The sequence below is a fragment of the Meleagris gallopavo genome, chromosome 25, assembly GCF_905368555.1.
Source record: "Meleagris gallopavo chromosome 25, MGAL_WU_HG_1.1, whole genome shotgun sequence".
NCBI classification, from domain to species: Eukaryota; Metazoa; Chordata; class Aves; order Galliformes; family Phasianidae; genus Meleagris; species Meleagris gallopavo.
In genome coordinates, this window is record NC_139428.1 from 1,078,465 (window position 1) to 1,150,084 (window position 71,620).

The window sequence follows — 71,620 nt, forward strand, 5'->3', positions numbered from 1 at the left end:
CCAGACACGGAGAACAGATCCCCCTCTTTTCCATAGCAGTCCCTTATTACCTCTCAGACCACCAACCATTCTCCCCATCCTTCTTTGGAGGACGTATTTCCAAACCTCCATCCATTCCTGCCCAAGTGGTGGTGAAACCAAGCAGTACCAAAGGAGTGGCTGTGTACCACCGCTGTCCTCAGCTGTGATGGGAAATGGGATCTGATATTGTGAGCTTGGTAGCTGAATAAATTAAAATAGCACAAGATGGTGCAGTGAGTCCTTTCCAGTTAATAATCCCAAGTATCCAAGATTAGACATTTCCCATCAAACCTTCATGTTTTCAGTTGTTTTATGAAATGACAATATAACAATAACAACATGACAATGGCTTTATAATAGGACAATAGTGTGCACATCTTACTCATGAGCCAGAGCTATTTATTTTTTTTTTCAGTGAATTGATCCATCAAAGAAAAAAAATAAGAAAAGAAATGATAAAAGCAGGGTTGTATTCCTCAAGACTTTCCTAAATCAGAAGCAAATGTTTGGGTTCAACACAAGCATCACTGAAGGATGTTCTGAAATACCCAAGAACATCTGTGGTGCCTCCTGGCCTAAGAAAGCTGTGAAGCAATGTGGTAGCTGGGGGATCTGACAATGTATGGCCGTTTTATCAGTGAGGTTTAGGAATCCTGACCAGAGTCCTTGCCTTGGGAATGAGCCCAGCACCTGAGTGCCGTACTGCAGCCTGGAAGGGTGAGCAGACTCATGGTTCCTCCACCTCATCTGAGGCTGAGAGCAGCTTTGCACCACATGAGTCTGAAAGCAAGAGCAAGTCCCACAGTCCCATAGTCCTAGAGCCCCTTAGTCCCACAGCCCCATAGTCCCACAACCCCATAGTCCCACAGCCCCATAGCCCTACAGCCCCATAGTCCTACAGCCCCACAGTCTCATAGTCCCTTAGCCCCATAGTCTTGAAGTCCTATAGCCCCAAAGATACGCATAGACCCTCAGCCCCGTAATCCCACAGTCCTTCAGCCCTCCAACCCCACAGCCCCACAATCTCACAGCCCTACAGACCCACAGCCCCACAGCTCCATAGTCCTACAGCCCCATAGTCCCACAGGACTGCAGCCACCCAGCCTCACAACCCCATAGTTCAATATTCCTCATTGTCCTACAGCCCCACAGGCCCCCAGCCCCATAATCCTACAGCTCCCCAGCCCCATATGCTGCTTTTGGGACAGTGACCATTGTCGGGTGGATCTCGGGTGGAGTGAAGCAAGCTGTATAACTCCTCCTGCACACACAGTCTCTATTTGTTTTTGTATTTACAACTGGCAATAGCGTTTTGTCTCTTTCCTTTTTCAGATACAGAGGTAATTCTGAGTCTCCCAGAATACCTTTATATTGGCCAATGACTGTAATTCTTGGGACTCTGAGTTATTTCTAAACGATCCAAATACGTGAGGAAGGAGCCAGATCATGTAGCAACCGAATGACTTGAGCCTGACTCATGGCTGCAGGTGGAATCCCACCTCGAGAAAAACATTCTTGGCATGGAGGAAGTGTCAGCCTTGGTGAAAAAGAAAAGACTGGGTGCTTTTGGTGAGCTGGGGTGAAAAGAAAAGGCAGGGAAGCCCAAGAGAGGTCTCCTTCAGGGAATGGTGCTGGTATGTCTCTATTCCTCCTTCCTGGCCAAAAAGACCACTGTCAGGAGCTCTCAAGGAGAGAGGTGAGTCTGAGAGCATCAACCTCTGCCCTGTCCTGTCCTCTCTCTCAAGTCTGATGGCATATCAGGAGGTGGAGGTCTGGGGTTCTTCACACCACCTCCTCCTCCTTCCATGAATGGAATTGTGAACCACAGGTGTCCTTCTAAAGCAAAAGCATCACCTCTTTTTACATAGTGAGCTGGTCAGCCCTGGTTTCCTTGAAGCATGATATCATTCTCACAGCCTCTATGAGGTTGTCCTAATAAGGGTTTTCAGGGCACACAACTCATTATTGGAGCCACGTTGGTTATCTTGCAGCTGGGATCCCTGGCACCACACAGAGGTGCCAATGGACACCCAGGGACCTGGTCCCAGCTCTGGCGCTGGGAAGCATTTCTCTGATGGCTGCTTTGAGCTGAAAAGGAAATAACACATTGCCAGGGCTCAGCAGCAGGGATGCATATTGCCTGCAGCAGGGCTGCTCCCACATTCCCAGGTGCCAGCAGTTACTTACAGCACAACATGTATGCCGCAAGTCCGGCGGCTGCAATTTTCCTTGGCCTCTGTCAAGCAATTGCATGAAGTGTTGCTCACACAAGCGGCTCCAGTCAGGTCCTGACCCGGCCCTGACCTCCACCATCTGGACCAGCCACCAGCAGCTCATTACACACAGATCAGATGCTGCCCCAGCTGACACCAACCCGACCGCGTGCTGAGCCGGGTGCTTTGAAGAGCTCTGCTGGTGTGACAGGGATGCTTGGGCTGCTCTCAGAGCTGGGCAGCACTGATCCCTCTTTAACATCGACACTCGGCTCTGTCAAAGAGGCATCTGTGACATCTCAGGAGCTGCACGGGTGTATGTGGGAGATGAGGTGTTGGGCTGGCAGGGCACCTCCTGGTTGGCGATTTGGGGCCATACGCTGCACTTAGCACGATGGGGGGTTCGATTTTTCAGTTATTCTCTGTTTCCAGGGAAGAACGTGTCTTGAAAGGGACTTCTCACTTTCACTACTGCCAGTGAAAAGTCATGAATGACACAACTGGCAATGAGTGATGTGCAGAGGGCAAAGCCTCAGTGCCAGTTTGCAGTGAAGATCTGAGCAGAAAGGTGTCAGTCTGGCATCCCTACAAAGTACTGAAGAGCCAGAGCTACCTCTGCCCAGGCTGACATGGCAGCAGTCCTCTCAACCTGATCTGCTCTCAGATAACACCGATGTAACTGTGGCTCCTCCTCCCATGACACAAAGAAGACAACCCAACTGCAAATCCTCAGTGTCAGATCATGTTGGCCTCATGCTGCCAGCATCTACACCATGGAGCAGTTGTCCAGGATACATTTTTCCTTCCAAGGACAAGATGGCTTTGCATACCTGGAGCTAGATGTCACCTAGAGAAGGATCAGGCCCGCTGGGCTCACTGAAGGTGTCACTGTCTGCTAACATGACAGCCACTTGTCAAGGCAGAAAGGAGTTCCTCCACTGGCCACGTGGACCTCTCAATACACAGAGTGGGTTGCATCTGCTGGAGTCATAGAGGAAAGCGTATGAATGTTCTGGAGCCACCAAATCCCGGGAAAGCAAACTGAAGGTCAAGAGGCTGCAGCTCTGAAGGCAGGGCAAGGAAGATCGGTGTGTGTGGATCTGAGGCATGAATGAGAAGCCAATAGAGAGCACATGGCAGTGGGTCTGCAGGGTCGGGCACTGCGAGGAGCAGATAACGCAGCAGCAGCAATTGATATGACAGCCATCAGAGGAGGCGATCCATCTGCCAGAGGGCTTGGCTCAGGCACACCATCCCATTAACACCCGCTAGACTGGAACGAGATCAAAGGGAACGTTCTTGCTGCAGAAGGTAGCCAGCACCAGCGGAGAGACTCAATGCTTGGTAATGGGCTGAGCAAAGTGCTTGCCAACGTACAGCACGCAGAGCACAGCGCACAGCATGCCAGAGGGTTTGTGCAGGGTCAAGCAGGCTCTCTGTACGTCTGATTTTTTCCACTGTGTGGCATGGGAGTCTTACAGTCACCACTGCTCCTGTCCTGTCCGTCCCTGTGTCTGTTTTGGCAGCTGCTATTGGTAGCTGAGTGGTGCACAGCTGAGCTGTTGTTTTCTTTAGGGGTTGCTTTGTTACTTCTTCTTATTTCGCTCATTCTTTTAGAATAAAAGCTCATCTGGCTATTGGACACAGTTGCTTCTCATGCTGGGGAAATAAACAGGACCCAGTGTGCACACCTTAACCATGCCCATGTGAGTAGCAACTGCATATAGAGAGGTACAGCTACAATATGGAGGTTTCCCCTTGGGCTGGGCTCAACACACTTTGTCATTTTGCAGGGTCATAAGCAGAAACTTGACTTCAAAACCCTCCGCAAGCACCAGGCCTCTTCCTTTCATCCATCCTTTTTGCACGGAGGGTGGTGAAGTGCTGGAACAGCAAGGAGGCTGTGGATGCCTCATTCCTGGAGGCATTCAAGGCCAGGCTGGATGTGGCTCTGGGCAGCCTGGTCTGCTGTTGGTGACTGCACACAGCAGGGGGTTGGAATTGGATGAGCACTGTGCTCCTTTGCAACCCAGGCCATTCTAGGATTCTATGATGATTCTATAATCCAAGGAGCCATCACCAAGTGGTAGCTGCAGTGCTGCCCACGGCCTGCTCTGCCTTCTCCAGCAAGCTTTCCCACAGCTGTGTGGTGGTGGGTAGATGTGCAGGAGGTCAACAAAGTTGATGGGAGTCTGTGTCTGACTTCTGTGGGGCCGCTGGTTCAAGATGGGTGTTGCTGTACGGCGCGTGCTTTATTGCCTTGCTGTAAGGTCAGCTCAATATCTCTCATGCTCCGGCTGGGCCACTGCCAAAAAGTAATGTAGCAAGACAAGGACAATGCTGAGATGAAGAGAAGTGGATGAGCTCAGTGCTCTCAATGTTAATTACCAGGCGTGATCGGCCTTGATAAAAATTTGCCAGGCCTAGAGCCACATTTTCTCACTTGCCTTTTATCGTGATGGTGATGGATAAATGAACGGCATTTACCAGAGCCCAGCTCCTCTGGGGGATGTATGTGCATAAGGCAACTCCTGTACTAAAATTATCTTGCAGTGTGCACAGGAGTTGCTGTGTGTGGCCCCTTTGCTTTGGTTCGATGTCTGTGCAAAGTGAGCTCTGCAGGCTCTGCATGGAGCATTTCTGGAGCAGTGGTCCACCCTGTTCTCATTTGATCACTTTTTAGGTCTGAAAATGGGTACACCCTTCTCCAGTGCGGTCCTGTGAACCTTAGTGCACCCTGGTAGAGCAGCTGACAGCCCCAACAGCTCCTTAGGTCACAGGAGGTGTATTATGTCAGTAACATACCTTGAGCTCAGCACCCCATGTGGCACAGCACAGTAACTTTTCTCACTTACAAAAGCTGGACGTGCTCAGTCGATGCTTTGGCTTGAGAAAATGGGTTCAGATCATAAATAGGAAAATAGGGGCCCTTCTGGGGACAATCCCCAAGCAGAGGAAAGCATTTGGGGGCCCAGTACAGAAATGAAGCTGAGTCAGCATTTGGCAGCATTTTGCGAAAGCTTTCAGATGAAGAAGAAGGAAAAGATTCCTTTGAGGGATGATCCCAGACCTCAGGATTTTCTCTGGAAGCAGAGCCTGCTGCACCCTGCTAGTGGGCAAAGACCTTCAGCATCACCTCGGAGTGTGAGCCCCTGCCAAGTGATGATAGATCCGCTTGGAAATGACAGCTGTGGTGTTCCCAGCAGAGGACCAGCATCATACTGGTCGGCTCCTACCATGCTCAAGCCCAGACCCGCTTCAGAGCATCTCTGCTCCCCTGAATGTGTACGGGGGACACGGAGATGGAGCGGAGGAATGGAGAGGTGTCAGCCAGCAGCAGCTCTGGAGCTGGAACCACTAGAGGGAAGCACGAAGCCGCACACACTAATGGCTCCGAGGATGGGGATGGAGAGCCCGAGAGCTGGCAACAAAGAGAAGGGGCTGTGGGGACGGGCAGTGTTAACTCCTGGGGTCTGAGCAGCGCTGGGCCGGTCCAGCCGGGCAGGCAGAGTGCCATGAGTCAATTCGGAACAGTCCGAGTCCTTCTTGGTCCCCCAGAAGGAGATGATGGGTTCACGTCGTGCCCAGCACAGCCACTGCTGTTACACATTGAGTGCCTGGAGAGATTTCGGGTGCGTGGCAAAGACCTCAAGGATGCAGCTGTCCTGCAGGGTGGAGGTATTGAAACAGGGATGTTATTCCCTTCATCTCATTTTTGATCCAGAGCAGTTCCACTGCCCGCTCAGGCCATCCTCTGTGCCCCTGGTCAGGATGAGCATCAGATCCACCCAGCACTCCTGGCTGTGCACCCAGCAGCACGCAGAAAGTCTTTTCTCCAGGCTGGTTCAACAGCTTCAGGAAGAAAGATTCCCTTCCGAAGTCCCAGAAGGTGCTGTGCAATTAATCTTTAGCACTTCATTTACCTCTGAGTATATTACTTCACTAATGGCCAAAGCCCACACCATTGCCTCCTCCTCATCCCTCAGGTTCAGCTTATGGTTGGAGAATAGAGCGATTGAAAGATGGGACACTGAGACGTGGCGGAGGGATGCACGCCTCTCACCTGCTCTCACCTCAATCTGGGTGCATTCAGAAAGGAGAGCTGGAGCTAAGTGCTGGGCTCAGCTCTGCTGGGTGCCCAGGGACTTCACATAATTATGGAATTATGTGAATTATGGATATTCACATAATTATGATGCATTCAGCTCCAGGAGGGATGCTCCGCATTTGATTTCCACCATACAGAGGGCTGCCCAGGGTGTGGAGATGACAAAACCTGCTATCAGCCACCCAGAAAAGAGCCTTTCACAAAGTGATGATGATAAAGGATTAAACCTCCGCACCTCCAGCTTGACCCAGTCCCAAACCTTCTCTGCAAATGCATGCTCCTGACTAGTCCTGGTTCTATCTGTGCTCCTGGCCATCCCACGAACTGGATTATCCTCTGAAGGATCTCCCATCTCCCTGGAATTCCAGAATAACGTCTTGGGAATGGCACTGGCAGGAGACAGCCAGGAACTGACATCACTGAGCATTTGTCTGGAGAAGTCTACAAAGCAGCACTCTGTCCTCTGAACAAGTGAACAGGTCTAGGCTGGAGCAGGGAGCGACATGGAACTCATTCAGGAACAAATCACTCCGTTGGAGTGAAATCTCCTTGGAGCCCAGAGGTGATGTCTTTGCTAGGAATACTCTTCACAAGGTGTCTGGAGAAATCAGCTGCATTTGCAAAAGCATGGGGCAAAGGGTGTGAGGCTCCTCCTCCCTGCTCTGCCAGAGCTCAAAGGAAAGGAGGTGACTACTGCTGTATGGCAAAGCCCCTGCAGTGCTCCTTTCTTTGAGATCTGACTACGCCTGGCTGCAGCTCTCCCATGTGTTAAGCTTTCCTTTGCTTCCAGTCTCAGATGTCTCATTTTTTTCTGGAAAGTCCTCGCTTGAAGAATATGTCTGATCCTGTTTGGACCATAGCCCACGCACTGTTCTTCTTTCTCCACTTTGCTGGCTGAGAAAATGGGGGTCTGAGCCCATGCGTCTGCATCTGTTCATGGGAATGCCTGGAGGCATCACGTGTTAATACATTCACTGCAGACCACAGACGAGCATTTCTTAATCTTACTAAATCACAGAAAAATGACAGCACGCTCTGGCTGCAAATGAACAGAGGCACCTTTATGCACCAACTGAGCCGGGTGAGAGTGAAAGAGCCTGCAGCCAGGGGTTGGGAATGACCCTCCTGTCGTCTTCCCAGCAAGAGGCAGAGGTGGTGGAAATGCATCTTTTACCTGCCCAAGGCCCCTGTGAGTCTGTAAATCCAGAACCAGGGCTCAGCTCTGCTCTAGAGGTGCTTTACTGCCCTTTGTCCAGGGCTGTGCTGTTCGTGTGGACTCATGGGTAGAGGCCACAGCAGCATCGATCAGCGCTGCTCATCCAAGTAACCACAACAGGATTCTGGATAAGCTGCAGATAAAAACTGCTGCTCCGCTTCCTGCCCTCAGCTGAGGTTTTCCACTCAGCAATAGGTGTTGTGTTTGTCATCCAGCAGAACTGCTGCTCTGGCTCTGCCCGTAGGGTCTCTTTTGGGATAGGCAGGACAGCCACCAGGTGCAGAAGAACCCCTTGTGCAAAATACTTGGGCAAAACAGGAATGTTTTGGTGTGCAATCTATTTACTTACCCCTATTTTAGCAAAGCAGTTCACCTTACACCGTGCAGTGACTCAGCCCCATCCCCACGAAGAACCACAGCATGACATACAGTGACCCTTTCATCCTCCACTGGATGGACATGATGTACAGCAGGGAGCTGCAAAGAATCTAAAAGAGCAGAAATACAACATAATGAGGCTTTTCAACCCCCAAAAGCCAAAGGTGATTGTTGCTTCTAATTGGATGTGCCTTGATCTCAGGGTGATGGAGGTGAGAGAAAAGCTTTGGGGTGAGGACAGGAGGGCAGGAAGGGTCAGTGCATCACACAGGCTGCTCTGGGGGGAACAAGTAACCCAGAACCCACTACACTTTCCTGAGGAAAGAGAGTTTGATTGGAAAATCTCTGCAGATCCACCACCATTTCGTACCACCTTAACCTGACCCACTGCTCCTGAGGAAGCCAGGGCCCACAGCTGGCAGCTGTCACCACAAGCTTCCATTGGCCTCCTGGAGATCTCAGGATGCTGATGAGGCTGCATCTGTATGCTGGTCAGCAGGGGGAAAACCAGCACAGGAGGAGCCCAGATCCCATAGCTTCCCCCAGAACATCCAGCTGCCCCTCCTGTGCTCACCAGGTCTTCTAGAGACTCCATCTGAATTGCAGCAGGTTTCCAGCATTCCTTCCCTTGATACAGTCTGGTTGAGGGGTCTGTCAACCTCAGACAGGAATATGTGGCCATTTACAAACTAAATCCTTCATGAAGTTGGACGCAGCACTGGTAGGTTTTGTACAATCATAGAACTGCGATTGCCTGGATGGAAGGACTACCTCCCTATCCAAGTCTCTGCAAAGAGCAGGAAGGGCTCAGACCCAGGTGCATGGATGGGGTTATTCCTCACTGTAGGAGAGCTGTTGTGGGTGATGCCTCCTCAGCACAATCTGACTTTGTGACAATCAGTGCCTGGGCTGACCTTGCCCAGGTGGGCTCTGATGGATGCTCTGCTGCTCTCCTCTGAGCACAGGAAAGCACAAGCAGTAGGGAGCAGGGCAGGGCTGGCTGATGCAGGGCACTGCAGCGTGAGCCCTTTCAAGTGGCCTTATCAATTATTCACACCGCTCCAAGGCACGGCAGGTCCGCCTGCAGCTCCCTCCCCGCCTTCCCTCTCTCTCTGACATAACACGATTAGCTGGCTCCTTCACAGCTGGTCTTGGAAGATGTGTCAGGAGACATCTGAGATATGCAGAGCGCCCACGGGCTGGGAAAGAGCCCCAACCCAGGCTGTTGGCTGCTGTGTGGGCTATGGGGTCTTTGCAGTTCCCTGTGGCAGGGCAGAAAGGATGGGCAAAAGACAAAGCTGCACCGCTTTGAGGTGATGAGTGATTGCAGGCTGAGGGCATGGTGCCCCACGAGTGCCTCCTGCAGCACAGCAGCTCTCAATCATCCTTGATCACATGCTGGCACAGCAGGACCCATGCCTGCAGGCATGCACTCAAAGCACCCATCCCTTCCTGCCCCATCCATGCCTCTTGTTTGGCTCCAGCATTTCTCTCCTCTCCAGGAACAGGGAGATTCCCTCCCTTTCCACCTGAAGAAGTGTCATCTGAAGGCAGCGTAGGCACCGAGGGCGGAGTGTATTTTCCATTTCCCTCTTTGCATGGATCACATGCAGCCCTCTGTGCTGCATATGTATGCGCTGCTGAGGGTGGCACCACGTTTGCACAGCTGTGTTTTGTGGCTGGCAGCAGACAGGGAGGATCCCCGTTAGCTCAGACATGGAGTTCTGCATCATCAGTGGAGGAGCCCAAAAGATCTTAGCGGCTCAGGCTGAGCATGGCTGAGGAGCACAGGGACAGCACTTGGGCTGGGGGACCAGAACCAGTTACACACAGCCAGACCCACCCAGTGCTCTGCCAGCCTCCTCAGTACAGCAGCAGGAGAGCCCTGTAGCCAGGAGATGCCTCTGAGTGCTGACACCCTCACTGTGTGGTACTCCCACCCTGCTGCAAGAGCTGGTGGCATCTCTGAATGGGGTCCTGCCAGTGGAGCTCCTCCCTGTGTCCCCTGGAGGCAGTGGGATGGGAGAGGAGCCATCACCTGCCGCCCTGGGGGGCTCCTCCTGCTGAACGGATGGAGGATGTGAGGGGCATTTAGCACAGATGAGAGGGGGTGGGTGACGTTGCTCCCCATCTGCAGGATGAGGACGGGGATGAGGAGGAAGGGGCTGCTGCTGCGGTGCTGGGAGAGCTGCGACCTGAGCTGGCTGCTCATTTGTAACGGGCTCTGTGTTCACGCTGTGGTCTCCGTCTACGAGCACTCAGCTGCCTTGTCATCAGCCAATTCGATCCATCAGCTTCTTGACAGGCTCGGAGAATAAAAATAACCACCCATTTCTAAGTGCCTATTATGGCACTTTGAAAAATGCCTCCGCAGGCGAGCCTGAATTATTCCCAAAGTACTCATTTTTTAAAAACGTTATTTTAATGTAATAAATTATTTGTACTGAAGAGTAAAAGATTATCTGTGTACCCTGATAGCTCTCTGCACAGCGAGGGGTGCGGGGCCGTGCCTGCCATGGGGAGGGAGTATAGGGAGCTGTGGGGTGTTGGGAGCAGAGCAGCTGTGGTGGGTACTGATGCTCAGTGCTATGGGAAAACACAACTGGGAGACCCAAAGGGCTGCTTTAGAAAGCAGCCAGAAGCCATGGCACGGCATGGTGAAACATCACCTGAGTGTGGAGATGGGCTGGTGGGTGTTGGGCTGAAGGTTGTGTTGGATGACCTGAGTGGTCTTTCCAGCCTTAATGATGGCACCAACCCATGGAGCAGCCCTCAGCGCTCCCAGCAGAAAGGTCCTGCTGCCACACTGGGGGCATGGAGGTGCCCAGATGTGGTGATGTGGAGATGCTCAGATGCCCACACACACCTCAACCCCTGTGCCCACACCACCCTTGGGATCCACAGTCATCTCCTCAGAGCAGAAGTGCCCTGGAAGGACCTGATGGGATTGGTGTTTTTTTTCAGCAGGATATTTTCAGCGCCCCCAGGGCTTTATCTCCTATAGTAGTCTACGATATTTTTAATACTAACTTTTTAAATTCTGTTTTAATTTAAGCTAAACCCCAAAATACTCATTCCTCACAGCCTTGGAGGGAGAAAAAAATAAAAATAAAAATAAAAAAAAAGAAGATAAAACCTTATTTTGGCAGAATGTTTTGGATGCATCCAATGACATTTTTTTTTAAATTTTTTTATTTTTTTCCCTTAAAGAGTTATTTGTAAAATATGGATTGAGAGAGTGGAGTAACGCTCTGGTTCATGTTGCAAATCTCACTTTGGGAATTCAGAGCCAAGCGTTGCCCACTGGGCTGCTCCAGAAGTGGGACTCCATCGCTGCTGGAGTTGTCTGGGGACACAGTGACCACACCGTGACAGCAGAGCCCAGCGCCCACCCGTCCTCCAAGAGGGACCAGTGCATTTTGTGCACCACCACCTGCAACGCTGCAGCTCTGTGCTGTCCCCGTGCCTCCCTCGTGAGCCCATGCACCCACACTGGGGTGCACGATTCTGCTGTGCCTGGCATGTCCCGGGGCTGCCTCCCCTCCCCAGCGCCTTGATTATAGGGTAGCCATTCAAATCATTTTAATGAGCTCAGCCTGCTGCTGTGAGGCACCAGTAACTATGGCAACTTCATTCAAAGGTGGCTGTGCGTGGTGGCTGTGTCAGGATTTGCGTTTCGGGGAACTGATTGGAGGAGATGGGCGAAGGTGGGAGTCCGTGGGGAGTTGGGGCTTGTTTGCACAAGAGGGTTCGTTTAACACGGTGACAGGTGGCACTCCCAAGGGGCAGAGGGGTGCTCAAGCAGGTCCTCGCTGCTCTGGGTCCCAGGAGACCTGATGACACCGTGCAGCTCTCCATCAGTTCCCAGCCAGCACCTTGCAGGCGTTAGCAAATTGATCTGCAATCCTAGCAAAGGACTTGGCCCTTGCTCTCTGCTCACACGGTTGCTGTGGGCTGGTGGCTGTTTGAGGGCAGGATCAGGCCCGTGGTGCCCGTGGTGCTGCCCTATGCCACCCCAGCCATGCTGCTCGCCTGGCTCAACCAGGACAGTCCTGAGGCACTCACAGAAGTGATGAAGCTTGTGTGTGTCTGCTTTATTTTAGCACCCTCTGGAAGTCTGCAGGTGACACCGAGCTGGGGGAAGCGTCGGTCCACCTGAGATAGAAAGACCCTACAGAGGGACCTGGGCAGGCTGGTAGCTGGGCTGAGGCTGTTGGGATGAGCTTCAATGAGACCAAGTGCTGAGCGCTGCACTTTGGGCACAACAGCCCCACACAGCACACGAGGGAATGGGATAAGTCCGTTTGGAGAAGAGGAGTTCAGGGGAAACCTCATCACTCTGCAGCTGCCTGAAAAGAGGTTGCAGTGGGGGGTTAGCCTCTGCTTTTGGATAACAGTAATAGGATGAGAGGTGATGGCCTCAAGTTGCTCTGTGGGATGGTCAGGTTGGGTATGAGGAACAATTTCTTCTCCCTGATGCACTGACACAGGCTGCCCAGGGAGTGGTGGGGTCACCATCCCTGGAGATGTGTAAGGAAAGGGTGAATATCACACTTAGGGACATGCTTTATTTGGCAATTTTGGCAGTAGGTGTATGGTTGGACTGAATGATCTTAGAGGTCTTTTCCAACTTTGGTGATTCTATGATTCTTTGATCACGGACAGCAGAGACGGGCGTAGTTTGGCAGTAAGTCACTGTCATCCTGCTCAGGCTAGCACTGGGCACTGGATTCAGAGGAAATAAATCTCATGTTTCAGCAGCACTGGCAATCATAAAACCTCAGTCCTGCTGCCACAGTCCTCTGTGTCCATGTGCTCTATACAGGTAAAACAATGATGGCTTGGGCACGGGCTGCAACACTCGTCCTCCACCACCCAGCAGGTTAAATCATTGGTCCAGCAACACATGGCTTTGCTGGATCCAATTGGTTGGTGTCTTGAGTGTGGTTGGTGCCTTGGATCTGATTGGCGTCTTGGATCCAGCAGGTTCCTGGATTCAGATGATGTCCTGACTCTGACCGGTGTCCTCCCAAACACATCTTGGAGGAGGCTCCTGCCCTGTGGAAAGCGTAGGTGAGGCCACCTTGTTTGGAGGAAAGCTGTGCTGGGAGGTGTGGGTTCCCAAGTCACCCCTGGCAGTACCACATCCAGCATTGGTCTCCTTCCTTTGTGTCACCCTGTGTCTGCTCTGTGGTGCAAGACCACACCACAAAAGATGAATCACCAAGATCAAAGGTCACCCCATGCCACACCATCTCTGTGGCCTCTTCTCAGCTCGTTTTGTCAATGACTTTGCACCAAACTTGCTACAGAGTTTTGCTTGCTTGTATCAGTGACCTAATTTCAGTCTCAGTATAAATAAATCCTACAGAAAGCTGAGCTTTTCGACATACTCCACCACTGAAATTATTCCAGATGCACACAGGTGCATCTTGGATCAGACTCTCATCCCAGGTGAACTGCTCAAGTGAGGGCTCAGCAAGGTGTCAGGATCTGTTTGAAGCAGCTCCTGGATGGCACCAACAATAAATTTGTATTTATAGGTTCGGTAGCTGAAGTCAATTCATAGGGGAGAGGCAAAAGAAGAAAGAATGCACACTGGGTGGAGGTGGGGATGTCAGGGGTCCCAGGCTGCAGCATGGAAGGTGTTCCCTATGGACACCACACCTTGACGTCTGCTCAACCTCAGACTTGCAGACGCAGAGCAGAGCAAAATGTTCAAAACATTTTCTTGCTCAACAGTTTCTTGCTGAGGCTGGAGCTGCTCCTGACGTTGTCTCTTTGCCCATTTTAATGAATCCAGCAAGGGACCTTAGTTATGGGAAAGCAGCACAGGAGAGGCGCATAGACAAGAAGTCAGGACGGAAATGTGGTAGGAGTTTTTGGATGAATATTTTTTCCATTGGAAAATGCTGATTTTTTATTTTTTTTTTTAACCAACGCTTATTTCAAGAGAAGGTCAGTTTTGATTAATTTCTTGAGTCAGAAAAAATCTGGAAGGAGTTCTAAATTTGTCAAAATGAAGTGTTTTGACATTCTCAAAGGAGAGGAAAAAAAATCTATTTTCCAGTTCAGTCGACCCCTTGTTTTGAAATTTAAGCTAATTATAATTAAACATTTCAAAAAGATAAATACTTGGAAATCGGACTTGGAAGGGAGGCTCAGCTCAGGGACGTCTTGAAGGTTTTGGCTTTTCAGGAGAGGCTGAATACCTTTGTGAAATCTGAGAGCAGCACTTCCTATCACCTCAACTCGGGATGACACAAGAGGAAACGCAGTCTCTTCTGCATCAGCTGCAGTCATCACTTGGCCAATGCTGCAAAACTTTCCTCTTTCCAGGCCTGGAGCAGATGGATTGGAGCACGGAGTGGGGCAGGAGGCAGCTGGCAGCGATGGGCAAACGTCTCTGATGGCACACGTGGGCTGCAGGGCTCCCAGAAATGACTGTCAGAGGTCAGAGGATGCTGTCAGCAGCTGAACACCTCCTGGAAAAAGGAGCTCAGGGGAGACCTCATCGATCTCTGCAGCTGCCTGAAGAGAGGATATGGCAAGGGAGGGTCAGCCTCTGCTCCCAGTAATGGCAATATGATGAGATGTGGTGGTCTCATGTTGTGCCAGGGGGGATGGTCAGGTTGGATATTAGGAACGAATCCTTCTCCAAAAGAGCAGTGATGCATTGGCACAGCTGAACAGAGAGTGCTGGGGTCACCGTCCCTGGAGGTGTCACTGAGCCACAGAGATGTGGCACTGAAGGATGTGGGCACTGGGCATGTGGGGGTGGGGTGGGACCTGAGTATCCGAGAGTTCTTTACCAACCTTCATGATCCTATGATTCCACAAATCCGTGGCTGCTCCAGGGTTTCAGAGAGACAGCTAGCTCCTGGCTCCAACACACAGGATCATAAGAAGGTCATTCAGATCCCCCAGTACCAAAATGTCCCCTGGCTCGCAGCCCCATGCATCCAGGCCATCCTGACAGCCTGCAGGTCTGTGCATAGCCTGGCTCAGACGTGCTCTGCTCTCCTCTCCTGGCATGGAGCAGCTCCAGGCGAGCAGCAGGACGGCGGGAGCTGCCAGCTTCCCTGCTCTGTGCCAGGCTGGGGAGAGCTGCTGAGCACACATGGTCTCTGGGCCCGCTGATCTTTAGCCACAAAGCTCTCGTCTAAATTGCTTTTCAGCTCGTTGGAAGTGATTACATTTTCCTGGAAGGATTTGACCCGCTGGCTGCGGTGGCAGCTCCTCCGTGTGGCTGCTGGCACGGGGCTCTGCAATGACAGCCAGCAGGAACAGGAGCTCTGCCTCCCTGTCCTTGGGACAGCTGCAAGGGCTGCTGATTTGAAGGGTGCGCAGAGCAGAGTCCAGGGTGAGGAGGAGGTGTTTCACCCCCGAGACGAGGAGACGGAGTGCACGGGGCTGGGTGCAGAGCATCTGCATGGACTGCCCAGGACAAAAAGCAGACAGGATGGAGAACGCGACACCGTATCGCATTGGGAGTTTATGCAACATGAGTGCTGCGGGACCAGCCAAGGTTCAGGGTTTGGAGGCTTGATCAGAGCCAGGAAGGCTCCTCTGGACTTGCTGGGGAAGTGGGTGTGTGAGGAGCTGTGGGAGATATCTGCAGTACTTCTCGCCAAGCAGACTCACTGCTTGGCCTCATGGCCTGGCAGAACAACTACAGCCAGCATCGTCCTGGGGAAGGGATTGTGTCCCTCTCCAGCCCTGCAGAAATCCCGGGAATGTCTCAGCAGTTCAGAACAGTCCAACGTTCCAGCAAAAACATCCTGTTAACTTTGCAAAGCCCGGGAGCAGCAGAGAAACTCATCTGGTTGCTTCTTGGATCTGGGTCTACAGGAAGCTGTGCTGGAGCTCCCCAGGGTGCTCCATCCCACCACGTGCACAGCTGCCCTGTGTGCAGCTGGGGACCAGGTAGATGTTGGCACCCTGGGTCTGAGGACGCAGGTCTGTTTGGTTTGGAGCAATGGAGCAAGCTGCTCTTAGCCCCAGATGTCAATTGCTGTGCCACTGCTTTTATTTTCCCCTTGACTGCTCAGCATTTATCTGCACCTTTTTAAAGGAGCATTGCAAAGAAATGGATCTGCTGGCATTGCTGCACTGCTTCGTCCCAATGGACGGAGACGGAGCACTGCGCAAGGGCTGCAACCCCCCAAGCACCTTCTTTGCAGGACAGAACTGTGGTGGTCCTGATCTCAACCCAGCGCCAGGGGGAAAGGAGAAAGAGAAACACTTTTTCTCATCTCCCAGATCAGCCAGATTAAACCCAGGATGTGAGAAGTGCTGTTACACTTCTGTGACAGACACGGTTCGTGGATGAGGCAGATTCAGGTAGATTCAGTAAAACTTCTCTGTCAGAACATCCCCAGGCTCCCAGTGCTGATGCTCTCATAAGCAATAATACGCTGCCAAGTACTGAAAATAATAAATGATAGGGCATTCTTGGTACATCTCAGCCACCAAAACATGGAAACAGACCTGTTTAGCAAAAGCAAACCCAACGTGTGCAGACACACCAGGTAGCTTAGAGTGGAGCAAAGCTTTCAGCAACATCCCAGCTCTGCAGCTGTCCTGCAGGAAGGCAGAAAGCTCGTGTTCGACATCCCCGGGGGAGAGCAATTTATAGATTCTGAAGAGAGAGAAACAGCCTTCAGATGAAGTATCAGACTCCAACCCCTCCGAAGGGAAGAGCAAAGGGACAGGAGCTTGATTGATTGCAGCAGCCCCTTTGGTTTTCACAGCCACGACTTCCCTCTCCCCTAGGCAATGCTGGGGTGAGATGACTTGTTTCCCTGCAGACCCCAATCTGCTCTGCTTGCTCACCAATTTGACCCTGGCCAGAGAGGATCCACTTCCAATGCATCAATATGTATCGATGAAGGAAGATTTTCAGTCTTCAGAACCAGAAGCTGGGAGCAGTTTCTGCCATGAATTCATGGGTCTGTCTGCGCAGCTGGTTTAGTGAGGTGGTTTTACCATCCCAATCCAATGCCAGGGCTGCCCCGGGTGCAGAGGCCTCTGTACAACCCTGCAGCTCCCACTACATCAGGGGCATTGGGAAAAAAACTTTCTTCAAGGAATCTCACTATTTGAAGGCCTTCTCCCTGTTCTTCGCAGCCCATACAGGGTGTGTAACATCTGGACTTACCCATATGGAGAGCCCCAAATCCAATCACACCACCTCTTCCTGATGGGCAAGAGAGGAACCAGACGTGGCAGCTGGAAGCTGCCATGATCACCCTGTGTCACCAAGAGCAGGAGGGATTCCCAGCCAACCAGCAGCATGCAGAAAGCCTGAATCCTGCTGTCTTCCACCTTCCCCTGCAGCAGGGATGGGCATCTCCAGGCAGGTGCTGCACGCAGGTCCTGGGAGCAATCTGCAGGGCTGTAATGACAGAGATAACTCACACCGTGTCACCCAACAGTGATACATGGAAATGCTACACAAACCCGTCTATCTGGTGCTCTCCATTTATCTTTCTGCCTCTCTATTTATCTCTTCCCCCAGCCTAACACTGGGTGCTGTGCAGGAGCTGGAAATGCCAGCTGCTGAAAACACAATTTGCTTCGATTCACCCACATCTCACAAAATATCTCCATGACCTCTGGAATTTTTTAATTTTTTTTTTTTTTTTTTTTTTGCAACGAATTATGATAATGATGATTTTTATTTGTGTTAACAAACTGCAGTGTCTCAGCATGGCCAGCAAACATATAAATATATATAAATACATTGCTATCTTTCAAATAAAGAGGCCTTAAAGCCGCATCAAGCAGAGGTGTTTTTTCTCTCCCTTCCTAAAAGGCATCAGCACAAAATTTCTCCCCTAATTATAACAATGCTCCTTCTAATGAAAGAATTCATTTGCCTTCTCTAATCAGCTTTGGAAATTGCAGCCGATCTGTGGAGGAGGGGCTGAGATGGAAGCCCACAGCTTCCAAAGCACCTCAGGAATGAGGAAACCACAGCCACAGGAGGTGCACATAGAGGAGGATGGTAGGGCAGTGCTGAGCAGCTGGGGAACACTGCAGAGTGCTGGGGACCTTTTGCTTCCAGGAGTGGGAATCGTGCTCTGCACTCCTGGCTGGTGAGCAAACCCTGAGCCTGATGGAGGAGGTTTCAGAGCACGTCAGTCTTATTTCTTTTTACATAGGTGAATGAGGTGATGCTGATCCAAAGAGATGGCTTCTCCCAGTTCCTGGAAAGTCTGGGAAGTGCAGTCTGTGGGTGTTTGGGGGTATTTCTGCTCAACCCATCATTTATAAATCAAAAAGAAGCTTCATTTGGGCAGCATTGGGCACATAGGGCGCTGCTAGCCTGCTGCCTGCTCCCAGCACCCGCAGCACCAGCTCTCCATCCTGCTCCATCCGCTCAGACCCTTGGCACACTCACTGACAGCAGCCCTTGCCTTGGCTTAAGGACATGTTTGGGAAGTGCAGAGGGAGCTCTGGGAGCAAACAGGTGAGACCCAATGCATGCTGCTTTGTGACCAAGCTTTGGTGGGGGGATCGGGTGATGTGTCACCGCTGGGCACAACGCAGCCCCTTTGCTCAGCAAAATCAGGAGAAAGGTTAAAACCCAGAATAAAAGAAGCAGGGCTGATGAGCAGCACTGCCTCACACATTTTCACTGGGCAGAGAGGAACATTCTGCCATTGAATCAGAACCAGGCATGTAGGGGGCAGGAGGTGGCCAGAATGACCTGAACTCCACCAAAGCAGACCTTAAATGTCATTTTCCACAAGTGCGCTGATGTTTTAACATTTAAATAAGACTTATTAACGTGGTAGCAATGGCAACCCTAGGCAGCTGGAAGCTGACCCAGGAGAAGAGAGGACCTGGAGCTGAGATAGGAACAAGAACCCATTCCTGGCTGGGGGTGCTCTGGGGATGCACAAAGCTCATGGCAGTGGTGCTCCCAGGCCAAGGCCATGGGGATGCATGTGACAGATGCAGAGTATCTGTTTTCCCTTCAGTGGAATAAATGCTGTCTTCAGAGCAGCACATTCCCCGCCACCACTAATGAAAACACATGGTGCATTTATGCAAAAGCTCCTTCTCATTCTTGGTAATGACATTGGTGGTGGCAGCTCCTGTCTCCTCCTGCTGCCTCGCTCCCTCCCAAGCACCCTTGTCATTTCCCTTCCCTTTATAGACAGCCTTTAATGGGATGAGTCCTTTGCCAGCAGAAAGGAGCCAATGTGTTCTCAGCGGCTGTCAAAGGCACTTCGACTGCATAAAGAGCCTCCCATGTGGTCTCACAGTTAAAATATATATACATACAACAGACAAAACTGTCACCAACGTGCCAGAACCATCATTAGCACTTGATCTTCCTAGCACAGAGGACATGCCTCAGCCGGTTATTTTCATCCTAAATCTTCCTTTTAGTTTTCATTGTATTTTGGGAACTGGGCAGGGGAAGGGGACTTAATTTCCCCTGCTCTGCTTGGAAGACACAACACAGACCTGGTGGGCACGTTGTGTTCCCAGTAAGGAGCTGTGGCATCTCTACGAGATGCTTTAGAAAGTGTCAGACAACCTCCCAGCCTGCCTCCCCCCTTCCACCCTTTGATGAGCTTTAGATGAGATGAAGGTAGCTGTGGAGTGCAGGAAAGGGAAAAATTACACAGCATCAAGAGAGAGCAACAAGGCAAGGATGTGCTGAGAGAGAGAAGGAGCTGATTTCTCTGCTAAATCAGCCACGAGGGCCCTGCAGCACCTGCTGCTGTCAGAGGGGAGCTCAGCAGGCAGAGCTGGAGGTCTGCAGTTGCCATATGAGAAAGGGAAAATGCCCATCCCCTGAATCAATGCTTCTGGCTCCCCTGACCCATGTGCTGCAGGCCTGGTGCATCTGGGTCTGCCCGAAGCTGAGGGCATTCCGTGGATCTATGCTGTCCTGCCAAAGGAGCAGGCACGTGGGCTGGCTGTAGCGATGGGTTCCTTGTCTCCCTGCAGAACATCTGCCCTAGAGACACCTGTTTTCCAGTTTAGGACAGCGTTGCTCATTGGCACATGGTGCCAGATGCTGGAGAAAGGAGCTGACTCACCTGGCCACACAGAGGAGTCCTGCAGCAGACACAGGTCCCATAGAATGGCCATGCAGTGTCCCACTCAGAGGGACCTGCTGCCGTCCTGAGCTCAGCCCAGCAGTGCTGGCCCAGAGCTGTGCTCCAAGGACATTCTTCAGCACTGCTGCACAGAAGGACTTTGCTCCCTTCAGCTCCCCAGGAGCACAAACCCAGCTGAGTGCAGTGGCACAGGCAGCCAGGACTGCATCCAGGGTCAGAGCATGGCTTTGTGCTGGAGGGCAACCCCAGCAGGGCATCCCTAGGGCTGGGACATGGGGAACACAGCCGGGAGGAGCAGCCCTCCATTTCCCCTGGAGCATCCACCTGAGCCCAGCACAGCAAAGCCTGGGCAGGAACAACGGGCAGGATCAGGCTGGTATGATGAATGTGTTGGAGGATGCCATGCGGTTTCGCAGACAGAAAGAGAGGCTAAATTCATCTACTAAATTATTCACTGTGAATTTTTGCTCTGTTCTAGCAGACACACATCCAGCAGCTATATAATAGGGAAATTCAGTATATATCATAGTAGTTAGACACGTATCCATTACGCACAGCAGTTGTTAATCTTCAGTGAACGTATTTAATAATAGCTATTTATGTAACATACATTAACTACCCCTTTTAAACTGAAATTGAATGCATATTTGAGAACCTTAATTCAAAGCACTACTTAAAGCTGAGTCTTTGAGTCAGGGTAATAAGGATTTCGAAAGCGGGGTGTTTAAGTACTTCAGAATAAAAAAGGTGACTGGAAAGAAAATCTTTGAGAAAAAAAAAAAAACAAAAAACACCCAAAGGCATTTTTTTTTTAATTTTACACTTGAAATCCTGCCTTGGGTACAGATGGAGCCGTGTGGCCGAGAGGACACCACGGGCAAAGGGAAGGCGTGGAGCTGGCACACATCTGCTTCTTGCAGGCAGGAGATTGTGGAGTGCCCCGGGGGCAGTGGAGCTCTGGGGACCACGCTCAGCCTTTCTGCAGGGATGAACCAGGCTCTGCAGCTCCCTCACAGGCTGTTCCAGGCCATGGGGATCTCCTGTTATTATCAGTGCTGCTGCGCAGTCTGCCCGCAGCTGGGGAGGGTGGGAAGCACCGTGGTACCTCCAGCCTGGCAGCAAACCCATCACAAAGCCTGGAATGGGGTGGGAGAAAAAAGCACAGAGGCACAAAGTGCTGCCGGATTCCATCTGTCCCCACGGCACTGCAGATTGGAGCATTCTGAGCTCACCAGCCTTAGGCCAGGGGTGCTGCCAGGCTAGAACATCCTAAAACACAACATTGGACTGAAGAGAAATGGGGAGGATGGGTGGCACTGATAAAAGATCCAAATGGGACCTGGCTGTGAACTGGGGGTACTGGAGATCCAAAGCATGCTGCCTGGCCACCCAGAGAGACTGGACCAGGGCATCCTCTGACCACACTCCATCCCTGGACCTCTCCTGATGTGTCCCTCCCAAAGGCTCCTAACCCAGGGGAACCTTGGAATCTAGCAGCCCTCAATGGATTTCCCTCTTTAAATGAGTCTGCAGAGCTGCACAGTTTTCATTCACACTGCGTAGTGCCACCTCCTTCTCTTTGATGCAAGGTGGTGACTCTCAGCACTGTGGAGAGCCACCCAGAACTGGTGGGCTCCTATCAAACACATTCACATCCTTCTGGAGGTGGGACCAGATCAGCCCAGGCTTGAAGGCAGAGCCCTCTGACAGTTCCTGGTCCTCACACTTCTGATCTTTGTTCCTTTCCTAATAATTCCTATCACTTGATTTGCTTTTTCTAACACGAGCGCAGAGCTGATATTTTCAAAGAAGTATATATGATAACACCAAGATCTCGTTCTTCAGCAGTGACAGGCAGTTCACAGTGCTTTATTTAATTCATAAAATTAAGATGGTCTTTTTCCATGTACATTTACCTACACTGAATTCTACCTACCATTTTGTCACCAGTCACTGGCTATCACTAAGTCTTTGCATGACTCTTCACAATTGGCCCCTGTCCTTACTACCAAAATAATTCAGTATCTCCAATTTCTGGCTGTAAATATTATTGCAAAAAGCAAAATTGATGCTAAGAGAGAATCTGGGGCAATCCATTTCATGGGGTCTGGGAACCATTAGCTCAACCATGAGTTGGAGAAATCAAAGCAGAGGGCACTGGGACAGCTTCATATAAACAGAGTCTGTGCACGAGGATGTGCTGGAGACAGACTGGGCAGACATGTGGGTTACAACTGTAGGGTGGATGGATGGATGGATGAAGAGATGGACGGATGGATGGATGGATGGATGGATGGATGGATGGATGGATGGATGGATGGATGACTTCACCACAGAGACAATGGCATTCCTGGGTGGAAGGATTTGTCTGGCAGTCATTTAGGGGCTGGGAATGATCCACTGTATTTGCTTTTCTTCGTGGCTCCTGTTGGAGGCTGCTGGGAAGCCAGGCAAGGTAGGGACCTTCTTCAACACAGGTGCTGTGCCTGTGTTGTGGAAATCAGCCTTCCTGGTCTCTCCTTTCCAAAGATTAAACCAAAGGGCGCTGCAAAGATGTTGTGATTTTATTTTCAGGCTGGGAGGGAGAACTTGAGCACTGTCAAGCCCAGAGTTTCTGCTTGATGACAGCAGATCCAAGTGGATGAACAGCCGTGAGTGATGGAGCCTCCACCACACGCCAGAGCAAGCTGTTGGAGGGGTTTGGCTCTCTGGCTGCTGGCACTGGTGCTCAGCTCCCAGTTTGCCTGGCTGTACCCTCCAGCTGCTAGCTGCTAGCCTGCTGTTGTCTGCAAGCCAGCTGGCTGCTCAGCATCTCCTCCTCCAAAAGGCACTTCTACACTCAGATGAGTCACTTATTAATGCTGCCTTGGATTTAGTAGGGATGCTCACACCTTGCACTCCTCTCCCAGCTCACAACAAGTTTCCAGCATTCGAGAACAGCCCTTCAGTTATTTCCTGATGATTTCCAAGCTCGTCACCAAGCTTTTAAACACACAGAGCTCTGGCACGGGCAGGGAGTTCAGTGACTGCCTCAGTAAGCCATGGCCAAAGGTAATGCCATGTCCCTGCTGCAAGCCGGTATTTCCCTGCTCCTGGAGCCAGGAGCTGCTTCAGGGCTGGCAGCCACACCACGACAGCCTCTGGTTTGTTCATCATCCACAACTTCCATCGCAAAGGTTTTGCTATTTAGCATACAGCCACCTCCCTTTGCAAGGGCCAAATCCAGTTCCTTGGATTTGAAAGGAGGTTTGCCCCTCACCCCACCTTTAATTATTATTATTATTATTTTTTTTTTTTTTTGAAAAGCCTTGAAGATGAACTAGTTCTAAAAGCACAGAAATTCCTTTCAGCTCATTTGCAAACTGTGCATTTATTTGTTTGCTTCCTTTAGTGCTATCCAAGCTTGGAAGAGAGATTGAGGTTTTCCAACTTATTGTCAAATTGATTTTTAAAGGGTTTGGAGTCAACATTTCATCTGACAGTCCCAGAATACTTTGCTTCAATCAAGCTTCTGGATTTTTCAAAATTAAACGAAGGAGAGTTTTGAAACTGAAGAACGTTTCAGAGCCATAAAATCAAAACATTTTGTCTTGAACCTGTCAAAACTGGCCATTTTGAGTCTTTTCACATGCTTTTTCCTCCCCAAAAAATGAAAAAGATTAGGCAAAATCACCATAATTTTACAAAACAGAGCTGACAAACTTGCGTTTCCACCACAGAAAACTTGCAGGAAGCAAAATTCATTCATCTCCACTCCCGGTGGAGGAAAAAAACAGCCTCCAAAAAATGCAGACCCTGGAATTCTAAGGCAAAAGAAAAAAAAAGAAATGAATTTGTCCGCTCTCCAGCCAAACAGCTTTCCCACTCCTAATTTCTGTGGATAAATGGCTGCTTGCTGCATCAGCATGTGAGGCACGCAGGGCGCAGAGCCAAGAGGTGGCATGCAATTTCTGCCCCGCTCACCTGCCTGCTGCTGGGCTCTGTGCTGCTTCGCATCCGGAGCATCCCCTCCGTGCCAGCATCCCTGCTTTATTAGCAGGGATAATTGCCCTTCCCAGCTGGGAGTCCACCAGCCTCGTCAAAAACACCTTGGCACAAATCTAAACAATGCCCTGCTGTCAATTCTTGGCTTGCACACTGGGGCAGGGGGCAAAGGAACCCTGCAGCCCTCAGCCCTTGGCATGAGCCGCCAGGGCGAGAGGAGCTGATTGCCTCTGCTCGCCAGCTCCCTTGCTGATTGATTTATGGAGTGGGAGATTAAGGGCTGGAACTGGTAACAGGGAGCTTTGAAATGAATGAAATTGCAAAGAGGATTGTGAAGCACGGCTGAGCTACTCCGGCCGTGAGCAGCTGCTTTGTGCCAGGTGGGGAGGATGGGGCAGCGGGGGGACCCAGCAAAGGGTGCTGAACCTGGGGGGGCAGGCAGGTTGTCCCTCGTTGTCCTGCTCACGGAGGAGTTCAAGGCCAGGTTGGATGGGACTGTGAGCAATCTGATCTAGTGCTTGATCTCGTGGTTGGCAACCTTGCCTGGGTTTGGAACCCTGGTGGCTGGAACTTGATGATCCTTGAGATCCTTTCTAACCCAAGCCAGTCTATGATTCCTTGTGTGCAATAAATGTGAAATACAGCTAGAAGGACATCACAGGATCTTGCCTTGCTCAAGGCAAGGTGTGTCCATGGGTGCAAGAACCTCCCAGAATTGTGCGTGTTTCATGCATTCATTCACTGTAGCAACAGGCACTGAAGAGCAGTTGTGGATTTGGTGCTATCTGCACCACAGGGCTGGACAGGCACTGCATCACCAGAAGTCAAGGAAAACATTGCAAAGCCATTGCAAAACACCTTCAATCACTGCCTCTTCTGCTGATGCTTGTGATGTCTTGCTGGGTTCTCCATTGGCCTTGACACTTCCCAGCAGCTTCCTTGGAGCCCTTGCAGTCTTACAGGGAGCTGGGGCTGCTGTGAGCACCTTGGGTCAGCACGCTGGGATAATGGGAGATCTGGCTCTCCTCCTTGCAATGCCAGTGATAAAATTTTGCCCTAAGTTCATCATAGGCAGCCAGTGCAGGAACATGGGCCCAAAATGCATTTCTATTATGCTGGGCCACAATGCTCAAGGCAGCATTTCCTCAGTCCTTGTGCAGACACCCTGGGTCTCGGGGTACATTTTGCCTTTCCTGTGTTCTTCGACTTCTGTGGATACTGCAGCAACACATCATGGATATTCAAGTGGATTCAAATTGCTGCAAACCAGCAATGAGAGAGTCCAGCTAGCCCAGCCTGAGCTTCTGGCACGGGAAAACTGCCGCTTTTACCCTTGTACAGAGCTCCTGCACAAAGCCCCAGCACAGCGGTGTGAAGGGCTGAAGAGCAGGGTCCTGCGGGGGGTCTGGGGCATGGCAGCACCTGGAGGAGCAGAGGGAGCCGGGGGTGGGATGGGATGGGAACGAGGAGCTTTCATCGAGGCGGTCGCACGCCAGCCCTCGGCCAGTCCCAGCACAGCAGGACACAGCTGATCGAAGCTCGATGGATTGAGGAAGATCAAAGCTCCTCTTTTATCTCAACCTCCCTTCTGCCTTCCTCCGCAGCTGGAGGGCGTGTGTTCCCCTTCTTTGTAGATGTTCCATCCGTGTCTTTAAATCTTCACTTTAAGCCTCCCTTTCTTCTTCAGCGTGCAGCTGAGTCCTTTCTGAGCGTGCTGTTGTAATGCCCATGGAGGATCCTATTCTAAAGGCATAAATTACACTGCACCATGTCGGCTCCCTCTAGCTGAGCATCTTTCTCAGGTAGCACTTTGTGTTAAGTGCACATTAACCAGTCCTGAGCTGCTCCAGTATCACAAAGCACGGCTCGGGGGACACCCCTCTGTCTGGCGTTCATTAGGATCAATGCCGACAGCGTTGCCCAAACCAGGATGAATCCTGACAACCCCCACCTCTGTTGCTGGGGCTGCCATTACCTAATTGGATCCAATGTAACGTATTAGAGCACGCATTATGAGATGACACAAATTGCTTTTGGCTCTTTCTCAGCAAAGGAAGAAGCCTCCGTTGTTGTGATGAGCCTGGTGTGAAGGAAAGGGGTGGGCATGCTGTGAGCTTTCTCTGGGAGCCCTATGGACTTGAGGCACCCAGCCCAAGGCACTGAGCCACTGCTGAACCCTTCACCTGCAAAAGAGGGAAGGCACAGATGGGGCAGTTTGTTGGTGGCACCAGGATGTGGGCAAATCATCACATCTGGCTGCAGCAGAAGGGCTCGTAGTTCACCCAGCTCTTGAGGGTCATCCCAAGCACCATGACCCAACGCTGGTAATGAGGGACGTAGAGTGATTTAAAGGGTCTGGAGAAAAACAGGGCATCCCAGGATACTGCCGTGGGCTTCTGCATGAGAGCAACTCTTCATGAAACTGCTGGAGATCAAAGACAACAGTGCTGGGCTGAACACGGTGAGCTCAGAGGACTGCTTCCAGCCCGTCCAGCCAAAGAGCTGCAGCTGATCACCCCACCCTTGTCCAGGAGCCTCCAGATCCACAGTGCTCCTCCAGGCAAGCGGGCAGAGGCCATGCACAGAGCACATCTCCTGGATCCCAGCAGGGACACGGGGCACCACATCTGGGAGTGAAGGTATTGGATACAGGGTTTCATTAATTCTTAACACGGTCAGTCAGCACTGCCCTCTCACTCCTCCTGAAGAAGCTCTTTTCTCACCACAAGAGCAAGATTGGTCAGCCTGTGCAGTGCAGAAAGGGGGTGAAAGTGCTCATAGTAACTGCTGCTGACAGTGTTTGTAGGCACATCCAACCTCTTTTAATGTCTTGTGGCAATAAGTTCCACAGATTAACCGCACGCTGTATGAAAACTTGTCTCGGTTTTGAATTTACTGCCTTTTAATTTCCTGCATTATGATTTTTTCTGCATTTCCTGAGTTTAATTTCTTGCAATTCTTAACTTCTCAGCATGCTCCAAGATCATGTCTGGAATATTTTCTTACCACCGAGACCAAAACCACCACAAAAAGAGCAATTATGGCATTCTTCTGCCGGTTGCACCTTCAGCAGGTTTCATCTCCAGCAAAAAGAAAGAAGAGTGCAGAGGCACTGAACGCTCCTGAGCAAGGCACAGCTTCTGAAAGCATCACCATCCCTGGAGGTGTCCAAGGAAAGGATGGATGTCACACTGAATGACGTGGCCTGGAGTGACCACAGGCATGAGCTGGTGGTTGGAGGTTGGATGTGATGACCTTAGTGTTCTTTCCAACCATAGTGGTTCTATTCTGTTCTATTCTGTTCTATTCTATTCTATTCTATTCTATTCTATTCTATTCTATTCTGTTCTGTTCTGTTCTGTTCTGCTTCCAGCTAGCTAGTATCTTCCAATGGAGTTGCTTGGGTAGTTGAAGATCTCCTCAATCTACAGCTCTTTCCACTTCAATTTCTGGCTGATATCCTGGCAGTCCTGCAGCGAAAGCTGAGGTCTGATCCAAGATGTGGGTGGAAGATGTGCCCAGAGGGCAGAAGATATGTCCCATGATTTGTTTGAGTGCTCTGCTCAGCCAATGCCCCAGCAAGATGAGCACCAAGCCAGCAATCACCTGCAAAGTGTGCAGCTATTCCTTTGCAAACCTGAGCACAACAGCTTGCAGATGCCTTCAAAATCCCATCCAGAGACCCATCGCTGCCTGGGCAGCCAGCCCTGCTCTGCAGGCATGAGCATGAGCACAGGAGCCAGAAAATAGAGCACTGAAGCCACACGAGGCATTGTGAGCTGCCAGGCAGCCCAGGCTCAGTTCCAGCTCTGCATGGCCAGGCTGGGGAGATGCTCCTGAGGAAGACGAGGGTCTCCTGCTGAGCACTGTGACACTATGCTAAAGTGTTTGGAGAGAGCTTCCTTCCCAGCCCAGGCAGCTAATGGCTGCTTTATGTCCTGAAGCGTGAGGGCTTAGGTCCCCTGCAGATTTTTATCCCATTTAATGTAACTGTAGATATCCTCTGTATTCATATAAATGAATAATCCTTTCGGAATCCTTCTAAGCACTTTGCTTTAGCAGGCTGGATATTATTAATCATAATGCTCTGCGCTTAGACGGCTTCTTACCTATTCACAGCACTGAACAGCCACAGGGTAATTAACCCTCTCCATGCCACGGGAGGTAATTATCACCTTGATGCCCGTAATGGTGATAGTGTCAGTAGAAGTGACCGTAAATGGGGATCTGGGGCCAACCCTGCCTCTTCTCCCGTAGCACAGCATTGAGGGGGATGGAAACAGGTGATTCTCCTCTGGTTGTGGACCTGCTTAAAACATGGACCTCTTTTTCCCCGTGAGATACAGAATAAATGTAATTTTATCCCCCTCTCAATAAATAAATAAATAAGAACTGATTGCCTTTTTGCACGGAGTGTGCAGGAAAGCGGCAACTCGAACTGAAAGCGTTTAATTAACTAAAGAGAAATCAACGCTCAGAAAAGAGAGCTGTTCTGGGGGGGACAATTTCTGCCTACTCGAAGCCGTGGGGAGTTGGGGAGGGTGGAGGAAGATGCTACCAGAGCAGCTCTGGATGGTTTCGCTGTGCAGCCACCGCCAGCTGCAGGGGAGTTCTGATGATAATAATAACGATGCTAACGATGATATTTCTGTGCCTGCTTTCCCTGCAGCATCCTGCCACAGACGGATCCCAAGGCACGTTACAAAAAGGGGTTGCTGTTGATATTCCCCCTGCACAGGCTGGGCTATCACTGATGCCACACAGCTGAGAGTCAGACTTCAGCTGTCTGTGTTGGAAGGCTGCCTCTGCTGTCCCCCGAGGGCACCCAGGCTCTGCAGCACTTGCTGGCAGGGCTGGCACTCTATCCCTGGCAATGAGGGTCTTTGCACCCCTTTCTTCCATGTGCTGCTCTGCTTTCACATGGATCACATTATGCCTCTCTTTGCCCCTTGTCTAACTGTATGGTTTATTAACCCTTTCATTCCCAGAAGTGAGCTCCTTGGATGAGGAGGATGCACCCATGGCCAGATGCTAGCAGGATGTCTCTGCAGACTTAGTGCAAAGTAAACCACTGTGAGATGTAATAGGATGGGCAGGAACTGTCCCCCCAGAGCAGAAGAGAAGCAGGCATTATCAGGATGCACAGCTTGGGGCAGGAGTGTGGGCATCAGGAGAAGCAACAAGGGGATGGATCCTTCTAAGCTGCCTACGCATGGACCTGCCCTTCTTCCCATGAGTTGGCCATGGGAAGAAGCCACAGTGAGCACCCGCATGCGATGCTGCCTGCTGGCAGCTCCCTGCCCCACCATGGCAAGCAGCTCAAGGGCTGTCTCGCTCCAGCAGCAGGACAGAGCCTTCCCAATCAGATTTCACCTCTGGGCACATCTCCAGCTGAGCTGGAGCTGCCCATTACTTCCCTAGCTGAAGCCCTCGTTCTGCAGACAGAAGGCCATTTATTGCTAGATAAATAACACTGCAGCTCATGGAGCCAGCGCAGGGCAGTGCAGGGACATGGGATTGCAAGTCAGGATAATCACAGGTGTATATCATATCTCAGGGGGACATTATATCAAAGACAGACTGCCTTGTATGAGGACAGCAGCCCGGGTTTGACTCAGGTCCAGCTCAGTCCGTGAGCACAGCGCTTTGACACCTTTTCTGCCTGGTGCACTCCGCTGCCCTCCCAGCAGATCAGCACTGCCCTTATCTATCCCGAATGCTAATGTGCCAGCATAGATTCGTATGGCCCCGCTGTCATTTCTCTGGCTGGCAAATGTGATGGATGGACTAGTCCACTCGTGCTGCTAATGGAAACCCAGAGCGAGCAAGAGCCAACAGAAACACTCATAAGTCAGGAGGAATGCTGCAGGTTTCACTCAGTGCCCGAGATCCCTCTCTCTGGGTGAGGAGGGGCTCTGCAGCCCCCCTCTCCATGCCCTGGGCTGGCTTACAGCGAGAGGAACGGAGCTGCTCCTGCTGTGCCATCAAGGGAAGTGGGAGGATTATTGCGTGCAGTGCTGCCAGGTTGTGTTCATGCACTGCCAGGGGGGTAAGGAAGTTCCCTTTGCCTCTGGCACTCAGGGAGCTCTGGGCTTCGCTTGCTTTGATGCCAGTCCTAGGAGATGGGAGTTGCCCTCTAGCAAGCTCCTGTCCCCCCACTGTGGCTGGCTGGGGAGGGAGAACCTCTCTCTCTTCTTAATGCCAAAAGCTTTGCAAAGCCCCACGCAGCAGAGGGCTGGAGCACAGACCTGGTTCTTGGGGCTGAGCTCTGCTGCCCACCCCCAGCAGCCCCCTGTGCTGAGCACCTCTCGTGAGCCTCCACTTCCCCACACCGTGACAGCTCCGGTGTTCAGGGGGGAAGTGCTTGCAGAGGATGATAGTACAGCAATGCTCAGAGTCTGGAGGCGCCCCATCACCTCAACCCATGCTGGGGAACTCCCTCAGGAAGCCACACAGAGGAGAAGTGCCCTCTCCCCATGTTGCCCCAGGAGAGCCGTGCCGGTGATGGATCGCTGGAGCGGGAAGGCAGGGGTGCCCTTTCTGTTTGTGTGGAGTGTGTCTAATATACTGATATATGCTGCATTCATCCCTTTTAAATATAAATCAATAAGCTGCTATATTTCAAAAGAGAAGAAAGCATAGGGCAGTCAATGCACTGTATAAATGTCTCCATTCCCCTGGGTCTCCCAGCTGAGCTGCGGGGCCGGAGTGCAGCGAGGAGCCGTGCGATGGCCTTTCCAGCACGTGGTGCCAAGAAGCAGTGGAAACACGTCAGGGTGTTCCCCTTCTGTTGGTGTGCCAAGAGCCTCAGCTGCAGCCACACAGGCCTGAAGCAGCCTGAGGGATGTGGGGACACAGCAGCCGGCATCCCATGGTTTGCTTTTCCTTTGCTTTGGTGCAGTGTCTTGGGCTCCAGGCAGGGTCCAAGCTGACGTGTGTTGGAGAGTGATGGCCTCACCTACATTTCTGTCCACGCTGTCGGAGCAGCCGTGCTTTTCACGAGGTCTCCAGGTGTTAGGGACCTCAGGGGACATGAAGATCCAGAGAACGCATCCCCCTCCATCCTTTATCCTTGCTGCCAGAAAGCCTCCTGAGCATGGAGCTGCACCATACAACCCTGCAGCCCAGGGCACAGCCACCCCAGTCCTCCCAGCAGCCGTGGGCTGAGCAAATCCGTGGGCTGAGCATCCCTATGGGCTGAGCACCTCTATGGGCAGAGCATCTCCATGGCATGAGCACTTCGATGGATGCTCACTTCACTCTGTGGGGTGAGCAACCCTACGGGCTGAGCAATTCCATAGGCTGATCCTGGCCACGGGGACAGGGCTGGGGACCAGCACCCAGTACAAGGCAGAAGCAGGATGTCATCTTGGCTCAGCTGCAGCTTGCTCTGGTGAGATAACATGTGTCATGCAGACAGATCTCCCTCCTTCATTTCCTCCCTATGTCACAGCCTCATTCGGGGGCTCTCCTCTGCTTCCCCCAATGCTCAGCAGTGAGGAGGAAAAGCAAAACCCTCCAGCAGTGCAGGAGAGGCCCAATGCTGGCTCCAGCTTGGATCCATCCTCGCTGTACAGAGGACATCATTAGCTTTGCAATAAAAATGCAGAAAGAAAGTAAATCCTCTCTGCACAACGGTGAAATGGTTGCAGATCCAAGAGCTGACAATTATACAGCAGTTGCAGATCTAGGCTATTATTTATGATCAAAAAACGTCAATTTGTATAGACTCCAGCGCTTCACCTACTAGGAAGCTCACCCATTAATTCATGATGCATTTAAATGTTCATCTCAGGCCAGATTTCTCTGGGTGATGCACATGATTCCCTTTCAAGTCCTTTAGATGCCGGAGTTGAAGTTGAAAAGGAGCAGTGGTCCCTTTTCTGGAACCTTCCACTGAGAGAAAAGAAAAAAAAAAAGAAAAAAAAACTTAATTATCTCTCAATATTTTATTAATAATCAATTTCTTATGATTATTTTTTTAACGAGATGTCATTACATAAATGCCCTCATTTTCTGGAGCACGTTTGGTATTTGCAAGAGCCTGCAATACAGCTGGCATGAATAATTCCCATTCAACTGCCTATTCCCTAACTGTTCACCCCAACCCTCTGCTGTTCCTTCCTTGGGATGCATTGGGCTGTGCCCCTTGCTGAGCATTGTTAATTGGATGAGTGCTATTTCCCAAAAGACTGAAGCTGGGGGATCGTGGTCAGCGGGGAGGATGCTGTGCTGCCTGCAGCTGCGTGGGGGTAAGTGCTCAGATCTGGGACTGCAGGAGGAGCAAGCATTTCCCTGAAGCTCTGGGCAATGTTTGGATGGTTGTATCCAGCATCCAGCACACCCAGGCCAGGGCAGCACAGGATGGCCTCCAGGATTGTCCCCCAGTCCAGAAGTAGGACCCAGATTTCCCAACTTAGCCCTTCATTTAGAGGAAGATATTACCATCGCCACTGCACAGACGCTTCTAAGATTCTCCAAATAAAGATAAAAGGGAGAAAGAAACCCAAAAGTTACAGATTTATTTCAGCATCTGTCAGGGCTGTGTGGTAACATTTGTGTTTGTGCATGGGAGCATCTCAGAAATCCAACCTCACGCTCAGTGTGTGTATCTCAGGGCCGGGAAGCAGCCTGCTTCTGGGTTGGATTCACCTCTCCTCGCTGACCACATCATTTTCATCCTGAGCTCTGGGCAAACTCCAACGGCCCTGAGCTGGCTGCTCTGAAACCAATCGGAGCACCTTTTGGTGCCACCAACCCATAGGGATGCTCTGCTTCCCTTCCCCAGCGCACCACATACACTCGTGCGGGACGCGGCGATGCTCTGCGGAGCCGCAGAGGTGGGAGGGAATCCCCCATTTCTGCGATCAGATGCCGGCAGCGTCAGAACGGTCGGCTCCTTCTCCGTGCCCTCCGCCTAAGTGAGACGTTGACAGAAACAAAAGAAAGCCCGTTAGGAGAGCTCTCCCCCTCCGCCTGGAATAGGGCGAGGGCTTTGGCGGCGGGGGGGAGCGGGAGGTTTGCATACATTTCAAGGCTCAGCCGAAATACAAAGTGCTTTTTGTGAACGCGAGAGAAAAGGACGTGAAGCAGGCAGAAGAGGAGGAGGAAGAGCAGGGGAAGGATGCCTCAATACAAAAAAGCTTAGCCTGATAAAATATTTAGGACGGGCTCACACATCAGAATATTAATGCTCTGCATTCCTTGTGCTTGCACTCTGTTGATCTTCATTCTCCAGTGACCTTGTTTACAGTATCTGAATTTGCAGTCTGCATTTTAATAAGGCCCTGAGAGAAGGTCTGAGACACAGCGTCTCTCTGAACCAACTTCAAAACCCTCCTCCGACGGGTGGAAATTTGGGAGGTTGGGATGGGGCTCTGGGGTGCCGGGCGCCTCGTGCCAGCCTGGGACTGGGAAACTGGGGCAGCACGGAGGGGCTCCTGCAGCATTCAATTAATTTCCATCCCCACTTTGCTCGGCAGGAGGCTGTTCTGCTCCGCGTGCAGACAGCCCTGCGTGGTGGTTGCTCCCTTCTTCTGCAGGTGACCGCGGGACATCGACCGGGCACGCAGAGCTAAGCAGGCAGCAGCCATCCGCAGCCACGGTCCCCTCGGCAGGCACAGGGGGGGTCCTGCAGCCGGTGGGGAGCGGAGCGTGTTTCCAGCCCTGCACTGCCTAATGGGGCTCAGCAGGCAGAGCACAGGCTCTGGGGGACGCGGGAGGGATGGTGGCATGTTTGTCACAGCTGCTGTCGAGGAAGGGAGGGAGCAGGGAGCTTTCCTTGCGGATGCTGAGGATCTCAGTGTTCTGCTCGCTCAGCTCCTGGCAGAGGGGTGAAGCGGCACCGGGCACGTCCTGCACGGGTCTGTGCGCACCCAGCACAGGGTGATGGCTGCCCGCACGCTGCACAGCCCTGGGTGGGTGCTGGATGTGTGCAAAGGGATGTGCACATGAGGGTCCCAGAGCCAGCAGCCCCGCTGGCCCCAGCAGACAGCCCTGCCCTGCTGGCTGCTCACCCCGTGGTACCACCAGGAGGGGATTGCAGCATCCCGGGGAACCGGCGGGGTTGTGCCGAGCCAGGTTTGGATGCTTTTGCTCTGACATAAATGTATGAATCCTCACGAAGCCTCCAGGAGGGAAGGGAGGATGATTTTTATTTTTTTTCTTCCTGTTTTACAGATGGCAAAATACAATGTTCAATCACCAGCAAAGCAAAGATAAGAACTTGGAGCAGCTCCCTTCCAGCCCTTCCTCTCCCACTGATATAACGCCCAGCAGATGCAGGTTTCTCCTGCTGCTGGGCAGCTCTGCTCAGACCCCGGGAGGAGAATTTCACAGCTTCTCCCTGGGAGCAGCTCACCATGTCTCTTGACTCCTCGCAGAGGAGCAGCTCAGGGCAATGCATCATTCAGCCCGAGGAGCCATCCTGCCCTGTGCACCCGCAATGCTCTCCTGGGGAGGTGATGACAAGCTGTGCTGCCTGGTGCTCACCCTGCCAACGGGAGAATGGCTGGGCTGAGGATACACTTCATCATTGTCCTGAAGGGGTTCTGAGATGATCTGCAAGAGCACTGAGGGATGTCCCCTCCTCTGAGGAGCCTTTCTTCCTTCTCTAAGCACAAATGTGGGTCTTGTGCTGTCCTCTCCTCAGGTCTTTGGGGACTTCTACTTCCCCAACAGCTTCTTGCTCCCCTCCTCATTCACATTTTTTTGGATATCCGAACTGAAATTGATTTCCAAAATATTACAGGAAAGATCTTGTGCATTCACTTGTGCTCCTAGGGACAATTTCCCTCAACATCACCCTGACCATTTCTGCAAGCATACCAGGAAGTGAAGTTCCTGGCAGTTGTCAGATGCAGTGAAGAAACACTTAGCACTTCTACACTACAATTTTAGAAGCCCCCGTGGCCTGGGACAGCAATGCTGGGGATACCCCCCAACCCAGCCTTGAGATTACCACACAAACGATGGAGCTTGCAAAGCTCAAGGCTGACTTCTATTTCCCAGTTCAGAACCCATGGCACAGAGTTAACCTCTGTTTCCAACTCAGCTGCCCACTGCCAGAAAGATCAGAACATGGCTTCTCCATAGGAAAAGCACAATTCTCTCTGAATTTGGTGGCTGCATTTTCGAACAGCAGAATGGCCATATCGGGCTCCCAGGAAGGTGGGATCCCATGGAAAATGCCAGAGTCAGTCCATCCCTCCAGCCCAAGGCATCTCCAGCAGCAGGAAACACCCAGGAATGTCCCTGTGCACCCTGTGCCTCAGCTTCCCCATCTGACAAGAGTTCAGTGATGCATTCTCTTGGAGCATTTGAAATTTAAATCTGGGCATTAAGTCTGGACGCCTTTTCCTCTTTACCACCACGCTTCCCAGGATGATGGACTGGCAGTTAGAAGCAGGGCAGTCAGGGACACACAGCCCCAGCGGCTGCTCTCAGCTGACCACATCTGCACAGTTTTCTCACGGGTCTGGAGCAAAGGAAAGACCATTTCATTCTTTTCACATTTCACAGTAACAATCAAGCTGGAAGAAAGCAGAGCTGCAGTGCAGAGAAAGCACAAAAACATTTCTTGCATTTCCTTAAAGCTCCTTGACTCCCTGCCCAGCCCCATGCATGAGCAAGGCAATGAGGTGAGATGGGCCAGACCTGTTTGTCTGTCTACAACCTCCCCAGTGCATCTGGGGCTCAGAACAGCAGCAAAGTGCTCTGAGAGTCCCTGACCTACGGCTGTGAGGGTCACATCCTCTCCCTCAGCTCCCCAGGGCACTCCCCAAACCCTTCAGCACTGCTCCAGCACCAGGAACTTGGAACAAAACTGCATAGCATCAGAGTTCCCCAAACCAGAGCTCTGGGACATGGGCAGATTCAGAGCTGGGATGCTAAGGGGAGGAGTGTGGGGCAAATCCTGCCTGAGACCCACTGAGAACTTTGCTCCAGACCACCCTGGAGAACACATTTTGGGGATACTCGTTCCTCCTGCTGCAGGGAAGAATGTCTCTCTCCTGCCCTTTGATTCACTTGGTGCATCCAAAGGTGTGCAGAGCCAAAGGGTGCCCAGCTGAGAGATGCTGGCCACCAGTGCAAGAAATGCAGGGAGAAAACCCGTTCCTTACGCAGCCTGGAGAAATCCAGCTTGGCTGCCTGCTAGGGGCTTGTCCATCCCTATGGACTTATCCATCCCCAATGCCCTGCCCATCTCTATGAGCTTCCTCATCCCTACGGACTCACTCAGTCCTATGGGGTCTGTCCATCTCCATACCAGCCCTTTGCCTCTCTCTCCTCCTCGCCCCACTCCTCCACATCTGGCAGAGCCCATGCGAGGGACGGCGGTGATTTATTTCGGAACATTTCTTGCCTGTTGAAAGCCTGACCTCAGATATGGAGAGACGACACGGGGAAGATGTACGAGTGTCTCCCAGCAAAAGTGCATCAGAGAAATTGAGCGTGAGCTGCCATCAATCTGCCCGGGCACAGCAGCCCCATGCAGCAGCAAGGGGACCGTGGGCCGGGAGGGATTCGGCGAAGGTCATCTGGGAGCTGACTCAGCCTCCGCTCCCCACTCCCGCCATCCATCACACCCGCTGGGGAGGAGGCAGGGAGCAGAGGCTGGAGGCAATCTCCTCCTCATCCCTCATCCATTCCCCTTTACAGCTTCATTTAGGAGACTGGGAAGACACACGGGCACTAATGTCAGAGGGGGCACAGACAGTGACAATCGCTCGGCGGTGGTAATGAGCACTGCTGGGCTCCCCCAAGAAATGCACTGCCTGGACAGACCCCCTGCCCAGGGATCCGAGGGCTGGGATGAGGACGAGATGGATAGGGATGTGGGACAGAGGTGACAGGAGGGCTTTTCCCTTCTGGTGACTCCAGCAAGTGCAGCACCAGCCTTTGGACAACCTGCAGACTCTGCCCCCCAGAACTGTGCGAGCTTGCGACTTAGCACACACTGACTCCTCACTGAGAGCTGAATGCTGTTTGTATACTTGGGGAAGCAAGAAGAGGAATAACCTCATCTACAGGCAGGGAGATGGCTCAGCTCCATCCAAGGAGCTATTCCAGCAGCAGTGAGGGCTGTCCCATGCCTGGCCAATCGCTCAGAGCTAAAACAGAGCAACCCAAGCCTGCAAGCAAAGCCTTGGTCTCTCTGGCTGTCCTCTGGCTGCGGTAAGCAGCACGCACGTCTCTGCATCCCATCCCAAGGCGCTGATCCACAGCACTCCACTGATTCCCCCTCTGGATGGCACTTCCATACATTGCAGTTTGACAACTTCCACCTGCCCGCCCCACTGCCCAGCAGCTCTGCTCAGCTGCCCGCTCTCCTGCTCCACGTACCTGCGCTGATTTACGAGGATGGCTCCAGCACAGCTGCTCTGAATACACAAGCAGGGAAATGGTGCTCAATCCAAGGTGGATGCCAATAAGCATTCCTAGATTTTAGCTTTTTGTGAAGAGCATCTCCTGATGCTCACAAATGGATGTTAAGAAGAGCTTCACCTTCCTTCATTTCTAGAACTAAGCAGAGAATCTGTAGTAAGGGCCATGCAATGTTCCATGCTCACACCAGCAAAGCCCATGCGATGCTCCAGAACACTGATGAGCTCTCCCAGTGCTGCACTCCCATAAGCTGCAGTTCCTTGCTGCGTGGCATGACCTCTGACCTCTGCATGGCACCCCAATTCACAGCAGCACATGTGCAAAGAGAGCAACAGGGACCTCAGCACCAAGGGGACCAGCACTCCAATCTCACTTGATTTCTTGATCCTCCAGTCAAACTGAGAAAGGAATTGAGAATTGCAGTGGGTACAGCAAATGGACTGAAAAATACTTGTTTCGCTCTCTGCAGGTACGCTCGTCTGCCTGTTCTTTGTATTAAATGGGAATGATTTTGAATAGAAAACGTTAGGATTCAAAATAGGAACTCAAAGCCTCTCTGGGAGCCTGTTGGAGGGAACTGAGGAATTCAGTGGGAGCAGGAGGCACCGATGGGATAGGAAGGGACAGCCACGGATGGAAGGTCACACAAAGACACAGGTTGTCCCTACACCAGGTTCAGAGTTGTGGATGCATCCCTTTCCTTCCATCAGATTTCCAAGCCAGAAGCAGAGCAAAGTGTTCCCTCTATGGGCGACGGAGAGTCATCAGGACCTCCAAAACCCAGCCCATGGGCTGGGACCTGCTCTGGAGGCTCCTACTCATCTTTGTGGGCTGGAAATGGAAAGTAGAGTGCTGGCACCTACCAGGTCCTGGGGCCCCAGGGACAGCCCTGCTCTGAGTGCAGTGGGGCTCTCCACAGCCTGGCAGGCTGTGAGCAGATTGAGCTGTTTGTTTTGCCTTGTCTGTCTCTTTATACATCCCCGAGTCCCCAGTGACTCTGACAGCAGTTTCCAGCACCGAAGGCATCCTTGTTTTCATATATCTGTTAAATAAAATGTCAGCAGGTGACAACACATGCTTCGTTGGTGCTGTTCTGTAATTTAACAGTTAAGAATGGATCAGAGCCTGATTCCACATCTCCATGTAGAAGTCACTTCCAATCTTGGCACTATTCCGATGCGCTTACTGCACTGCACTGTTGGTTCCGCACCAGCTACACCCGTGTCCCACGAGCTGCTGTAGGATCACACTGGTTCAGGTGCACCCTGCCCAGCACAGATGGGTTGGTTGGACACAGCTCCCTTTCTAGCAGCACTGTCTCCCACTAAATATGACCCCAGGAAAGCAAGAGCGAACAAGAGCTGAAGGCTTTCTCCAATCCCCTTTTCCCAAAGGCTTGTTTTCCCTTTTCACCAAGCCCAGATATATTTTTGGCACCCGCCACTGTTCCCTTCTCAGTGGCACTGTTTATTTGAGACCAGTCCAGTGCAATCTGGTCTTTTCTCTTAGATATTCTCAGTTTAAGAACAACCTTCATACAACCATTGAGCAGAACCCAGGCTGTCAGCAGACCTTTCCTATGCTGGGATTTGGAGGTGGGAATGTGCCAGATGAGCCCCAGGCCCATTTTCAGGGCTCATCCAAAGCAGCACCTCTGCCAATCAAAGCACACATCTGGGGAGAGGAGACAGACTTCTATCAAAGCAACATGCACAAAACCTCTCCCTGGCCTTCGCTCCCCTGAGCTCTGCATAATGCTCATGAAGCTGCTGCTTATCTCCAAGTGAGCACTCAATTTATAAATCTTGCATTTTGTAGCCAAAAAAAAAAAAAAACAAAAAAAAACCAAAATCATATAAAATTTGCATCCTCTGTGTGGGAAGGGTTCAACATCATCCGCTAGCAATCCTTGTTTTCAGCTGACATCACTCACCGTGATTAAATATGAAACTTTTAATACCAGTTTCCATGGCCATGAACTTCATTTGTATCACAGCGTATTCACATCTCTTCTTTTGTTCATCCTGCAGCACCGGAGCTGCTGGACTCCCGCCTGGTGCTACGTGAACTGCTCGGATATTCCCTCTAAAAGCAGCAGCAGAAAGCCCTCTTTCTCCGCTGATCACCGCAGTGCTGCAGGTCTGTGAAGTATCAATTAAGCCGTGTTGATTTCCCAATGCCTCAAACCACCGCATCACACCGCGTGAGGGGCTTAACCCAGCTATCATCCTCCCGCATCCACCGCTGTGTTAATTCATTTCCAGACAGGTTATTTGCAGAGCAGGAGCTGGCGTTGGCCTTGCTTGGCTCCGGCCCAGAAGCTGGAGTTGCTCTGACTCTGAAACCTCCCCACACTCCGGTCACACTTTCTGCTGTTTCTCCACGGATGAAAGCATTGGTTATGCAAAACCCGGTGCCATCCGAAATGTTGCATATCCTGGTGAAAGCCAGAGGCAAACAATCGCCAAAAACACGGCATCTCCCAGAAGGCTGAAGGTGTACAAAGCTTTCTCTTCTTTCAAACAGCCTTTCCCCAGATCCTGTTACTGCAGCAGGAACAGAAAAGCATTAATCATCAGCCATTCCTCCCCGAAACTCCTCTCTGCAGGTCATGGGAAATGTCCCCCTGTGACAAACTCAGTTAATTAATTTGTGTCTGTATGCACGAGAATAATTGAGCCTTTTCTTTTTTTTTTTTTTCTCCCCATGGCGTTTTGCAGGGATCTTCGCCGTGCCGTACACGAGGCGGGCAGAGCCACGAGCCCACCATGACCTCTGGGACGGGACAATTTGGGGGCAGCTCTGTGTCACCGTGTGCCCCACACCTCAGTGCTGTTGTGCCAGGACTGCTGCTGCCTGCTTTCCTCTCCTTGGCAAACTGGAATTGATTTCCCAACAGCTCCTTCTGGAATTGGAGTGGTCCTTCACAGCGCTGCATGCACCTCTGCTCCTTGGAATCTCATCAAGGCTCCACTGACCATCCCCAACATTGCGGTGCTCAGGCTGAGTTGGTCACTCTGCATTCACCTTGGTTTTGTATGTTTTGTACTCTCTCTGTGCATGGCTCTCAGGGGTTCATAACCATGGGAAGCACAGCTCTCCACAGGAGTGGTGCCCTCATTGCTCCGCAGCCCTCATTGCCCAGGTTGGCCAACCACTATTAAAACCATCAAGCTCTTCAGAGCCAGCCATTGTCAGAAAGCAGGGTTACCTCCCACGTGCCCCCACTGGCTGGCACACAGCTGGGCTCTTGTTCAGCCCTGTCCAGCTGCCCTCTGCCTTCCCAAAGGGTTCCAGCCCCACAAGGCTGTTGTCTTGGCTCTCCCATGGAGCATGCATTTTGTCTCTCCTCTCTGCCAGCAATGAGCTCCATGCAGGTCGTGCTCCTGCTCGCATGGATCCATGCCCTGCAGCACGGTCCTTCTACCAATGCAGCATCTCAGTGCAGGATGTGCAGATCCCCATTCAGCCTGGGAGGGTGCAGCCCTTCTCTGTGCCATTTCCACCATGCAGATGAATGGTGGTGGAGACAAACGCGTCCCTACGGTGCAGCCACCAACCATGGGAATCACACACTGCACTGGGTACACACACAGCACAGGACAGCTTGGCACGCTCACCTCTGCACCATGCGGGATGTGCTCAGCTTCACAGCACCAGCCCTGCTCTCTGAACCCTATAGGAGTGCAGCTGTACTGCTGGGCGAGAAGAAAATTCATTAAAATACATCCCCCCAAAGGAACAGCACTGGCATTAGAGTCTATCAATAATGATTCACAAGGCCATGATAGCAACGAAATTGCAGTGATAAAGGGTGACAAAATATCGTAGGGTATGTGCATCGAGGTTGCAGAGCAAACTATCTGATGGAAGAAGCAACATGTTAGGATGTGAATGCCTGCTGCCCACAGCCCTGGCTGGGAATCCCCCATCCCCACATAGAGTGTGACCCCTCCCCACCTCCCAGACCTCAGCACTGTGACCCCACACCACATCCTGCTGCTTCTGCCGCCTGCTACCTCTGGGTCCCCTGGTGCCAGCTCGGGATTGATGGGGCTTAGGATGGCAAGCAGTAAAAACGTGGTGAAGAAACAGCAGAGCATAAAAGCCGCCCCATAAAGAGCAAAAGCTTCTTCTTTTCCTCCTTGCAACCTGTAAAGCATCCTGTAAATCCCAGCACACACTCCTGATGTGGCACAGAGACCTAATCCAAAAAGCCCAGGAATATCCCGTGATGAGGTGCATGCTGTGAGTCACGGGTTTAGTGGGGCCCTCTGGAAGCTTTCCTCCAACTTGCTCACAGCTGATGTGATCCGGCTGGGGGGGGACCTACCGCCCTTGAAATAAAGCCACCTGCCCATAACTCATTACTCTGCTTACTAAGGGAACGTGCTGATATGATGAGAGGGCTGAATGCACCATGAGAAACCAAGGGGAGATGGAGAAGGAGAGAGCACTGCAAGCCAGGCTGCTTTCACCTTCCCCTAATGGAATTGTTCATTGAATGGCAATGGGAGGGGAAGTGCCACGGCCACGCAGTGCTGCAGGGGGATGAGATGCTCCCCCCAGCAAGCTGCAGTGAGCAGCAGACAGAGCTGAGGGGCAGCTGCTCCCCATGCAGAGCAATGGGTGACCCTCGGTGCAGGCAGCCTTGGAGCTGAGGGGTTTGCTCCCTCTGATCCCCCTTATGTAAAGCCTTTGCTGAGGTCACTGCTGTCCCCAGCTCCTTCACGGTGGCTCCTGGAGGGCCTCAATGACACGATTATCCCTCCTTAACAGAGCATTTTCAAAGCCCAAGGAGGGCTTTGCTCGCTAATCTGGCATTCAGCGCAGATAATAGGCTTTGAGACGAAGCCCTCCTGGAGTCTATTTTAAGGTGGTTTTTCAGCATGTCGGCTGTCACAGCAAGAGCCGTCCTGCTGCACTCCTCCCGGGACACACCGCTCCGTGGCACGGTCACACTCACCCACGGCTCTGCCCCCAGCCCAAAGGCACACGGGAGCAGCGTGCAACGCAGGGCTGTCACCAGTGGCCCTACAGCTGCCAGCCCTGCTGGGCCCCCCCTTCCCCTCTCCAAAAGGTTTCGGTGTCTCTCCTCCCCCCGGGTCTCCCTGGCAGGGTGTGGAGGGAGAGCTCTGGGGCAGGGATGGGGCAGGTGTCCCCCATCAACTTCGGCTGCAGAGAGACCCTGGCAGAGGTGCGCAGCTCCGTTCCTACGCGGTGCCCTTGGTCAGGCGGTCCTACACGTCTGGACAGGGGTCTGTTTGCCATCTGGAGGCTGTTGGGAAGGGGAGAGCTGAGTACAGAAGGCGCCCACCCAGGGATGCAGGGAGAAGGGAGCGATGTGCCCAGTGCCACCGGCAGAAATATTCGGGATGAGGAGACCCTCCCCTCCCCCACATCACCCCTCGGATCCCGTGCCCCTGCCACAACCCCCGCTCACAGCCCGTAGCCCGCAGCCCACACACTCAGGATTTCCCAGCCTGCCCGAGCGGAGCCAATGCATTCACAGCAGCGTGCGGGAGCCCCGAGCCAGCTTGGCACCGGGGAAAGAATGACTCATCCTCTCCTTCTGCTCCGCTGGGAGCCGGGTGGGAGCCCATTAGTGCCAGCCTCCCAATTAGGGACAGGCTCACTCGAATCTCAATCGCGGCACGACCCAGTGGTGCCACGCAGGGCACCTGGGACCACTTAGCAGTGCGCGGGGACAGCAGGCTGTGCTTATTGCTTGGAGGAGGAGGGGGATGGTGCTGTGGTTTGGCAGAGTGACACCGACTCCTGGACCCGTTCTGAGGCATAGGGAACCGAAAAAGGATGGCTGAGCTGTGTGTGCGTCCCGGTGTGCACTGCCAGAGCTGCCTGGATTTGTGGACTGGAATAGCACGAAGTGATGCTGAAAATCCAGGTTAATCTGAACCAGCTCCAGAGGCCAGCTCACCGAGAGCTGCCTTTTTATCTCCAGTGCGAATCCAAATCCACCTCAGGCTTAACTCGGGTCTTGGCAGCTTTACGTCGGCTCTGATTAGCTCACAGCACCTTCTCTGCAGCTTCCTGACCCTCTGCCAGGGGAAGCTGTCTCTAGATTTTCAATATCTTCTATTTACGAAGCAGTGAAGAAGTCCTCAGGAGTCCCTAGGTAGGGAAGCTCCTGAAAATACACAAAATCATGGAATCAGGAAGGTTGGAAAAGACCTCTCAGGTCACCAAATCCCACCCCAGTCCACCCCACCATGCCCCTGATCACCTCCCTCAGTGCCACATCCCCATGGGCACTAAAACACCTCTAGGGATGGTCACCCTTCCACTCCCAATGCATCACTGCTCCTTTGGAGAAGAAATTCTTCTCAACATCCAACCTGATGGTTGCTCTGCGTGTGGCTTTCTGCTCAGAGTGAGGTCAGGGTGAAGATTTTAGGCATCATTATCAATGTCCTGGGCTCTCCAATGGCCTTGAGGTCCTTGCTCTGCTCTGGGACAGGGAGCTGCTGAGCTCTTTACTCAGATTAATTATTGCTGCTTTGTACCAGAGAGTAGGGAAGATCAGTCCCTCCATGCCACCCGGCCACCCAAATGCGTGCCTCAGATTTCTCAGTAGATGGTGGCAGAGATCTCCTTCTTCTGCAGTCCCTGGAGCTCCGGACTCTGCTCTGCACCAGCCTCTGGTGGCTCCATTTCTGATTTCAGCAGCACCAGAGAACCAAGGAACTGCCTGTGATCCACCAGAGAGGTCAGCAGGGATGGAGGCACAGAGGAGGATCAGCCTCCCAGCCTGCATGCAAGACACAGCCTGCATTGCACCACCAGGGAACACAGACACAGGCTGATGTGGGCTGACATCCCCATGCACAGGGAGACCACAACCCTCATGGGCTCTGCGGCACAGTCAGCCATGAAGTCAGGACTATGGCCTCTCCATGCAGAAGGGCATCATTTGTGCTTCACAAGGCACTCAGGCACCCATAATTCCGAGAGGATTATTTGCAGAAGCATCCCACTGCCAGGGAGGAGTGTGCACACACTCATCTCCTTCCTGAGCTCCCTGCTCTATGCCTCCATCACCCACAGGAGCCCTGGTTGATCCCATAGCACTGTTGCTTCCTGTGTCCCAGCGAAGGAGGGAGAGACCTGAATGGAAAGTGTGGATCTGTGGATGCTGGCTGAGAGAAAAGCTGACATCACTGCCTGACTTTATTATCCACACTGCTCTCTGTGAGGTCCTCAGGTGACTGTGCTGGGTGAACCCTGCTCTATAGCAGGGGGTTGGCAGTGGTCTATAATTAAGTGCGCACAAATCTAATCAGTCTGCAGTGGCATAGAGAGTTGGACAAACGCACTTCCAACACCCAGTATCACCCCTTCAGCAGGAACAAGCAATGTCTTCAATCACGGCCAAGCATCAGGGAAGCTCCAGTTGTCACCTGGCAACTTTTGCTGTTGCAAAGAGAAGCACTCCAGCTGCAAGCAGTGCTCTCAGCCCCAAGCATGCCATGAGGCCCAGGAGGACCTGCACCTCCTCCAGAACCCAGCAAGGGGTCAAGGGGACCGAGCTCTGACCCATGGCAAGGAACATCCTTGGAACAGTGTCAGCAGCATCCCCAAGGAGTGAAGGTGCAGCCCTCCAAGAGCAGCAGCACTTTTTTCCCCAGACTGCTGAAACATTGGCAATGAGTTCAGCTGGTAGGATGCTGCAAGCATCTGTAGCTGTGAGTTACACCTGGAATAGCTTCTCACTGCTATGCTCTCCCAGTTAGATGGTGGTAGCTGGTCTCTGTCTCCAGCCAGGCTGCCACTCCCAGCCAGCAGAGCTATCCTGCTTTTCTGCTTGGTCCCATGGAATCCTCCACCCTGCTGCCCCATCCCACCCCACCCACTGGCAGGGCAGCAGAGGGGTTAAGGCCACAGCAAGTCTGTACTCCCCACCATCCATCCATCCTGCAAATCTGACGGCCCCATCTCTTCAACGGGCCCAGATTGATTTCTTGACTGGGAGCAATGAGCAGCTTCACATGAAAAATGAGGCTTTGCGCCGTCAATAGAAGTTCTAATTACAACTTAAATCCAGGACATTCTTTACAGCACAGACCAGATTTACAGCGGCTTGCAGGTGGGCGTGCAGCCCTTTCTAATTAAAAGCGGCACGCATTGCAGATTGCTTCAGACAGGCCATTTCCAGCTACCCAGCACTGCAAGGGCATGGAGAGCTCTTGGCAATGAGCTCACGAGGCAGGTACCAAGCATCCCAAGGGCAAACACACTGCTTGCTTTGGAGATGCAGGGGAATGACAGGAAACACAACTTTCATCCTTTTATTCCCATCTATCCTGCTGCTGCTGAGGTTGCCCATGCAAGGTTCTGAGGTTGCCCACACTGGATGCTGAGTAGCCCCACAGGCTCAGCATCATCCCCCTGGCAGGAACATGTGCTGACATGTCACGGGATGCAATTTGAGGACCACTACAGCCACGGGCTGTTCAGGGACCCAGTGACCCTCAGCCTGCAGCGAGGATGCCCTCTGGGATCTGTCACTTGGCTCTGGAGGAGCATAGGCTGGGTTCCTCACAGAGGTCACTTGTAGCAGGAGTTAGGCTCTTTCTGTTGAAATCCAGTGTGACCAGAGGACAAAGCAGCCCCATCCCACGTGTCTCAGCTCCCATGGCTTCCATGGCTGAGCAGCCCAGCAGTCCCTGTTGCTCCTCCCGGTGCTCTGAGCATCCTCGCTCCCAGCTTTGCTCCCAGCTCCGCTCCTCCTTCAGCAGACTGGAGAAGATCCTCCTGGGCCTTTCCTTCTTCACCATGGGATATGTGGAGCTGATGGAGGTTGCAGGGAGTGGGGAGAGCAGTGATTTCATAGGGCTGGGAATTTAATTAGTCTTGCCATGGGCTGTTGCTTTTAAGAAAAGAAAATTCCTCCATCAAAAGGCTGCTGGAGGTTAGTGGTGATGAATTGGAGCTCTCCCGAAATCACCCCTACTCCTGCAGGAAACAGAAGAGATAGAGCTGTATTTAGAGCCCAGAAAGGTGGTGGATTCCTCTATGAAATTGATTCTTTTCCACCGGGAGCTCAGAGGAGCAGAAAGGCAGAGCTGGAAGCTGCTATCCAAGGAGCCTACCTGTGTCCTGGCTCAGAGCCCGGCTCCCAGGCAGCTGGCAGTGCCTGTTGGCTGGGAGCACAGAGTTGTGCACTGGGTGACAAGGAGAGGGCAGGGGATCTGCCCAGGTAACAAGAGCTGCCAACTGCCATAGGGACAGAAGGGACAGGCTGCTCACAGCATCCCGCAAAAAAAAAGCTGCCACCAGCCAGGAGACAGATTTATAGCCAACAGCCGGTGGGATGTGACCCTGCCAGGAGCCTGCCAGCAAAAGAGAAGCCACAGATGCCTGTGAAATGTGAGAGATAGGAAGACAGTGTTAGGATGAGCAAGAAATTGGCCTCATGACTCAGCTGGGCTGGACCCAACCTCACCACAAACAGCTGCGGGGGCCCAGGGCATCCTGGCTGAGGAACGTCAGGCTGCCTCCTCAGTCTTATGAATTTCCTGCCAAAAGCGAGATAAACTGGGTCATGTCATCCCATCCCTGATGGGGGTGAGCAGCCACCAGGCTCAGATGTGACCAACCTCATCCTGACACGTCTGCTGCAATTTATCAAAGCTGATGAGGATGTCAGCATAGTTCACCCATGTGGTCCCATCACTTCCACGAGGGCTGGCAGTGCCTCTTGCACCCTGAACTGGTCACTGTGTGAGCAGAGCTTGTCCCTGCATCACAGGGCTATAGAGACCAGGAGTCACTGGAAGCCAAAATGCCTCAAACTTGTCTGCTTTGTGCCATGACAGCTAGAGGCACACTGGGAAAAAATGGAGGTTGGTGCTGTTTTTTGACCTAAGGTTGTCCAACTGCTGCAAATCTCAGAGTCCATGGAGGAAGCAGAGAATTCCAATCCGCCCACTAAGGCAGGACCTTGTGTCCCCACTGAGCTGTGAGCATAGACATAGACATAAACATGGACATGGACATAGACATGGATATAGATACAGATATGGACATGGGCATGGACGTAGACACAGACAGACACAGACATGGGCATGGACATGGACTTAGAAATAAACATAGACACAGACACAGACATAGACATAGACATGGATATGGATATGGACATGGACATGGACATGGACATGGACAAAGACATAGACATAGACATGGATATGGATATGGACATGGACATGGACGTAGAAATAAACATAGACACAGACACAGAGACACAGACATAGACAGAGACATAGACATAGACATAGGTATGGATATGGACATGGACATGGATCTAGAAATAAACATAGGTATAGACACAGACACAGACATAGACATGACCACAGTGCATCAGGCTGTTGTCCTGTGGGGGCAAAGAAAGTGGAAGGTTCATTCTTTGGGATTCAAATGGTATTTTCTGCTGGTGTTAAGAGGTGCACTAAAAGCCTATTTTGTCCTTGCTAGACTTGAGCCCTTAAGAGGAGCCTCCTGAATCAGTGTCTTTGAAGGGTTTTGTCTCTGTCTGGGAAAGGACAGTGAAGCTGATACTTCTCATGCCTGTATTTGGTCTACAAAAAGAACTATTGGAGAAAAATTGGTATAGATTTCTGATGGAGAATTTCTGGAGCTCCTCAAACACGAAGGCATGGATGTACCATGTTTCCATGAAGCTGATCTTTTTGGAGAATTTTTCAAAACAGTACGTTCTTTCTGCACTAACCTGCCTCCCATTTCTGCTTCCATTGCGATGGGGTGCTGACCCATGCTCAGATATGGGTCCAGCCACCCTCCCAGCAGCCAAGTCGTAGCTGTGCAGCCAAGTGAGGCAGCACTGAACCAGCCCTGTGGGAGCCTCTGCCCAGGAGCACCAATGGGAGCTCTGCTGGAGGGCCGGACGGACCTTTTTGGAATAGCCACCAGACCTTGTGATAAGAGGGAGAGCACGCTCTGCAGCTGACACACACCCTGTGTATTTTCCATGGGGCGAGGACCCTGGATACAAGCAATGCTTTTGGAAAAAGTCATTTTTATCCTGGCTTCACCGTGGGCCCCATCTCCCAGCTGAAACCATCCCCACGCTGGGCTATGCAGAAGGCTGATAAGGAGGCAGAGAACAGGAGCTGGTTTCCTGCACTCAGCAGACAACGCCTGTGCCTCCCTCTGCCTCTGCTTTTATGTAGTTTGGAAGTGCTCTGAAACTGCTGGGCACAGACACTTCTGAAGCAGCAGCAACTTTGCACGGCGCGTTTGTTTTATGTCTGAACTGTACATACAGCAGTGAATAGAGCTCATAAAAGATGGATGTATTCTTGTTCTTTTTGCTGGTTTTGATTTATTATTTACTTCACTTTTTTCAACTCTTCCGAAGTGCTGTAAATCATCTAAATCATTTTTCTCCTCTGCTTGGCTAGTTTCGGGGAGCTGAAGCGAGATTATTGTGCCAAGCTCCTCTGTGTTGCAGGGTTTGTTAGGAAGGAAGAGACAACGGGGAAACTCGAGTTCCTACACCTCCACAGAGTACATGCAAGGACTTAAAGGTCCTCTTCCGTCTGCTCATCACATGTCCAGAGGCTGCAAACTTGCTGCTTGGATATCTGAGAGCACTTGCAGTCTTGTCTATGACTGCGTGTGGGTTGTAACCCGTGTTGTCCCCTGGACCCAGAAGTCATCCACCAAACAGGGATTAAACACAGCGGTCCCAACCCATGGGAGAAGCATGGAAAGGCTTTCATCAGGACAAGGGTGACACGTCCTAACAGCCCAGAACAGCCAGGCAGCTCCAAGGGCTGCAATCAGGGACTTTTAATCCTTCCTGTCACTTTGCGTCGCCCTATTTTTTATTTTATTTTTTTTTACAAGCAGAATTCAGCTGTAGGGGGAGAAAACGAGCAGGCTGCTAATGAAAGGGCAGCTGCTGCTGTGTGTCAGGCATGTGGGACCCCACTGGGAGCTCAGCTGGACACAGTAGGTGGCTGGACACCGTTTATTTTTACATTAGAGCTATTTTCCTCTCGCCCTGTCTGCTCCGTGCTCTTTATTTCCAAGGCAGTTCATCCCCTGTCAGATGGACATCGATGCATGATGAGAGCACCAACCTTCACAGTAAAGGCTGATTTTAGGATAAAAACTGATGGAAGGGGGGGGGAAGGAAGCAGGGGGGGGACTCGGCTCAGTGTCTGTCAGCATGGATGGCATAGCAGTCCTTGATGCATGGCACTGCCTGCACTTCACCCACAAGGAGAGAGGAAATGTGTGACCCAGGGCAGAAATCTGCTGTCTCCTGGCCATGTGCACCATTCTGCCCTCCCTCCCCACCCTCAAAGATGCAAAACAAACAAAAGAAGCCCAACCAACAGGTTGGATGGGGCTTTGGACAACCTGCCATAGTGGGAGGTGTCACTGTCCACGGCAGGGGGGTTGGAACTAGGTGGGTGTTAAGGTCCCTTCCAACTCAAACCATTCTGTGATTCTGTTCTGTGTTCTCTGTGGGAGAGGACCACCACCCCAGCTCTCCCCCAGTGCTTTTCCACACATCCCAGCCCTGGGACAGCATCACTGTGCGCGCAGCTGGGCTCCGCACACAGCCCAGGGCTGAGGCACAGTGAGGACAATGGATGGGTGAGCAAAGCAAACCTCTTTGCACCCTGACTGTCCCAAGCACCAGGTGAGCTCTGCAGACAGAAGGTTTTCTTGGTGCGGGTGTGATGCTGCAGAGCAGGTTGGGCTCCCTCAGTTGCCCCAGGCATCAGCAGAGCTGGGCACAGCAAAAGCATTTATTTCCATAAAAGATGGTGCCGCGTGAGGAGGCAGGAAGAATCCAGCTTTGCTCTCAGACAGTGATTAATCACAGGGACAGGGTGCCAGAGTGGCTGTGGATTCAACTCTCCTAATTTCAGAAACGCAGAGATCCAAGGCCTAAGTCTAAGTTAGCCCTCTCAGCTCCCCCTGGGCTAAGTAGAGAGAAGCGGGCACATCCAGAAGGCAAATCTTTGCAGAGCAAATCAAGGTTGGAGCCAATTAGCTCTGCCAAGTGGACGAGCTCAGAGCCAGGAGCAAGAGGTGGGGTGCCCAATGGTGCACCAGGAGTGTGCAAGGATGGCTGCCATGGGGCAGGGCTGCAGGACCCCCTCCTACCTGGATACCCACATGCAGTGGGTGCAGTGATGCCCCCCAGTGCCCTGCCTGCTCTGTGCTGAATCAGCCTGACTGCCAGGGGCACAGCCGACTCAAACATCACATTTTAAGTGCCCACACATTTGGCAACGGGCAGAGCTCTTTAATCCTAGTTCATTCTTTTTCTTTTTCCTTTTTTTTTTTTTTTTTCCCCATTTGTAACCAGATAACAAAGGAAGCCAAATGCACAGCCGTGCATTTAGGGAAGGGCATATCCACCCTGAGGGGTTTGGGGTTTGCTCCCAAACCTGGGTGCACTGGGTGAGCAGGGGGGTGATGTGGGCTCCTCATTGGGGTGTGATGTCCCAAAAGCAGCAGGGTTGTTCCAGCCCTTGTGAACATGACAAGGCACAGACAGATTCCAGCCTTTTCTTCTGGCCTCCAGGAAGGCTGGGAGACTCCTCTCAGCCCACTTTCCACTGCATGGGGCATAAAAGGCAGAGAATTTTCCTCCAGAAGAGTGGGTGTTACTCACCATAGTCAGGATAGTCAGCAAATCCTTTCCTTAACATAAAGCAAACGCTCATCTTCACACAGAGAGCAGAGCTGTCCCCCAAAGAGGGGAAAGCCAGTGAAGCAAGGGCCTGCAGCAGGACATCTGTGCTCAGGTATGGCCAAGACCTCGTGATGAGAGGCAATGAGGAACCCCATGGGATGGGCTGGGGCCCTCCAGCTGCACCCAGCTCTGCAGGGATGCTGTGCTGAGCAGCGGGGTGTGGGAGCAGAGCAGGGAGCATCCCCACCCTCCTGAGAAGGATGGAGGCTTCTGAGCAGCCCGGAGCACCAATTTCATGGAAATCCATTTATCTCTGCTTCCTGCAACCCTCCCGACATGAATAAATGATGATTGCAGAAGTGATGAACCTGCCCCTGTTTAGGTGTGAAATGAATGTTTACAGGCATAGAATAAATCAAGTATCCCACGGGCGAGCAGCGGGATATTAAACCAAACACCTTTGTGTGCTTAGCACTCGCTGTCCGAGGCCAAGGGTTTGAAACCTGGCCAGGGATTTCCATTAGCCCCGGCGTGATGGGCACAGTGCTGGCATCTGCTCTGCAAAGCCTGGAAGATCCCAGAGAGCCACCAGCTCTGGGATGAGCATTTCTCCTCCACCTCTCCACCTTCCCCATCCACACCCCGCCTCACACTGCAGCCTGCACAGGCTCTAAGAAGTCAGGAATACAATGCAAATTTGCGAGGGATTGGCAAGAAATTGCGTGTGTGCTAGTTGCCTGTCAGCATGCAGAGCACTTCTAATCTTGTCACATAAATAATACGATTATGTAAAATATCAAACAGTTGGAATAAACTTAAAAGCCACAATGTTCTAGTCACAGACTTAAGGGGGGGGGGGGAGTTGGAAGAAAAAAAACAACAAAAAATAAGTAAAATCCTTTTCCTGCGGCATTGAGAGGAAATGGCTCCTCACTGCACCAACTGGAACCAACTGGGTGTAAAAGGGGGGGGGATAGGAGGTGCAGGCAGCTTGGTCCTGCAGCCCCCACCACCTCCATGCATTGCATCCCCAATGCTGCCCTCCCTTTGCACCACCTGTGGAGTTCCCAGCATCACTGCTGGAGGTGCTCAAGGACCTGCCAGGAGGGGTTTGCTGCTGGCCCAGAGATCAAGCGCAGCATGCAAAGCCACTGACCCTTTGCTACAGCTCACTAAAGAGATCAGCCTGACTGCACTGGAAAGAAAAATCCTCTCTGCTTCCCCATGCAGGTGCATGCACCTGGAAGGCTGGGATTCTTTGTCCCCATAGAGCCCTCCACCTGCACCTGGAGCAGCCCCGCTGTCCCACCTTACAGGGACATCCCTGGAGCAGACGTGAGCCTGAGGAAGGCTTGGCTGTAGGGCTGAGCTCCTCTGCACTCTTCGGCAGGACACCTTCACAGGGGCACCAAGCAGCCACTGCAGCACCTGTGCCCAACTGAGGTGCAGCTGCTGAGCTCTGCTGCTCCCCATGGGTCTACCACAGCCAGCTCTGCTGCTCCTAGACCTTGCCACCTGCTGCAGACCCTTTGCCTTGAGAAAAGGCACTCTTCCTGGCCAAGCTCTGCACATCCCTCTTGGCTCAGCATCAGCTCCGTGTGCCCGCAGTGCTGGGCAGCGAGGGACACATGGCTGCAGCTGGTGCAGGGATGTGGCCATGCCTGCGGTCTGCAGCTGTGTGCCCTGCTTGGGGCTGCGTGTAACGTGAGCATGGAGCTGCCCCTTCTGCTTAGCCAGGCGGCTGTGACGAGCCCAGCCGCGGGCATCTGGGTGCTGAGCACTGCTCTGCTCAGTGTCTCGCTCCCCCCGTTCACCCTTTCTGGGTGGGAAGGCAGTCAAGGCCACCTCACAGAGTGCTGATTTAATGAGGGCTTCTCTCATCTAGCCTTTGTGAAAGAAGGAAGAGAAACGGCAGACGTTGGGTCAGACACCCTCCATGTTTCAATACACGGTATAACCATGCTGAGCAGGCCCAGTCCCTGAGGACGACTTCTCCTTGGCCATCCCTATAAGCATCAGCTGCCCTGTGCTAGGGACTGCAGCAGACTGAGACCCGCCAGCTCAGTGCATGCATCTCACCCCAGCTGGGCCTCCTCAGCTCAGCACTCTGAGAGCTGGCCCTGCTTCCACGCCAGCTCCCAGAGGAGAAGTCCTTCCTGATGCCAGAGATCCACAGCTGATGCCCGCCTCTCGCCACTGTTGCCGCAGTGCCCTGGGGATGCATGCTGGGGGAGCAGCTGCTGCTCCATGTGTGCTGCTCTCCTCCTGGCTCCTTGTGCATCTCCCCAGACAGGGGCTGAAAAAAAGCCAAAGCCCAAAGCCGTGCCAAGGCAGCAGCGTGCCCTCAACCCCCTCTTCCTCCTCCATTAGTCCCCCAGACCACGCTGGCTGGGAGCAGGCTCTTCCCACTCTCTCTGTGGTCCCCTCCACTTCCTCACAGCCCTTCCTGGGGCTCAGAGTGACCACAAACAAAGCACCAACATGCTCAGGGTCTCTCTGTAGCAGCATAGTCCCAGAATGACACCATTCGAGTTTATTAGAGGGGTGGCTGATTGCTGTATTCCTCAGTTTGCTGTTATTTCTAAAAAAACACGAGGAACAGAGTACTTCTGTGGTCATCAGTGACAGCTCCTGGGGCTTTCCATAAACACAGAAAAGAAGAATTAAGTTCCACCTGATCCCACTACCCACTTCTGATGCTCCTCCAAGCCCAAAGCCCAGGGCCACCGCTCTGAACGATTTAACACAGCAGTCTGGCCCTAGGCATTCTGCCTCCCTCTGCACCAAAGCAGGAGAGAAGCCACAAAGGTACCCCATGTAACCAACCACCATCCCTCACAGGAGGAGCAGAGGCTGCAGCCCAACTCCTGGCGCTTCCCTGGCACCACCAGCCCTTCCTCCCAGCCCAGCACGCAGCTCTACCAGGGGTGCCATGGGGTGGGAGGACAAAGCCCTGAGTCCCCCCAACGCGGCCTTGCACTGAGCAACGGGCTGCAGCATCTCCCCGTGCACAGAGCTGTGACTGCTATTCAGAATCAGGAATGTCTCTTCCCGAGTATCTTGCAGCAGTGCATTATGAAGAGATACAGCTCAGTGAGCCTCATCCTAGCCAAAGGCACTACCTCATACCAGTTAGCTCTCCATCAAACCCAGGTTTATTCAGCCTCCCTCTAATCCCTTTGCAACAAGAACCACCTGCAGTCTGGAGTCCTGGATTTAGCAGGGATCAACGTGCAGGTGCCTCTGATTTGATCATCCCTTTGGAAACAGCCATGCTTTGCAGCCCCGGTACAAGGTGAGGGAAGGGGACAAGGAACAGGTGTTAGGATGGGGTGTCTGCAGGGCTGGTGGCCTTCAGAAACCTCCAGGAGGCCAAAAAAAAAAAAAAAAAAAAAAAAAAGCACTGGAAAGAGATGGGGGAAAGAAAGGAAAAAAAAAATCTTATTTTCAAGAATTCTCTGGTACTTAAAAGCTTGAGACCCGCAGGGGAAGCTAATAAATTTTAAATAGTTTGGAGAGTTGAGACCAGCAGTTTAACTTTGTGCGGCTGCTGAGTTGTTTTCCAAGTGTATTTAATGAAACCCTTCATTATGTTCAGATAATTATGATCTCCGTGTTTCTGTTGCCACTCCAGTTTACCATCTGTGCTCGTAGGTACGCACTCCGGCTCGGCACTGTGGGTGCTGCAAGGGATGCTCATGCCACACTCTGCCAACAGCCCATGGAGCCCACGGGGGTTCTGGAGATGTGGGCAGCAGCTCTGGATGCAGCGTGCCCAGGAGCCATGCAGTACAGCCACCCTCCCGGAGCTAGAGTGCAGGAAGGACTGAGATGGGACACAGGGGCTCCATGTCAGTGTCCTCTGGGAGTGAGGTACATCTCCTGATGCTTCCCTGCTGCCAGTAGGATGCTCAGGGTGAGCAGGACACTGCTATCCCTCCTGCTCTGTGCTGAGCTCCTGTCTGGGTGCAATGGAAGAGGATTTGGTTGCCTAAGATGAGCTCTGCAGCACTGGGGTTTGCTGTGATATCCCCAGCTCCCTGTAGCAGCTGGGTCCCAATCCCCTGTCTATTGGCTTTGCCCACCCATCAGCCCCCTCTCAGCTGCTTCCCACCCATCTGGAGAGGAGCAGAGCTGTCTGCCAGCTGCTCCTAGACATTCCCACCCCAACTGCAGGCCAATTGCTCACCCTGCTCTTTCTCTGGCTGAGTCACCCCCTTAGGACCAGTACTGTCAGTAGAGTGGGGCTCAACTCCTGCTGGCTCAGGTTTGGAGCCTGCCCCAGCTCCCAGCCTGGTGGGATAGGGTTTTTCAGAGCTTGCCTGGGAGTGTCACTACAGAGTGGGTTGACTGGAAGGATGCTCATCCTGTAGCTCCCAGTATTGGTGCACAGCATCCTCCTCCCTGACTAGGACTGGGGAGAGCTGAGACCAAGTGGTTCTGCTCTAGTCACTTTGAACAGCAGTGATGGGAGCGTGGCAGCCTTGGGTGGTTCTGTAGAGGCTGAAGGGAAACAACAGTAGGAGACAGAGCCAGTGGTGAAGCACGAGAAAAGAGACCGCGGCCCTGCGGGGGAAGGAGGGTGCTGGAGGAGCGGGTGCTGCTCTCCCCGCCTGCCAACTGGGCTCTTTTCCCCTGCTCTTAAATGTCAGTGATGATGCTTCCTGCCCAAGCCAGCTCTTCCCCTTGGGGACTGGCCAGCAGTGTCTGTTTTGTGCTCACTCCCAACAGCTTGGGTGGCTTGGGACTGGGGCTGCCTCCCGAGCCGTGCCAAGTTGGCAGCAGCACTGCATCTCCAGCCAGCTCCTCCTGGAGCCAGCACCCACACAGCACCCAGCAGCTCCTGGGCTCTGGGGTTCCCTTCCATGGGGGAACAGTGGATTTCCAAAGCAACAGGTCTGGTTAGAGGAAGGAAGTGAGGACCTCGTGCCTTATCCCCTCTTCCTGGAGTGGGCAGAGCCTTGGATCATCACCCTGTCCCAACAGGCTCCTCTCCTGCAATGGCAATGGGAAGCACGGGCAGTCCCCAGCAAAACCCTGGAGGAATTTGAGCCCTGCTATAATACACTTAAATTGTCTGCAGAGCTGCCTGGAGCAGGGCCATCTGCAGGGCAGAGGACAGGGTGGGTTGCTGGTATCCCTGCATCCTTCTTCATGTTCTCCAAGTGAATAACATCCCTCCCCATGTGAAGTACTGTCCTTACCACACACACCTCCTGCAGTGCAGAGCATCCTCTCTCCTCTTCCCTATTCCAAGACTACCCTGAGCTGTCTTCACAAAGCAGAGCTGTGTGGCAAAAAGGGGCTGTGGTGCTGGAAGGGATGAGGTCAGGCTCTGCAGCCTGCAAGCAAGTCACAGCTCCTGCAAGACATGGGGACCCTGCCCTGCAGGGATGTCCCTGCCTGGTAGCTGCTGGGAGAGCAGTGGGCATTGCAGGCACAGCTTCAGGCATCCACTTCATTGTGTTTCAGCAGGGTTCCCATAGTCAGGACCCTTGGAAAATACTCCCATCTCCCATGCTGGAGTGTCATGGCTCCTGAAAATGTACATGAGGAGCAGCAGAGAGGAGGTGCAGGAAGATGCCCGTTATGTGCAATGATCCTTTAATGCTCTCCCTGGCCCCCTCCCAACACATATGGGAGCTGGATGAACCAATTAAACCGACACCAATTAAATCAGCATAAATCACATCCTGTAAACCAGAGGTGGGGCTCGGGCAGACACCCCTGTGGCAGAAGATATCAGAGCTGGCCCGAGGCTTAGCCAGCTCCCTTCCAGCTAAGGGAAAGCCATCAAGCACTGCCAGGGAGGGGTGGGATGGGATGGGGTAGGATGGGATATGAATGGATGAGGATGGGATGGGATGAGATGGGATGGGTACAAGAAGGGGAGCAGGGTGATGGGAAGGGTGATTTGCCCTGTGCAGCAGTGACTTCTGCCTGGAGATCTCCCAGCTGGTTGCCCTTGCTGCCATGCTCCTCGTGCAGCTTGGCTGGAAGATCCCATCTCTGCCCCTGGGCTCCACATCCCCTGCTCCCAGAGCCCAGGGCAGGAGTTTCAGGAGGTTGTGCAGCCTTAGCAGAGCTGCTACAAGTGGCTGTAACTACCTGTGAGGGAGGAGATCCAAATCACTGCGGAGATGTCTCAATGTCAAAGCTGCAGAGCGAGGTCTGGGGCACATGAGTGGAGTGGCAACTCTTGACTTAATCCAGAGAACTGCCACTGAACCACAAAGGAGAGGGGACTCTAATTAAGTCCCGCAGCCCTTTGGGAAGTATCAAGCCAGAAAAACAGTTTAAGAGCTTTAGGCAGGGTGATTTTAAACAAATGAGGAAGTGCCTTAGAAACAGCTTAAGATGAAAGCTACCAAATTAAAATCCTTGCAATCAGTACGGAGGCTACTTATGCAACAACCTCCCGAGGAGGAATTGGAATCCCAGAGATAAAACTCTAAACAAATAAAGAGACAGGAGATGAAGGAAAAAAGAATTAAATGATATTTGGTCAGAAAGTGATGTACAAAGGGCTGCTTGAGCCAAAGGAGCTGCCTTTGAGAGGTGGAAATCTAAAGCCAATGTGCAAAGGGGCAAAAGCAGTGTCAGGTAAGCAGGGGAGAGTGAGGATGAGGAGGGTGCCAAGGTCTGCAGTTGGTTTGCTGCCAGGTGGGCACAATGAGACCTCTGTGTTTGGGTGATGCTGTTGTGAAGAGGTTGGGGTGAACCCAGCGGTTCCTATCCCTACCCAATGCTTTGGCTTGCTCCCAGCAGAGCAGATCCCAGTCCATAGAGAAGAGAAGGATGCTGCCCTTGGGTGTCAGGGAGGGTTGGATGGGTGTGGGTGTTGGAAGCCCCTCAGGAAGCCAGGGATGTTCCAGCAGAGCTCCCTGGAGGTTTGTGTTTGCCCAGAGGAGCCTTGTCCAGATGGAGAGGGGGTGGTTGATCCCATCATGACTCACTGCCCCAGCGCGTGCTTGTTGCACACCAAGTCAGCTGCACATTAACAGCACATAGGCTGCATCCTCTGAGTGACGCTGCTTTCCTCCAGAGGGGCTGAGGAACTCATCACAGCGTGCCCAAAGCAAGCAGAACCAAAGTGCCAGCCTGGCAGCTGAAGGACACGGGGCTGATAGAACTGCTCAAAGCCACAGCTGCCTCCTGCAAGGTGTCCCTGCCCTTCAGCTGACCACAGGCTGTGCTGCTGCCTGCCCCGTGTCACCGTGCAGCACAGCCCCGCTGCACCCCAACCTCCCACCATGGCACCATGCAGCAGGTGAGGGCACAAGGATGGCGGCTGGCATGGGAGAGGGAGAGCTGGGGATGGGTTCATGCAGGGCAGGCAGGGCATGCAGGGCTGGGGGCACACAGCTGCTCTGTGCCGCATGGCGTTGTGCAGCAGCACCAAGACAGCATGAATCCCCAGGCACTGCACAGCACAGAGCGGCTCCACTTTCAGTGCAACCGGAGCAATGAGCTTAGGAAATCAGGAGGATGGGGGGCAGGGCAGGATGGAATAAGCTAAATAAAACCCAATAAAAATAAACCCCGAACTCTCCGCTCCTCTTTGATTCCTCCGGTGGTGGCGGTGGTTTTTTTTTTTTTCTTTTCTTTTTTTTTTTTCACGCCAAGATTACTAATTGTCTAAGCATCTCAATTTGCTGGTTTCACTTAATCACAGGCACTTTGGAGATTATCAGCCTTCCCCACATGTTCGCTACCTTACTTCCCAACTCCCGGGCCCACAGGGAGCGCCTGCAGGAGCGACAGCAGCACCGCGTCCCTCCGGCTGCGCTGTCAGAGCCTGATTGCCTCCAACCCACCCAACTTCCCGAGGATGGGGGCTGCCAGGAGTGCAGGGGGGGCCCGTTGGCAGCTCCTGGCAGCTCCCAGCCTTTGATTTGCACAAAAGAAAGGAGGGAGGCTGGGGGAGGGAGCGGATATGATTTATTCAGCAAGTTCCTAACCGCTCTTTTTTTTTTTTTTTTTTTTTTTTTTTTGTTATTATTATTATTGTTGGGTTTTTTTCTTCTTCTTTTTCCAGAGGCTGTGAAATAACTGAAGCCGATGGAAAGGTGAAATGCTGGGAGAGATGAAGGAGGAGCGTTTGAAGGCATTTTCTTCCTTTTTGTCACATCTCACTGCAACGCGTTTCGTTCCTGGAGCTCAGCTCCTTCCTGGAAAGCCCGAACTGCTGCGGGGTCGGGGGGTTTGTTGAGGGGTCTCAGCTCCATCCCCACCTCTTGGTTGCTGTGACCCACCCAGCAATGGGGATGTGAGCTCTGCCACAGCTGCCCCAGGTGCCACCAGGACACGTGGGCTCCATGGGGTCCCCGTGGTTGGGGGGGGCTGCCTGCTGCACCCCACGCGCTGTGATACTGCGGTTAGCAGCACACCCCTCCCCGCATCGGAGGGTGAGCGAGGAGCATCAAACAGAATAGACAATGTGAAAAAGTGTCTGAAATCAAATTTTCCTCTTCAGAGAGGAAAAAGATCTTTTTTTCTTCTTCTTCATCTTTTTTTTAAGGAAAAGGCGGTGATAGGAAACTTGACTTTTCCTCGTACTGCATCTATCTGCCTTGGGATAGCTGCCAGTCCAGCTGCGTTTTTCTTCCTTAAATAATGGAAACTGCAGCACAGCTTCAGGAGGGGGGGATACCTGGGGGCAGACACAGTGCCAAACCCGCACAGCTCTCCTGGGGGGGAGGACAGGACCACCCTGTGGGCACTGCTCCCAGAACAGAGGCAGCAAGCAGAACTGGGCCCCATCCTGCAGAAGCACAGCTGGGCAGCCAGCTGCCAGCACCCCACACGCACCACTCTCCAATTCTTCTCTTCCTACTGAGAAACACAAATCAGAGCCTTCTGTTGCAAAGGTCTCCATCCCAACCCCACCCCCAACCCGACCCCCCAGCACCTAGGGGGCTGCTTATAGATTCAGTGCCCCCATTCTGTGCACCCAGCTGTAAAATCCCAACCCCTTCCCTAGCACCCATGCAATAAAGCACACGGCCCCTCCAGCAGTGGCTCCTTTTGCACCAAAACCACCTTGACACAGTTGTCCTCCCATGGCCATGCAGAAGGAGCAGCTCACGCAGGATTCAGGAAAGGCTTTTTTTTTTTTTCTCTCTCTCTTTTTTTTCCCTCCCATTTGCCCGTCACCGAGAAGCCAGTCCTGATTTCTGCAAATGAATTTGTTATCTGCGAGCGTTTGCTGAATAGTTTATGCAAACAAATTTCAGCCCATGGGGCGTTTGCAAACTGTTCATTTCATGGTATGTGATTAGCAGCAGTGGTCAGAAAACGGGCGCAAAGCAAATTCCGTGGGCTGCTCTCAACCCCCAGACTCCACCAGCCTACATTTCTGCTGCCAATTAATTTTGTTTTTAATGGCAATTAGGAAAAATATTAAGGGGTGTGGTGATTAGCCAAACTTTTCATGTTTTGTTTTTGGCTAAAACCTCTAAAAAGAGGTTTTCTCCCACCAAGGTCTCATGGCTCTCTTAGGAAAGGACACCCAGTGCTCACAGGGGAGCATCAGAACCAGAAGGCAAAGTCCATGGGCTGTACTGGGGGATCAATAGGAGATGAATGCAGTTTGGCTGTGGTTGACATGAAGACCATCTGAGGGACCAAACACCTTATGGTTTGCACCAGCAGATTTCAGCCCTGCCAAGAGGGAGAGGTCGAAGGGATGGAAGCTATAGGAGAAGTTCAGAGATCCTGGTGACAAACCACAAATCAGGGTTGGGTTTCTGTTTCACGACTGCGCTGAGCTCCGGGAGTTCCCAGCACAATCCAGGCTGTGCTCCCCTGAAGAGCTCAAGGGTTGTGCTGGGATGGTTTTGCATTGAATCACAGAATCATTATGGTTGGAAAAGACCTCTAAGATCATCCAGTCCACCCCCACCATGCCCACTGCCCACGTCCCTCAGTGCCTCCAGTGTTCTGGAACATCTCCATGGACGGTGACCCCACCACTCCTTGTGCAGCTGTGCCAGTGCATCACCACTGCTTCAGAGAATAAACTGTTCTTAATACCCAACCTGACTGTCCCCTGGTGCAACTTGAAGCCACCCCATTCCGCCCCATCGCTGTTACCCCTCACCACAACCTCCCTTCACGCTGTTGCAGAGAGCAATGAGGTCTGCCTCTGTGCAGAGGAGATCCCAGGGCTTGGAAGTGGCATGGGTGCTCGGGGCAGAGTCAGAGGCTTTCCCCGTGGGTTTAACAGCGCTAACAGAAAACGGTGCCTGAAGATTTATTCATTTAAACGCATCTGGTAATTACATTTCGGCAGGTGGTATGTGGGGCCTGGATTCGTTCCACGCACACCAGGCTCAGAAAGGCTCCAGTCCCACGTTTGAGAAAGCTCAGAATAGAATAAATAAATAAAACCAACAGTCCCCAGCTGCGAGTGCGGAGGAGGCACATCCTCTCCCCCCACCCCCTGCGCTCCCCCGCACCGCGCTGTGATTCAGCGCTGCCCTCCTCCCGGTGCAGGGATTCTCCCGCTCTGATGGTGACACACACACACATGGGCACAGGTGAGGATGGGGACAGGCAGTGTGCACCTTGTGCACCCACAGCGGCTGTGGGGCACGGAGACGGCGGCTGGGTTTTGTTTTTGCACCTCACCTCCTTGCCCCCCTTTTGTCGAAATGACATAATGATGGGGATTTAATGTTCCACTGCTAAATTTCTTCATTTTTCAGGATAATTTCCACTATTTCATCAAGGAATAATTAATTGCATTGTCTTTAATCAGTTGTTTTACAAATCCAGCAGCGCAAGAAATTTTCATAGACAGACAATGCAGGCAGCTGCTCTTCCCTTCTGGGCACATTAATGAAGTGAAAGAGCTCGAGCTGGGAAAAATCGGCTGGCAAAAAAGGAAATCTATTGACAGAGAGATTGAAAAGATCACAGCGTAATCCCTTAATGTGAGCGGCAGGGAGGGAGAGGGGCGAGATGGAGCCAGGTGTGAGGGCAGGAGGATGAGGGCTGCTGGTTGGCCACAGGGCTGCAGAGCCTTCAGCCGTGTTCCCAGCACAGACTGCAGTGTGTGGGTGCACGGGGAGTCAGCACGTGTGAGCTCTGTATGTGGGGAATAGGAAGAGGTATGCAAGTGCATGGATGTTTATAGAACATATACATGCTGTTGTCTCGAGCCCAAATCTGTCCCTCCATCACCTCCAGCATCACCTCCATGTCCCCATCTCCACATCCCCACCTTCACATCCCCACCTGCACATCTCCATCTCCACATCCCCATCTCCTCATCTCCATCTCCTCAGCCCCATCTCCTCATCCTCATTTCCACATCTTCATCTCCACCTCCCCATCTTCATGTCCCCATCTCCATGTCCCCATCTCTACATCTCCGTCTCCACATCTCCATCTCCTCATCCCCATCTCCTCATCCCTGTCTCCACATCCGCATCTCCACATTCCCATCTCCACATCACAGAATCATAGAATCATAGAATGGCTTGGGTTGGAAGGGACACCAAGGATCATCAAGTTCCAATCCCCCTGTCACAGGCAGGGCCACCAACCTCCAGAAATGTTTCCATCTCCACATCCCCATCTGCACATCTCCAACTGCACATCTCCAAGTCCCCATGCCTGTCTCAATCTCCACGTTCCCATCTTCACATCCCCATCTGCACATCTCCAAGTCCCCATGCCTGTCTCAATCTCCACATTCCCATCTTCACATCCCCATCTGCACATCTCCAAGTCCCCATGCCTGTCTCAATCTCCACGTCCCCATCTTCACATCCCCATCTTCACATCCCCATCTGCACATTCCCATCTCCACATTCCCATCTCCACGTGCCCATCTCCACTGCAGCACAGCACCACTGTTGCTGCCTCTTGCTGCCTTCGCACGCACACACAGCCTGTGCTCTGCTCACCCCAAGCACATGGCCCTATGCTCCCAGATGGGGCTGGAGCTGTGAAACCAAGAAGCAGCAAAGTGGGCAATGGGACACCAGAGATCCCAGGTCCCACATAGGTGCATCTGGCCGCAATGCTCAGACACATGCACGTGGGCTCTGAGGTCCCCTGTCTGCCCAGGCTCCTCACCATCAGACCTGGCTGAGATGTTTGCAGGCTGACCCCAAGCTCTGAGCACACCCCTGGGCTGGTCTTTGGGATTCCACCATCCCCTATAGTCACCGAGGAAGCTCTCACATGGCACTGCTCAGCATTAAGTCCGAATATATCTTACAAAGGAGGTCACAATGCTACCCAGAATGACTGAGTGGAGATCAACGCTCTGCACAGCATGCTTGGTATTTCTGGCACAATTATGGTGATAATTCAAGGTGCTCCTTCAGCAGCCACCAAAAAACCCAGTTCCAGACAACCCTGCTTAACCTCAGTTTGATGGGATAAAAGGCCAGCACAGCAGAGAGAAAAGGAAAGGCTTTCCCTCAGCCTTGCCTTGATCTCAGCTGGAGAGCACTGCGCCGGGGCAGCCCTGGGGGTGATGTGGGGAGGGCTCTCCAAACTGAGGGGTGGCCATGCCCTGGAGAACCCACTGACCCCACCAATACTCTGGGGCTGGTTGGAATGTGGGGCAGTTCCCTGGCAGGGAGAGGGGGGGACTGAGCTAAAAGAGTCACATGCACTGTGTTTTGTAGGTGGATGTTAGCACTGGTGTTTGCATAGGAGTGGGAGGGGAGGGAGGAGGGTGGGTTGCTGTGGTTTTCCCCTGGTATCTGCTGCAATCACATCTCTGAAGGTTTTCCCTGGAGGCCTCGACAACAGTGACAGAGAAACCGGCGTCACCAGGGAGTCCCCTGCTCCTACATGGAAGGTCATTGTCAGGCATGAGAAGAGACACATGTCTGCATGTCAGGGGCTGGGGGCAGCCCTCCTCCAGCAGGGACAAGCAGCTGCACCGCAGATAAGGACGAGATAAGGACCCTCCTTCTGTTCTCCTGCCCTTGCTCAGGAGGAGAAGGAATAAGCAAAATTTAATCCTGCTTAGCTGGGAGGGCTGGGGAAGCGACTGGCTGCAGCAGTGCCACACAGAAATGGAGCATCTCAGTGGAGAGACGCAGGATGGCATCTCCTCATTTGGGGTAGGGAGGGGTGAGGGAAGAGGGATGAGGATGAGAGGCAGAGCAGAGAGAAGCTGTGAGGCTGAGGACTTCCCCTGTGCCTGGCTTTGCCCATGCAATGAGGACCCACAGAGCATGGCTTTGGTACATCCACGTGTCCCACACAGACCTCTGTGCCACGCTGCCTTCCTGCCGCAACATCAGCACCGAGGGCCAAATTCCTAATTTGCCTTCATGAATATTCACAGAATTACCCCAACCCAGCCCTGGCAAGCAGCTCCGTGTGCTTTAACGTGAGCGATGGCCCTGTGGCCAGCACAGCTCAACGAGCCCATGCTAAATACCCACAGGACCCACAGAGTTAAATTATTTGAAGGAAAACGCGATGCTCACATAATTTTCCGTAACAATCACTCCGCTCACAAGCAGCTTGCAAATATTCTGCGCATGAAAAGGAGCTGCTTTCCTCTGGGGAGCTTCCTCCTCTGCTCTCTGAATCTGCCTTCTACACCAACACCTCCAACAGGTTTCTGCATTAGAAGTGTGCTCTTCGTTATTAAACTGCTTTATACAGTTATCACCCCAAACTCCTCTGCAGCGTAAACATATCATTCCTGGGAGAAGCTGTCAGTGCAGTGCCAAACTACAGCATGCAATTAAAGCCCTAAACAATACAACACAATAAATCACTGGCGCTATGGCCGGTCAGTGTCGCCAAGCATGGAGTAAGGATCTTAATTACATTTAGACCAAACAAGTATTAGATTATTTATGGGATACTGTAAGTGCTTGACAATGGGTAGAAAGTCATTCCACACGCATCCCTGGGCACTTCGGAGTCCAGATGAAGAGGGAGAGAAAGAGAGGGAGAGAAGTAGAGCCAATATCCATCACGGAGCAGTATTGGAAGGGAAAGAACTGTTACTTTAAATAAGGCCCAATTGCATCATCAATTTAAAAGCAATAGCAGCAGCATCTGAAGAAAGCAGCAGCTGCCACAGGTGGCCGAGCAGCTGGAGAGCTGCCAGCACCCATGGGAGACACCGGGATCCGTGGCACTTTGTCACGCTGCAGTGCATCTGTACCCCTTCCTCACTGGAGCCCCTTGGCAGCAGTGCCCTGAGCTGGGCACCCATGGGGCCCTGGAGGATGAGGCCCCTCAGCATCATGGCTTGGCATGCCCTCAGCATGTTCCAAACATGGCCAGGACTTGCAGAATGTGATCTGACTGGGAAATCGCTGGATTCAATAGCAGGGGCCATAGGAGGCCACAGAACTTCTCAGGACGGCTGGTTAGGATCAGGAATCTGTTTTTGGAAAAGTTGTTGATTCACGGGAGATTTCTCCATGGAAGGGCACTGGGATACACATGGCTCTGCCCCACTGCTGTGTTAAATCACGCTTGTCCATGGTGGCGCATCCCATGCAACCCAACTGCACCAGCACACAGCTTCCCACAACCCTGGCATCCACCAGGATCTGTGACCTCCTCGTGGCACCGCGTGCCCTCAGCCTGCACCCTACACTCATGACCTGATGCTACCAGGCGGGTGGATGTGGTGTGTAATGCTCACCCATGGGGAAGGGATGGAGCAGCGGGTGCCGACGCCGGGCCCTGCAGCAGGATGCAGTGCTGCTGGCAGGGGCTGGGCCAGCTGTCTGTGAGGCTCCTGCTCTGGGTCTGCATCCCCCCTGGGGCAGGTCAGCGGGATCGGGTTCGTCTGACTGCACTCAGACGGCCCCAGCAGCGCTCCTTGTCTAGACAGCCCGCAAAGGGAGGGCTGGTAGGGTGCCCTTCAGCTCGGGCTGCCCAAAGTAGGTCAGAGAGTCTGCTCTGCTCTGCCAGCAGCATTTCTTCCTATTGACCCCCCAGCATGGGACAGCTAATTGCAGCCGGCGTGCCTGAAACTAGACAATCTGAGCACACTCTGCATCAGCCTGCTGTCCTCCTGTAGGTTCCCTGCCCATCTCTCTCCACATCTGAGATCTCAGAGTTGACCACAGCTCTTTCACAGGAGCTGGGGAGCAAACCCAGACCTCAGTGATGTGTATTTTCTGTAAGAGCTGAGGCTTTGGCCAAGCACTTCAGCCCAGGGAAGGTAGTTCAGCTGGTGCCATCTGTGCCAGCAAAAGTGAGGATCACACTCATCAGCTTGCCCATAAAATAGGTGCAAAGTGCCCATTCCTAGTGCTGCTTTCTGACCCAGCTGAGCTAGGTCTGCTCCTCCTGCTCCTCCTGGAGGTCTTGGACATGCAGCCCACATCGTGGGGCAGCCCATCCCAATACATCCGGGTGGGAATGTGGTCATGCTGCTTGCACCCCCGCTAACAAGGGCAGCACGAAGGGGATGCAGAGGGGCCGAGCCCTGATCACAGAGTGATTGATGGGGCTGACAAGCACAGCTGATGTCAGGCGCTGGTCCGAGGCTACGCCGTGCCACGAGGTGATCACAGCGCTGATGGATGCCAAGGTTGCGGGAAGGCAATGCAAGGGGGGAGCAGGGCCAGCTCACAGCTGGGGATTGTTCACCAGCACTGGGCCACCAGCAGCCCCCAGGCTCCCTGCCCAGGGCGGACAATGCCCACGGCCTTACTGAGGCACAGGAGCCCCCCAGCCGAGCCTCTGCTGCACACAGGACCTTGATCCCATGGTGGAAACGACTTTGAGGAACTGGGAGTTAATGCTCTTTTTTTTTCCTTTTCCCCTCTCTCTTTTTTTTATTCTTCCCCCCTCCCCTTCTGTCTCAGCAGCCGACAGGCAGTAAAAGACCCTTTGCAGTTGTCAAGGCAACAGCGTATCACGAAGATGGTGCCGTGAAGTGGCAGCAGCCGAGGGCTCTGCTCTCCATCTCCACCGCTTCCCTCACCAGGCAGTGCCAGCACGGATGCTCAGCACAGGCAGAGCCCCATGGGATGGCAGGAGGGGAGCGAGTGATGGGGCTGGAGGGGGTGCAAGGCACACCCTGCATTCCTCCTGCATCTGCCTTGCCTGGTTCCATTGGCTCCGCAGCAATGCCTGCCCCAAAGACATCCTCTTCTCACCTCTCCATCAGCTTTCTCCCCATAGAACCCACAGCTGCTGCATGGAGGCACCAGTAACAAACCCTGTGGTCCCCATGCTGGAAGATGGCCATGGGCCAGGATGAGCCCCTCCTCAGTCAGCCTGGCCAGGACTTGCTTCCCACAGCTCACTCCTTTCACAGCCTGCAGGGAGTCCTTACGTGGGAAAGCATCCTCCCTATGGCCCCACAATTCCCACCCCATGAGGAAGTATCCCTCCTGCTGTGAATCATAGAATCATAGAATCATCATAGAATCATGGAATCATGGAATCATGGAATCATAGAATCATAGAATGGCTTGGATTGGAAGGAACCTCAAGGATCATCAAGTTCCAACCCCCCTGCTACAGGCACGGTTGCCAGCACCAAAGCAGACCCAAAGCATCTTTGTGGCCATGGTAAAGCAGTGGATGAGATGTGGCTGGCTGTCTCCTGCATGCCAGGTTCCCCAAGTAGAACAGCCTGGAAGCTCTGTTTGGCTGCAGCACTCCTGGCAGGAGGCTGCTGGAGAGCCTGCGTACCTCTGGGTGCGCAGGAGAGGCAGGAATAGGGAGAGCAGATGGACAGATGTCCTTTGTACACTGCCTTTGCCCAGTGCAGGGCTCTCCATGTGCCAGCTTTGCCCAGAATTGGGCAGCACACATGCTTCTTGCTGGCTGTGATCTGATCTGTGCATGGCTCCAACCACCACATCCTGCATTGTGGGATGTTCATATTACCTTCGCCTGGATGCAGGATCAGCCAGAGGCAAGGTCCAATGCCATGGGAGCAGCAGGGCTGTGCGTAGGGCCAATGGAGAAGTGTAGGGCCACCAGCCCTCATCCCAAGCCCCATTCCTGGCTCCCCAGCAGCCCTGTCTGTCTCTCAGGCTGGCATGTCTGTCAGCACCACGGAGAAAAGTGCTAAAAAGGGACCTGTGAACCCAGGCATCCTCGGTGCTAACAGGGACTGCAGAAGCAGATGCTCATCCTCCATACGTTTGGCATTTTCTGTTGCTCCTGACTCCAGGGAGCTGACTGCTCTGCTCCAGGGGGTCTATAAATAGACTTCACCCACTAACCTCCAGTCCAGGAGGACAGTGGTGACTGGCACAGCCATTGCTGCTGGGCAGTGATGCTCAGCATTATCTTCAGGACCCCCATCCTGTGCTCAGAGGGGCAGAACCCTGAGGAAATGGGTTGGTATCATAGAATCATTGAATGGCTTAGGTTGCCTCCCACTACCTCAAGCTGACCAGGGCTCCACCCAGTCTGGGCTTGAATGCCCCTAGGGCATTGTCCAGGATGTTTTTTGGGGAGAGGACATAGGAGGTGCATCTCAGTATGGTCACTCAGGGATGGCACCACTTGGTGAGGGACATGGGCATCTCTCCACTTTGCCACCCCTCCCTTTGGGACAAGCAGTGAAGGGTCTGGAGGAGCAGAGGTGGTGGCTGCTGTTCTTCTGCTCTGACAGCATTGGGCAGCCCCAGCACCTGCTTGTCCTGGAGGACAGGGCTGTCCTCTCTTCCACAGAGCATCCTCCTCTTGGAACAGCTGTGACCAATCCCCATTGGTGGGGGTGTAGGCAGGGGTGGGAATGCATGGAGCAGCCTCTGGGCTGGCTATTGCCCCTCTGTGCTCCATGTGCTCCCCTGCCCCTCACTTTGTGGGAGCAGAAGCTCCCATGCTGAAGGCTCCATGTCCCACCTGTTCTGTCTCATTGCAGATGGAGTGCGCACCATGCTACAGCCTGCCTGATGTTCAAGTGCGGCCTTTGGTGGGACAAAGAAACTTTATGGGCTCAGGAGAGCTGCTGGGAGGGGACAACTTCCCCATATTGGGCCCCGTATCTCCTGCAAGCACAAGCTATAGAAAGACAGCCATCCTTTCTCATGAAACAGAGATTTCAGCATCAGCCCGAGGGCTTTTTGCCCAGGAAATGACAGCACCCAGGAGGACCTCTAAATCAGCCAGCATCTCACTGACACACACGATGATGGCTCAGGCCGTGGTGAGCACCGGGCTCTCCAGCTCCAAGGTCAGCCAGGGACACAGCAGCTGAACGAAGGACCCCCAGCTGAATGAGCATAGCTTCCAAGGATGGGCCCTGGGAGCAGGACAAGGCTGGTGCTGTGTCCTTGTCCAGGAGGGCCGCTGTGGGGAGGCAGATGTCAGCTCAGGAGGCCCTCGTTAACGCGGCTCCCGCTGTGTCCCTGCCCCGATGACGAGTTTCCCAGGGAAGGAGGGGGGAGAACGACCTCCCCACCCTGCCAGCTTGGAGAACCTCACCCAAGCAGTGCCAGGATGTGTTGTATCGCATTGCCATGGCAACTGACATCTTACGATGCTGAAGCAGGCGGATGCGGAGTCATGCCACATGAATCATGCAGATCATCTGACCTCGACGTGACGGGGACAGACAAAGAGCAGAGATGTGCTCGCCAGGGCCGAGTCCTGAGCTCTGGCAGGGGAGGAGGTGACAGTGCTGTGGGATGCTGTGCTGAGCCCAGCATGAATCTGGAGCCTGGCACAGCCTGGCCTGGGGATGCTGAGAGCAGGAGCATGCACAGATCCAGAACATCTCGCTCTGGCACAGAGGGGCTGCACCTTACATCGGATGGATTGAAAAGGACCTCAAAGATCATCTAATTTCAAATCCACTGCCGTGGGGAGGGTCACCAACCACTAGACCAGGCTGCCCAGAGCCACATCCAGCCTGGATTTGAGCCTTGAGCCTCCAGTAGATTGGGGCATCCTCCCCCCACAGCACAGGGGAATCTGGACCAGTGCTGAGCATCTCTCCCTCCCTGTGCGCATCCTCAGGAAATCAGACTGAAGCATTCTCCCTTGGATCTCCCAATCCCATCTGGACACATCTGGTTTTACTGCCAGATTGGCACACCACGTGGGGCAGATGTGTGGCTGTAAGGGGTTGTCTGCCTCCCTGGGGTCCCTCTTCCAACCCTTGGACACTCACTGTCCCCAGGGCTCCGCTGCACAAGCACTTTTCTCCTCCTGGAGTCTGGCATAGAGCACCGCTCTCTGTGGGTGGGACGGAGGAGCTCACTGCCCTCCACGTGTCATTAAGTGACACCTCCCAGGCGACAGTCAGGGAGACCAAATTCTTCCATCTCGACTTCAAATAGTTTCAATCCCTTCTCCTCCTCCCAGATGCATAGATTATGGCTTCCCCCCCCCCCCCCCCCACCCACTCCCCCTGTAAAAATGAGGACAAAAATTATCTTGTGAGTTTGCTACCGCTTTATCCCCTTCCTCTTTGAAAAGGGAGAAGGTTTGAGATGCAAGAGAAAAAAAGGCATAAGCCCCCAAAGCTGCGTGTAATTTCATGACAAATTCTGACAAAAGAACGTGCATCCACACATTTCTTTCCTTTTGAAATGAGTATCTTCCCACCAGCCGGCCTCATGAGACAGAGCAGCAGCACGGACCTCCCCCGGCCAACCAAGCTGGGAGCAAGCACTGCTGCTTCTTGTCAGCACTGAATCTCAATACAAATTCGTTTTCTAGCACAGCATCCTTATGGCAGAGCATTCCCTGCGTGGCAGCCACGTTTTGCTGGAGCCCCGCTTTGCAAACAGAGCCATCCCTGCAGCAGGGAGCAGACGTGCTGCCAGGGGATGACCCTGCCCTGCTGCACGTCATGCAGAGAGGACAGCCCAAGTGCTGCTGCTTCGTACAGAGCAAATCTTGTCTGGGGATCCTTGGCCCTGAGAGAAAAAAACAAAACGCAGCGATGAATTCCTCTTCTGGCCAATTCATCCTGCTGGATCCACCCAGCTCTGGTGCATCTCACTGGAGGCATCAGGGTGGGGATGCAGAAACAAGAGGGAGTGAAATCTGCTCTTCTGGAAGCAATAAATGCCTTCTGCCGTTTACAGGCAGTTCCCGACCTCACTGCAGCTGATGGGCAAGTTTATGATCTTTCATTTTAGCTAAATGGAAGAAGCAATTATTCTTTCTCTTGGATTAAAGTGACTTTGGGAACAGAAATGCAAGGCAAGGGAAGAGCCTGACCCAGGAGGAGAATAGGGACTCCTGGGAGTACAGCTGGAGGTGGAAGGGCTGTGCTGCAATGCCTTTGGGGAGCAGAGGGGCATTGGTGAAAGAGCAGCAGAGCTGCTTCTTCTCCTGCATTTGATGGAGTGCCCAGATCCACTGCATGCACAGTGAAGGGCTCTGCTGGGGATATCTCTGCTCCATCACCAGGTGCAGGATGGGATATGGGCTGGCATTTTGCTCAAAGCAGGGAGGTGGTGCGAGAAGAGCAGGTTGGTGATGGTGGGAGCCCTGTGTGATCCGGGCTGAGCTTCCTCCCCTTCACACCACTGGACACGATGTTTGGGCCTAGGACCCACATGGCTACTGCATAGGGAAAAGTTCTGCTCTGTGGTCCCTATTGAT